Source organism: Solanum pennellii, chromosome 5 (genome assembly GCF_001406875.1).
Source record: "Solanum pennellii chromosome 5, SPENNV200".
Classification (NCBI taxonomy): domain Eukaryota; kingdom Viridiplantae; phylum Streptophyta; class Magnoliopsida; order Solanales; family Solanaceae; genus Solanum; species Solanum pennellii.
The window spans coordinates 56,737,153-56,809,241 of NC_028641.1; positions in this window are offsets into that span (position 1 = coordinate 56,737,153).

The window sequence follows — 72,089 nt, forward strand, 5'->3', positions numbered from 1 at the left end:
ATTCTACAAGACACCATTTTCATGACTAAACTAACATCAACAGAACTCATTATAAGGTTCACATAGTCAACTAGGGAGATTTAGTTTCCAACATCAAGTGTACACATATAAGGCATCTCTATAGCCTATCATGATCACCTATATTTAATTAGAAGAGTCCATACTTTACTACATAGATACACATAAATTATATAGACCTTCACAATGATCACATATCAAAGATATAACATAACAATATCATATTATATAAGGAATGTCAACGAGGCCACATTCATTCACAATTCATGAAGTAATGCCGATGAAGCCACATTATTCACAAGTATAGCACATAAGCACTGCCACCATAAGTGGACCATACGAAACATTACAATTGAAAAACCAATAATACACAATATAAATAAGGTTAGGCTGACATACCACCATTCCAAACTCAACAACTCCAATCCATAGCCAATTCAACTAATCCAATATACCATGGCTCTTACCAATAGTCATAGTCACCAATTCAATCCAACAATCACAATAAACAATAATCCAAGATTATAAAATATGAATTTCATCAATTTAGGACAACCTACATACAATTCTAAGATAATTCTTACATAAATCAATAGCCCAAAGTAAGCTACACAAAAATTCAATAACATATGGTCAAGATTAATTCACCCAAATTAGGGCCAAAAAGGAAATCTTGATGTGCATAGGTTCGTAGATTTTCTTATATAAAATTATATAATTTACATTAATTCAATCATATGTCTTTGATTTAAAACGTTTTATGCAAGAACGCATGGCTAGATGTCAAAATAGAACAATTAATCTTTTGAGAAATCTTTCGAGAACACTTTGAATTATGGCTCCTTGAAGAAAAAATACTCAAGGATGAAACACCATACCTTAGTTAGAATTTACCCCCGTAATTTGGTTTAAAACCTTGAGATATTGGTCCTTTTTCTTGAATCTTGAAGGTTCAACAATGGAGCTTTTGACTTGAGACAACTTTGGGGTTTTGACTTAGGGTTTTGAAATAATGAGTTAGAAGGTATAAAGACTTTGAACTATTTTTATTAATGATATAAAAATTTTAAAACTAACCCTACTTAATAAAAACTCAAATAGAATTTACTTGGAAACTCAAATTTGGACAACCAGCTCAGGGGCCACGCGCAACTTCACTGTTCGTGATCCTTGTGGCAGTAGATTCTGTGAATTTCCAAGACTCCAAGAGGCCAAGGAATGCCCACGACCTTCTTCACGGACTGTAGTCAACTCTACTGTCTGTAAAGTGGTCCGTGAACATTGAGGCAGTAAGCTTCCAACTTTTGATAGCTTTTGCTCAACAGTTGGGTCCTCCTCAAGGACCCTTTGGTTTGTCGTTGGAAACTTTTGCCTAGACGTTTCCAACCCAAATACACTTTTATACATGTTATGAAATTCACACATCAATTTTAACCAAAACAAACACGTAAAACATGACAAGACACACTTAGGCACTCAAGCACATTCCTAGGCTTAACATTCAAATGTCTTGGACGTACTAGAATGTTTGACCTTGAAACACCACCAACCTTCATACACTTCCAATAAAAACTATTATAAACCATTTTAGGACTTTAAACCCTCATGAAAAACATGTTAGGATCTAGCTTTACCTATGTCGATTTAGAGGTGTTACAGAATGAATAAGTTAATTATGTTTTTGAAGTTTGTTGGTTTTATGTATAATTTTTATCTGAATATGTTGTCACTTGTTCAATATGATATTCCTAGTGTAGGGTGACTGTATAAGAGCATTTGGTGTGAATAGGATTATGGGATGCTACTTGCAGATTGAACTAGTTTTACATTGGGGTTGTCTTAGGTGATGGTTCTATTGTGAAGGCTATCTTTTATGATTCTTATGTCCTTATGAATGTATTTGTTTGGATTGATTAAGGTTGTATAAAAATTCACCTTCGGTGACCTAAAATGTGATACTTTGGTATGAGTGGTGGAATGGAACACTTTCCATACATTGCACTAGTTATTACTTAAGGGTTGCTTTAGGTAAGGAGTTAAGGTCAAAAGGAAAGGTAACATATTGTAGGTATTGGATGTGCCTAAAATGTGATAAATGGATTTATGTGTTGTTGTGATTGTATCCATGTCTATTATAATATATGTAAACTATATTGTGATCATTGAATCAAATGTTCATGAAGTTTCTTTAAAATGACATGATGCATACTTTCAAACTAAGTGTCCTCTTTAGAGCTTGTTTTTGCATGGTTATCATACTTTGTGCATTCTTGTACTAACATCATTCTTCATCACTTTTTTAAACCAAGTATAGGTGGTGGTGGCTAAAGGACCATTCATGGAATGAAGATCTTTGATTACTATTCCCATGTTTGGGTGTGTCCTTAAAGATTCACGTAATAGACTTGTAGTATTTCTTTTTGCATTGAAATGCTCGTGTCCCACTTATATTGAGGTCGTGCCTAAGATGGAAAAATGATACTTTGTATCCCAATATTATATTAATGATTTTGAATGATATGACTTTTAGTCTTGTGTTTTCAAATAAAAGTTTTAAATTCCACATTATTTTATGCCTAGGTGATTAAAGAATACTAATGACTTGTATAAGACCTCCGAGCGGTGGAGTACGCCATGTTACAACTAGGGGGTGTTCTCAGGTCATGACAATAAAAATACCCAACAAAAAGTTGTGATCAAACCCGACAAGGAATGTTTAGTGAAAAGAATTACACTTAGAGTTAAGAATACACACCTATTCATTTTATCATGATAATACAAGTGGGTGGATGTTTCTGCCAAATTTACTAAAATAATTTGAATATTCAAGCAACAAAGAAGTAATATATAGGAGGGTGTCTTGGAATTAATATCACATAGGGTTAGTTGTATTGATCAATTTTTTCAAACAATTATGGATATGCTAGGTAATCCTCTATAACACTAATCTTTTTTCAATCTCATTGTACAAATTTGTTACACCTAGAAAATCGTATGACCTAAGGTAGATCCTTATACAGGGTCTTATAACTTTAAAAGGGTTAAAATTATGTTTGTAGACCTAATCTAATTAAATTGACTTAGTTTGGTGATTTTTCATGTGAAGCGTCAAGAAGCACCAAGACGTTCTCAGGCTAGTCTTTTGTGTACTAGTGTGTTCTATAAATTTTTTTTTATGTTTTGGGGTGTCTTTTGGAGTATAAATTGAATGAAGCTGATCATAGAATCTATTCGGTCATGTTTAGGGTCAAAACGTCCGGGTACGAATCCCCAAGAGACACCCTAAGGGTCCTTGAAGAGGACCCAAACATTTGCCGAAAAGTTATCAAAATAGCAGACACTAGCGAGCACCATTGTTGGACCATCAATGCATTCATGGATAGTCAATAGCCTTCCTGGGTTGAAACTTTGATTTTGGGAGCTTAGCCCCATTTTATAACCTCTCAGTCACCATTGATGGATGACAAGGATAGTGCGTCAATCGATCTATGGTCTGTCAATGGCCACAAAAAATATTGCAAGAGATTCTGCCATGTGAGGGGTGAATTGTTAAATTTACCCCACGTTTAATAAAGTCATGTACGGTTATTTTTAGTGTTTTTAGGTATTTTAAGTATAGTAAAACAATTAAGTAGTCATTTAGACTTCATTCTTCAAAACTAAACCCTTCCATCCATAAAGTTCTCTCAAAATCAGCATTGAAGAAGAAAAGAAGAAGGAAGCAACATCTAGTTGAGTTTCACAATGGTTTGAAGATTATTTTAAGTAATTAATCAAAGGTTTTTGAAGCTCGTTCATTTGTGGTTTCTTCAATTAATGGAGCACCCACAGTTTTCCCCAATTGTGAATCAAAAATACCTCTATCGAGAGAGGGTTGTGATTACATTGTGGGTAAGGATTGATTGTGATTACAAACGAGGGATAGAATTTCAATCATGTTTGAATTATATCCATATGATGTTTCATATGAATTCCTTGATGCACCCTAATCTAAGTGGACGAGGGTGATCATTGTGGGTTTAGGCTATTAGAGACAAGGTCGAAGCTTCTAGATTGACCTTCTTAATATTGTTGTCTTGAATACTAATGGATCATAGTTAGTATCTTCTAAATATGAATTGAACTAGGTTTAATTGAATAAGAAGGATCTGAACTTGTAATTTTATAATTGAACATATATGAACAGGTATGACTAGAATTACCTTCTAATGATCAAGGTGATTGATTAGTTTGTAATTTAGACATTGATCATGATAAAATGTAGTGATTATTGAATATAGGGCTTCTAGCCATTTTTGTTAGGGGTTTGGGGGTAAAGTCAATATTAGAAGATTTATCTTTCTTTTATACACTTAAACATGAATAAGCAAGGAGAATCAAGTTCCCTCACAGTAGATGGATTCTAGGCTGACCTAAGAACTTAAAATAAATCAAGCATGATAGACTACTATAGCTTGAAGTTGTATTGTATGATCACTTTATCATAAGTTGATTGGTAAGATAAGAACAAGATAGAATAGCATGAAGGTGATTTAATCGACTCCTTCATGGATAGTTGAATTATGTATCTTTAGATGGGAGATCTCATGGTATATTGGGATTGTAGATCTCATGGTAAATTTAAATTGTATATCTCATGGTAGATTGGGTTGGTAGATCTCATAGTAGCTTGGGATAGTGAATCGCATGGTAGTTTGGGTTGTAGGATTTAAGCTCTCCCTTGGTTATCTTGATTTTGCGTTGATAGAATGCTTATCATGGTAACTTCCATTAGAATAAGAGAAGGTAGCCCTAGGTTGGAGGATCGATACTCCTCTAGGGGTTGCTTGATGTAACATGACTAGAATGCCTTCAAGAATGCTTGACTTGGTTAGGCCAAAACCTTTTCATGGTAGCTTTAGGGTATATGACTTATAGTCTTCTAATGGTAGCTTAACTTGCATACAAGGTACATTCCATGAAACAGCCTGAGCTAGGTCACTCTTGGTAGCTTAGGGTTTAAACTTCATACACCCCTATTGATAGATTCCTTCTTTATAGGATGGGTGCATAGTTTCTAGGTTGTTCTAATTTTAACCTTCCTATTATATCTTGGATTGTATGATATGATGTATCCATGTTAGCTTGGCTTAGCATGATAGAATGTTATTGTAACACTCCTAATGTCCATGATTTAGTCTAGAGCCACAAATGATGAACAAACCCCTAAAACACTGTTCTTAAGCCTAATTTAATTTATGGAAACTAATTAGGAAGTTTTAGAGTAAAAACATCAAATGAAGACCATGACGTCTGAAATTAGTTAAATTGGTGCTAGTGTGCCTTGGCAAGTTTCAAGAGTCAAAATTTAGTAAAATTTGGTAAAAATGTGTTAAACATGTATAAGAGTGTGTTTAGGGTGAAAAATTCTGGTTACGACTCCCCAAGGACCACCCTAACGGTCCTTGGGGAGTAACCTACATTTAGATCCAAAAAAGGCAAAACAAAGGACCAAATAACGAGTTGTCGATGGTGTCATAGATATATACTTAGACATTTCCAAAAAAAAATGCCCCAGAACCCCCTCTTTGATAAAAATAGTGGCTTGCTAATACAGGGCCGTCGTTTGGTCGATGCCTCTTAGACGGGGGTTCGTCGATTCGCACTTGACTTCATTCGTAAGTTTTCTAAATTAGTAGGTTAGTTGTTTAATTATTGGATAATAAATGAAGTGTCAAGGGGTTGTTAATTAAGTTACTTAGGGACTATAAAAGAGTTCCAACATATTAAACCAACTTAACACCCCATTGTTCCCGAACCCAATTCTCTCCAACTTCTCTCTACTTTCCCTCTCTTTCCCAAAGGGAAAATTGAACACCAAGCTCCAAGGTTCAATAGGACTCGAAGACTCATGTTTTTCTAAATAAAACTCAAGGATTCTCAAGATATGGAATGTATTCACTCTTGGGAACCGTTTCCCCAAGAGGCTCTTCAATGATTTGATTTCTAGGTTCTTCAAAAGATGGGTTTTCATGTAATTCATAAATTGTCTTTCAAATTGATTTCTTATGATATTGTGTTGGTTATTGTTGATTTATTATGATATTTTATTGGTTAATTGTTGTAGTTCTTAATCTTTGACCTTCTATTCATGAAAGATCCATGACCTATCTATGAATTGGATTTCTAGATGATTAGGGTTGTTGTAATTGATTATGTTATATTTAATTCACTATATTTCGATGATGTTGAGTTGATATACAAGCTTTGGAAGCTATCTGGTAAGACTTCAATGATTACGAGTTCTCTACTTCAATTATATTGATCTATTCTTGATGATGATATTCAATTGGAGTATGATTGTGTGATGATATGATTATTATGATGGCCTGTTATGAATATGTTGAATGTGATATAATTGTAAGGGTTTGATAATACAAGGGGGAAGGTGATTCTCTTGTGTGCCTTATTTGATATGATTATGATTTGTTGGTCTCACTAATGATAGTTTGTGATGAAAGCAAGTTCTAATCCTATACCTAATGAGTTAATGACATGATTATTTAAGGGGTTAGTATCTTATGGCCTATTAAGATTGATGATTAAGATTTACTTAAAGGCATTTCCAAAAGGGACTTTAGCTTAGCACCGAGTGAACTAGATATGATATGTGTCCCTCCCCAATGTGGGAAGGTAGGTTCACAATGGTTATCTTGAGATGGACACTATAATGTCATGTCCATAAAGAGGGCTTCTATTATATGTCCTAGTTCTTTAACTATGTTTCCCCCACAAGAATACTGGCTAGTGGATCAACCTAGAATTCTATGTTGATGTTATAGTTCTACCTTGGAAAGTAGAGCACTTTCTTTATGTTTAGAGTTTGATGACACAAGATTCCATGTATAGCTCACATGGTCTATTGTCGCTTAAAGTGATTGTTCCTGAAAGTAAAATGAATAAATGAATGTAATAAAGATAGACACTAACTAGGTTGACTTAAAGGGTACAACTTAGATGGGTAAGGCTATGGGAATTTACCCATACATCACACAAGTTCTCCTTGAGAAAAGTCCTAGGAGGTTGTTGGTTTGTACTTATTATATCATGAAATGTATACATGATAGTTATATATGATGTTACTCCTATCTGATGTTGGTTACATTGATAAGCATGATATTGTCTATGTTTCTATATGTGGTGATGACTACACATGATGTTATGCAATGAAGTAAGGCATTGCTTATGATCTCTTTCCTTGTTTACTTGATTATGTTGGGTTATGGAGCTTCACATGACCATTGAACGTGTAGGGTTTGGATGGGATTGTTGGTAAGGATCTTGTATATTGATGATATGCACTATTGAACATGAAATTTTGAGGTGACTTATGATGATGTTGTCCTTTTTTATTAACTTGTCTTATGTTGTTGTGGTTCCTTGACTTGTATGTGCATAAGGGCTTTTCAAATGACTTAGCATATTTTGAAAAGAAATGGTCTCTTTCATGCATGTTTTAATATGTTATGTGCATTTCTTCCATACTTAGTACAAGTGGTTCTATTAATCCATATTTCATATGTTTCTACAAATATGTAGGTTCCGGCAATTGAAGTGCTAAGAGGTCATTTCCAAGAAGACTTGGACATCTTTCCTAGGTTGTTGGTGAGTACCCAAAGTGTCAAGGATGGTTCCATTTATCTAGCATAGTAGGATTGTTATGTCTAAAGACACTTGTTGTTTCCTTATTTTTGAGACTATTGTTGTAAGCCTATATGTGTCATATTGTACCTGTAAGGGTTATGCCCAAATGTTGTAATACTCTGTAGATGGTTTATATATGAGACGAAGTATTAGACTATGTTGTTGATATATGATGAATAAGAAGTCTATGTTAACTTCATAAGCGAGGAGTCTATGTAAACTCCATATATAATATGCAAGAATTCCAAGTACATTTCACTATGTATATGCAAACGTTTTAAATTTTTCCCATTTTCTCTACCAATGATGTTCTATGACGTATGCTAAGGGATAGTCTAAGTCTTATTCGAGGATAACGACGTTAGTTACGTCTGAGGAGTGCTCCTAGGACCTGACAAATATGATATCGAAGCATGAGGTTGAGTAACCTTAGGATTGATGTCTCACTAGACCACGTCACTGTAGGGTCTTATTCAAAATTGTGAAGCGCACCAGTGACTTAACTCTATTTGTCCTTTTCATCTAACCCTTTTATTATGGTTATAGGCTATGACTACTAGAAGGGCAGCCGCAAGATGAGTTAAAGAAGAAATTGATAATGTGGGAGCTCCTCCCCAAGGAAATCAAGCTCCTCCCCAATGCAATCAAGTTTCTTTGGGTGACCACTCTCCGGTCAATCCCCTGACTATGACGGATGGAAAGATAAGGTTGGGTTATCTATGTTTTGCTCAAGCTGTGACTACTCAAGCTCATGTCCTAACTAGTCAAGTCTAATCCATGACGACTCAAGCAAACCGGGATGTTGGACCTCGGGTGTACCAAAATACTAGCATCACGACTTTTCATTTGATGGTCTTCATGATGATGAAGCCTCCTATGTTCTTTGGGTCAAGTTCTGGTATAGGGGTTTGTTATAGTGAGAAGCCCGATCTAGCCAAATCTCAACTCAAAGATGTGGAGCAAGCTTGGTACACACAATGGAAGGGATAATAGGGCATGGAAATGTGGTCCATTGACTTGAAAGACCATTAGGAGGGGTTTTCTTGATAGGTTCTTCCCAAGGTATCAAAGGGAGGCTAAAGTAGAAGAGTTCATCAACCTTCATCAAGGAGGCATGAGTGTCAAGGAATACTCTTTAAATTTATCAAGTTGGCCACTATACATGCTCTTTGGTTTCCAATGCTTGGAATGAAATGAGTCTCTATGTGATGGGCGTGTTCGAAGATATTGAGGAAGAATGTCGTGCGGGAATGCTTCATGATAATATGGATATTTCTCGATTGATGTTTCATGCTCAACAAGTTAATAGAGTTGGTAAAGGAATAATAGTACTGATGCTAAGAGAGCAAGGTCGTATGAAGGAGGTTTTTCAAAAGTTAGGTTGGAAATTCAAGACAAGCCTAGGTTCAGAAAGAGGTTCTCCAACCAAGTTCCTTCTAAGTTCCCCAAGGCTCGTAATGATAGGGTGTCTAACCTAGGTCCCACAAGGGAAGAGGTAGTGATGCATCAAGTGAGAAACCTACTTGCGGAAAGTGTTGTAAGAAACATGTGTGTGAATGTCTTCTTGGGATGGATAGTTAATTTAGGTGTGGCAAGAGTTTCCATAAGGTGAGGATTGTCCTAATGCAAGGGGTCAAGGAAAGGGGTATGACCAAGCTCAAACAAGAGGTCCTAGCGCTGAAGCTGCTAAGAGGAACCATTTTTATGCACTCAAAGTTAGGGTGAACAAGAGAGTTCTCCCAATGTGGTGACCGATATGTTTCAAGTGTCCTCTATTAATGTATATGCTTTACTTGATCACAGTGACTTGTCATTTGTTACTCCTTTTGTAGCTAGAAATTTGATATACTTACCAATATCTGAAATGAACCTTTTACGGTATTTACCCCGATGGGTGATTTGGTAATTGCAAAAAGGTATATAGGAATTGTCCTATAATGTTGTCCAATAGAGTTACTCTTTTTTATTTTGTCGATCTTGACATGTTTGATTTTGATGTAATTTGTGGAATAGATTGGTTGCATGCTTCTTTTGCCTCTCTAGATTGTGGAACAAGGGTAGTTAAGTTCAATTTTCCAAATAATCTCATTCTTGAGTGGAAGGGGGGAAATTCTATCCCTAGAGGTCTAATCATTTTGTGTCTAAAGACTTGTTAGATTATTGCCAAGGGGTGTCTCTTTCATGTGGTAAGGGTCAGATATCTAGAATTCGAGATTCTTCCGATTGAGTCGGTCCCCATAATGAGGGAATTTATGGAAGTCTTTCCCTGTGACTTGCCAAGAATCCCTCCCAAACGTGATATAGACTTTGGTATAGACTTAATGCCAGATACAAAACTCATTTCTATTCCTCTTTATCGGATAGCTCCGACTGAATTGAAAGAGTCGAAGGCTCAACTTAATGTTTTTCTTGAAAAGCCTTTTGTAAAACAAAGCATATCCCCATGGGGCGCTCTAATTATATTTGTGAAAAAGAAACATGGGCCCCTAAGGACGTGTGTCGACTATCGACAATTAAACAAGGTTACCACAAAGAATAAGTGTCCTCTCCCTAGGATTGATGAGTTGTTTGATCAAATCCAAGATGCAAGTTACTTTTCAAAAATTAATTTGGGTCGGGATATCACCAACTTAGGGTGAGAGGTGAAAAAATTCCTCAATGGCTTTCCAAACTAGGTATGGTCACCATGAGTTCTGAGTCATGTCTTTTGGTTTAGCTAACAATCTTATGGCTTTTGTGGACCTTATAAATTGAGTGTTTTGGTATTACCTAGATGCTTTTGTAATTGTTTTTATTGATGACATGTTGGTGTATTCGAAGAGTGAGGATGAATATATGGGCCATTTGAGGGCTGTATTACAAGTCCTCAAGGAACAACAACTATTTGCAAAGTATAGCACGTGTGAGTTTTGGTTGACATCGGTTGCATTTCTAGGCCATATTATCTCAAGTGAGGGTATAGAGGTAGATCTAAGGATAATTGAAGCGATTATAAATCGGTCGAGAGCTCTAACTCCCATAGACATAATATGTTTCTTGGGTCTAGCCAGATTTATAGAAGTTTTGTCGATAGGTTTGCATCCATTGCTTCTCCTTTGACATGTTTGACCCTAAAGAATATTAAATTTGAATGGTCAGAGTCTTGTGAAAGAGGCTTCCAAGAATTGAAAGATAAGATTACTACCGCTCCGAGGTTTATATTACCGGAGGGATCAAAAAGTTTATAGTGTATTGTGATGCTTCTCAAGTAGGTTCGGGTTGTGTCCTCATGCAACATGGTAAGATCATAGCTTATGTCTCTACACAACTCAAGGTGCATGAGAAGAACTATCCAACTTATGATCTTGAATTAGCGGCCGCGGTATTTGCCTTGAATATATGGAGGCATTATTTCTATGGGGAACATGTAGATGCATTTACCGACCACAAGAGTCTTCAATATGTCTTTACTCAAAAGGAGTTGAATCTCCGACAAAGGAGGTGGTTGGAACTTTTGAAGGATTCTGACATGAGTGTCCTTTACCACCCCGTCAAAGCATATGTTGTTGAGGATGCGTTGAGTAGAATGACTATGGGTAGTATTGTACATGTTCCCGATGATAAGGAGTTAGTGAAAGAAGTTCATAGGTTGTCTCGGTTGGGTGTTTGGTTGGAAAGTCCTCTAAAGGGAGGTTCTGTTGTTCATCATAACTCTGCATTATCTTTAGTTGTTGAGGTGAAATCTAAGCAACACCTTCATTCCCTATTGATTGAATTGAAGGAGTCGGTACTTAGCAAGCTCAATGCGCCATTCTCCCGGGGGTCATGAAGTACTTGGGTACCAAAGTAGATTATTTTTTCCAGATGTTGATGATTTGAGGGAGCTAATTTTAGAAGAAGCGCATGATTCCAGATATTCCATCCATCCAGGTGCCACCAAATGTATCGTGATCTTGAAGAGATTTATTATTGGAATAGTTTGAAGTGTGACATAGCATAGTTTGTGTCTAGGTTCCCTAATTGTCAACAATTTAAGGAGGAGCATCAAAATTTGGGTGGTTTTACTCAAGTAATGGATGTTCCTACTTTGAAATGGTAACATATTCATATGGACTTTGTTGTTGAGTTGTCTCAAACCAGAGGCAAAATGACTCAACATTGTTGATTATGAATAGGTTTAAGAAATCTGCCCACTTTATCCCCGTTAAGTCTACTTATTAGGAGGAAAATTTTCAATAATGTACATTGATTAGATTGTGTGTCTTCATGGGATCCCTTTTTCCATCATGCGGATAGAGGTACCCAATTTACTTCTCATTTTTTTGAAGTCTTTTAAAAAGGGTTTAGGTACTCAAATGAAACTTAGCACTGGTTTTCATCCCCAAATGGATGGTCAAGCGGAACATACCATCCGAACCCTACCATATATTTTAAGAGCTTGTGTTATTGATTTCAAGGGTAATTGGGACGATTACCTACATTTGATTGACTTCTCTTAGAACAATAGCTATCATTCCAGTATTTCTATGGAACCTTTTGGAGAACTCTACGCTACAAGATGTAGATCTCCTATTGGTGGTCTGAGGTTGGTAAGTCTTTAGTCCTCGGTCCTGATATAGTCTATGAGGTTACAGAGAAACTTCAAGTGATAAGAGATAGGTTGAAAACAGCCTATAGTCGGCAAAAATCATATGGGGACAATAGAAGAAGACACCTTGAATTTTAAATAAGTGATTGGATTTACTTGAAGAATTAACCCACGAGAGGGGTGATGAGATTCGGAAAAAAGGGAAGTTAACTCCCCGGTATGTGGGTCCTCATGATATATTGCAAGGGGTTTGAAAAGTTGCTTATGAATTGAAACTACAAAGTGAACTAGCTTTTTTTCATCCGTTATTTCATGTTTCTATGCTCAAGAAATGATTAGGCGACCCAATCTCTATTTTCCCTATTGAAGGGTTAGGGGTAAATAAGGACCTTTCTTATGAAGAGGTTCCGTTTGAAATCCTAGATCGTCAAGTAATTAAGTTGAGGAACAAATTAGGTGGAATCCGTAAAAGTTCTATGGAGAAACAATCTAGTTGAGGATGCATGGGAGGCGGAGGATGACATGAATACCCTTTATCTTCATCTTTTCCCTCTTTGAGTTTAGTCGTTCCTCTTAAAATAAAAATTATGAATAATGTAAACTTGTCTTGTTTTCCAAGTATGTGATAACTTGGTAAAGGATCATGTTAAGAATGAGCTTTCTAATGAAAAATGTCTTGATGTTCTACTTGAACTTATATGAAATGTGTGCATTTTCCTTCTTGGTATTGTGGTGTTTGATGTTTTATTGAGAAGAAGCATAGCATGGTTACTCTTTGATGTTATTTGAGCACATGTTGATATTGAGAAGGTAGTTCCTCACTATGTGCTATGAAATGTTGTGATCTTATGTTTTCAAAACTTTCAATGTAGTTGCGATGTGTAATGTCATGTTTATGTGTTGAATGGAGTTGTGAAGTAATACTACGAGATGTGACTCATTATGATTTTATATTGTTGTTGGTTGGGCTGCTAGTAGAGTCTCTTCTCTCCATAAAAAAGATTTAAGTGTCATTCGGGGATGAATATTCCTAAGGAGGGGATAATGTAACACTCTGAAAGTTCATGACTTAGTCTAGAGCATCACGTGATGAACCAAGACCTAAAACAGTGTGTCTAAGCCTAATTTTATGTATCGAAACTAATACGAAGTATTTCAGTCAAAACGTCAAGGGATGACTGTGACGTCCGGAGACTAGTGAAATTGTTGCTATTGTGCCTTGGACTTTTTCAAGGGGTTTTAAGAGTTGGAATTTAGTCAAATTTGGTAAAAAGATGTTAAATATGTATTAGAGTGTGTTTAGGGTCTAAACGCCTGGCTACATATCTCCAAGGACTACCATAAGGGTCCTTGGAAAGGACCCTATATTTAGACTCGAAAAATTCAAATTGACAGTGGCTGAACGCTGGACCAAATGACGAGCCGTCGATGGGGTAAATGACCCGTTGATGGTGTCCTACGTCTATACTTAGATATATCTAGAAAAATTTCCCAAAACCCCCTATATGAAAGAAATGATGGGGTGCAAGTATGGGGCCGTCGTTTGGTCGACGCCTCTTAGACGGGGGTTCATCGATTGGCACTCGACTTCATTGGAATGTTTTCTAAATTGGTAATTTAGTTTGTTAGTTAGTTAGGTAATTAATTAAGGGCCAATATATTGTTAATTAAGTTAGATAGGGATTATAAAAGAGTTCAAACTCACTAAACCAACTTAACAATCCATTATTCCTACCCCAATTATCTCCAACTTCTCTCTATTTTCTCTCCTTCCTAAAGAAACCATTGAAGAGCAAGATCCAAGGTTCACTAGAGCTCCAAGAATCATGTTTTATCCATCAAATTTAAAGGAATCTTAAGGTATGAAAGCTATTAACTCTTGGAACCCTTTCCCCAAGAGGCTCTTCAAAAATTTAATTTCTATGTTCTTCCAAAAATTGTTTTTTTATCCAATTTCGTAATTTTTCTTTGAAATTGATTTTTTATGATATTGTGTTGGTTATTATTGATATATTATGATTGTATATTGTTTAATTGTTGTAGTCCTTAGTCTTTGCCATAATATCCATGAAAGATCCATCATTGTCCCCGTTTTCCCAACCCTAGCTATGAATTGGACTTGTAGATGATTAGGGTTGTTGGAATTGATCATGTTATTTTTTAATACTATATTATAATGATGGTTAGTGGATTATTGGATAAATTGTGATTAATTAAGGGTAAGATCCTGATGGAAGCTTTGGGACTTCTATGATTATGAGCTCTCTACTTCAAATGTGTTGGTCTATTCTTGATGATGATATTCAATTAGAGTATGATTATGTGAATAGATTAAGAAGATGATTATAAGATGATTATGATTGCATGTTATGAATGTGTCGAATTTGAGATTACGGTAAGGATATGATGATACAAGGGGGGGAATATGATTCTCTTGTGTTCCTTATATTTTATGATTATGATGTGTTTCATCTCACTAATGATGGTTTGTGATGAAAGGAAATTATCATCCTATACCTACTAAGCTAATGACATTATTATACAAGGGGTTAGTCTCCTCTATCCTATACTAAGATTGATTATTAAGATTGACACAAAGGCGTTTTAAAAAGGGACTTTAGCTTAGCACCGAGGGAACTATATATGAGATGTGTCCCTTCAAAATAACGGAAAGTAAGTTTACACTTGTTTTCATGAGATGGAGAGTATAATGCAATGTGTATAAAGAGGGTTCTAGTAGATCTTCTTGTTCCTTAACAATGTTTCCCCGATAGGAATACTAGCTAGTGGATCCATCTAGAATGCTATGTTAATGTTATAGTTCTACCTTGGCAAGTCGAGCACCTTCTTTCGGTGTAGGGTTTCATGACACCAGATTCCATGTTTAGCTCACATGGTCTATTATATGTTAAGGCAATTGTTCCCGAAAGTAAATGAATGAATGAATGTAATAAAGATGGATAATAACTAGGGTGACTTAATAGGTACTAATTAGTATGGGTAAGGGTATATGACTTCACCCATGCATTGCCCAAGTTGTCCTTAATGGAAATCCGAGGAGGTTGTTCATATGTACATATGATATCATGAAATGTATACATGTCGGTTTCATATGATGTTACTCTTATATGATGTTGGTTACATTGATGAACTTGATATTGTTCTAATTATCTATATGTGGTGATGATTACACATGATGATATGTTATATGATGTAAGGCATTGCTTATGATCTCTTTCATTGTTTACTTCATTATGTGGGGTAATGGGGCTTCAAGTGAGCATTGCACTTGTAGGCTTGGGATGGGATTGTTTGTAAAGTTCTTTTATGTTGATGATATGAACTATTGAACATGAAGTCCTGAGATGACTTATGATGATGTTGTCCTTGTTTAAGAACATATCTTATGTTGTTGTTGGTTCCTTGACTTTTATATGCTCTTATATTTGCATAAAGACTTTCTAAATTATTTAGCATGTTTTGAAAAGAAATGGTCCCTTTCAAGCATGTTTTCAAATGTTTTACTTGAAGATGACATAGACTATCCCTTAGCATACATAATAAAACTTTGTGTTCCTTTTATGTCATTTACCTTATGTCTAGACTTTATGTGGGTTGCATACCAAGACTTTTATTCATGTCATTCATAGATGGTTTGAGACAGTAACGTTAGAAAGAGTTCCACTTTTATGAAATCTTTTTGAGTTATGGTTTAACTAAAATTTTAAATTCTTCCATATTTTTCATGCTTTTGTGTGATAAATTCTAAGGGCTTGTATAAAATTTTTTCGAGATTGAATATACCATGTTATGACTAGGGGGTGCTCTCGATTTGTGATAAACTTTGTATTAGAGCATAAAATTGTGAAATAGTCTTAGGAAGTGTTAAACGACATCTAATTAGAGTCTTGTTCATGGGTGTGAGTCGCGACACGTTTCTTGAATAGGAGGCTATTGGATTATTAGGAAAACTCTCCCTTCTTCATTCTCCATGTCGTGCCATAGATATATAAACTGTCTCTGTTATCCCTTATTTGATAGTCTTTAGGATGTGTTTATTAGAAGGGTTATACTTCTAGAAGTTAGCGAGAAAAGTTGGTTGCCATGCTAATTATCGCTATATGATTTGGTAGATTTGAGATTACAGACCTTGATGTTGTCTTTAAAAGGAATGATGTTTCATTGTTGCCTTTAGGTTATGAAAGATGTTTAGAAAAATTAAGTGGGCTTACTACAAAGAGGGAGATAAGGTTGTTAAGTATCCTTGATGTGCATGAGCTACGGTGACTGAAGATTTTCACCTTTATAGGTGTAGTGAGTATGAAAAGTTTAGTCCCGGCTACTAGGCTCATGTATGATTGTTAGTGCTGATAGTAAGATTACATGGAGAGAAGGTGAGAAAGTTGCCTCTTGTAGTGGGGATGTTGAGCCTTAAAAGAAGATTATGTTTTATGTTCTCCAATCTAGAGAATATCAAGAGTTATGTCCTCATGTCCCTTCCGGTATCTGTTTATGTTTTGTGAAATTTCCAGAGTTTTTGTTTTATGACTTGGTCTGATGGACTTGATGTTGTCCTTGTTATGATGCTATTTATGATGGTATGCATTCCTTTCTAAAATTGATGTTTTTTCATTGTGTTTTCTTTTGTGTAACATCTTGAGTCAATGTGCATTATAGACCTAATGAGTTTATGTTGAGATTGTGGTAGCTAGGAGATGTTAGATTCTCCTTGGAAATGAGTAATACATTTTTTCATGCATTTTGAATATGTCTCGCTTTGAATTAGAGTTTCTTTGGTTGGGTGTGTGCATTTAGAAATAATGCATACATGGTGGGCTCCTAGTCTAGAGTCGTAAATTCCAAAAATATGTTTAAGGTGTTAACGGACGAATGGTCCCCAAGGGAAGGATATTGTTACACCCCAAAAATCATATGACCTAACCTAGAGACTTACATGATATATAATAACTTAAAAAGGTTTAAAATTATGTTCATATACCTAATATAATGTAACTAACTTATTTTAGTGATTATAGAATTGAAGCGTCAAGAAGTGACCAAGACGTTCAAATACTAGTCTTTTGTGTACTAGTGTGTTCTACTGTTCTATTCATGTTTTGGGGTGTCATTTTGAGTCTAAAATGAGTGGAGGTGACCCTGGCATCTACATGGTAGTTTTTAGGGTCAAAAGGTTTAGGTATGACACCCAAACTACTACCACCCTAAGGGTCCTTGAGGAGGAACCAAACGTTTGCCAAAAAGTTGTCAAAACAGCAGCCACTAATGAGAACCATAATAGACCATAAATGCATCGATGGATCATCAATGTCCTCCGTAGGGTGAAACATACCTTTTGGAATATATGACCCATTTGAACCCCTCTCAATAACCATGACGGACGACCATGACGGTCCATCAATACGTCTATGGTCCGTCAATGTTGCCCGTCAATGGCCACCTGCAATCTGCCAATAGATTCGGCCAAGTGAAAGGTGAATTGGTAAATTCACCCCGCGTTCCAATTAAGTCATGGACGATCATTTTTAGTATTTTTAGGTACTTTAAGTATATTGAAACAATTAGAAAGTCATTAAGCATTCATGCTTCAAACTAAACCATTACCTCCCTAATGTTCTCACAAGATTACCATTGAAGAAGAAGAGAAGAAGGAGGCAGCATCTAGGTCAATTTTCATAATTGTTTCAAGTTTATTTTACGACATTGATAAAAGGTATATGAAGATCCTTCATTGATGTATTCTTCAATAAATGGAGCTTCTATGTTTGAATAATGTTTATATGAATATTTTATGATGTTTCATGTGACTTCCTTGATGAACCCTAATATAAGTTAATGATGGTGATCTTAGGCTATTGGAGGAAAGGTTGAAGGGTCTAGATTGATCTTCTTAATACAATTGTCTTTAATACTAATGGATCATAGTTAGAATCAACTAAATATGAACTGAACTAGATATAATTGAATCTGATGGATCTTAACTTTTAAAGTTAGAATTGAATCTATATGATCATGTATGACTACTATTACCTTCTAATGATCAAGATGATTGAGTAGCTTGTGATTTAGACATGGATCACGATAGAATGAAGTTAGTATTGAAAATAGGGCTTGTAGCCATTGTGGTTAGGGTTCTGGGGGTAAAGTCAATATGGGAAGATTTTTGTTTCTCTTATACACTTAGACATGAACGAGTTAGGAGAATTAAGTTCCCTCACAATAAACTGATTCTAGGTTTATCAAAGAACCTAAAAATGAATCAAGCATGATAGACTAGAATAGCTTGAAGTTGTATTTTATGATCATGTAACAACCCTAAAAATGAACTAGGTTGAACTAGAGTGTCACTTGTATTTTAAGGGCTGAATAGTTACTTTAATATGAAAAGAAGTTTATAGGTTAGTCAAGTTAAGTTTGAAGTCAAGCATCAAGGAACGACCAAGACATTCTAGGACTAGTCGTCTATGTGCTTGTGTGTGTGTTAGTTTGCCTTTCCATGTTTTATGAGTTGTTTGGTGTTTAAAATGATAGGAAGTGACCATAGGACTTTGATGAGAATGTTTAGGGGTTTAACATCTGGGTAAAACTCCACCAAGGATCCATGAGGGGCTTTCGATCAAGCTTGCAGGATGTTGAGTCTCTGTCCAGAATAGGGAACCCCATTGGAGGGGCGTTGTTGAATCGACAACTAGTCGTTTGTGCCTGCAAAAGCTGCAATGCTTCGGCCAATGTAGGGGTTATATGGTAAATTCACCCAAGTCTTTTAAGTGCATGGACGGTTGTTTTAGGTGTATTTATGTATTTTAAGTGTATTAAAGTGAATTAACAATCTTTTATACTCTAAAACCTAATTCGAAACCCTTCCCTCCCAAAGTTCTCTCCAAAAACCTCAATGGAAGCTTGAAGTCAAGATGGAGTAAGGGTTGTATATTCTAATGGATTTATTCTTAAAATTTATTAGGATTTGGTCTAATAAGGTATGTTTGTTCATTATATAAGGTTTTATATCACCTTAGATCCAATTTCAAAGTGATTTCAAAGTTTATCAAAAAATCCAATTTTCACTGGTACTCAAGGATTCTTGCATGAAACGATTCAAATTGCTTAGATATAATATTATTGATGTTAAACTGATGTTTTTAAATGAAAATCGTCATGAACCCATGATCTTCTCAATTCTTTAAATTTGTCGATGAAGTGGGTATATTTCTTATGATTTAATGATGATAGAATTCAGTTTAGTTTATGTTATATTGTTGATTTCTATGGTTATCTAATATTATATTGTGAGTTGTTGAAGATTTTAAGGGAAAGTGATCTTTGATATAGGAAGAGGGTAGGTTGAGCTAATTCGTATATTTAGTGTAGAATTGATATATAATTTCCATTGATTGGTATGATCAACTTATGGTGGCGGTGCTCATATGTTGTATATGATTATGATCAAAGCATCGTTAGGATTATCATGTGAACTGTAGTAGTATCATGTTAGGGTTCATCTGAAGGTATAGTGTGAAGTTTTGTAAATGAAGTAATGTGGCTATGTGCAAGTTATGACATATATAAAAGTGTAAAGTGAAATATGATGTGATTTATGTGTGATGTTGTATAATGTTAATATATAAAGTGAAGTACTCATCTGATTTCTATATTATCTTGTATGGGTGATAATGTTATGATAATTCTCTAATTGATGATATATGATGATGAAGGACTAAGAAATAACTTATATGATAATATTGTATCTTGTGTTGTAGACTTAGTGTCCCTACTTGGTACTTGAATGATATTGAATAAATGATATGATTATTTTGTGTCTTTATTGGTAGACTTAGATCCCTTTTCTTAATACATAAAAGTTATGTTAATGTGATCTCTTGACTTGGTCGGCTTAGGCATCCTTTTCATGTATGAATGTCTGTATGAATAATTGAAAGTCTAGGATCGGTAGACCTAAACAGTGGCCTTCTATGAAAGACTTATATGGAACCGTTAATATGAAAAGAAATTTAAGAATATGGAGTATTGAATATGAAAAGAAGGTTAAGAATTTAAAATATTGAATATGAAAATAAGGTTAATGTAAGCATTAAAGTGGAAGACCGTAATATTTCCCTTCATTAGTGGAGTGATGGACTTAGATGTAGGTTGGCTGGAACGACATGAAACGATCTCTACGAAATTCATAGGATCTATCCTAATGAACCTCGATTGTATGACCCTTGTGGATTCCTTATTGTTAGTGGTATTATGAGTTTGTAGAACTAAGAAATGGTAACTTCTCTAATACCCTTATGTGAATGAACTTACTTTATGAGAACAAAGGCAAAGCACCAAGTGGATATGCTTAAGTGAGTAGCTCTAGTTCAGTTTGTGGATAAAATAAACCTTTTGATATCCCCTAAACCATGTGCCAACATGGGATATCTCCTAGTTCTACCTTTGGCAAGTATAACACCCTCCACGGGGTAGGTATACCATGAATGCCATACCTATCTAGTATGGTCTATGTCAGTTATTGCCAATTCTCATCAAGTGGGATGTTAAATTAGTATTTGATATATTCCACAATGTGTTGGTAGTGGAATTAAACATTATCTATACATTGCACGAGTAGGTTTCCAATACCGTTATGTGAACTCCCCTAATTGTATGATTTACTTCTAAATGACTTAAGTAATTAATGTTCTCCAAATTAATGAATTTTGAATAGAAAGGGTCTTATCTATGTTAGTTTTGAGAAACACTTGAAGAGGGTGTATGGACGGTCTCTTCATGTCTTACCTAGGTGAGTTTTAGAGTAATCTTAGGTTGAGAGTGTAAATGATGAAAGTCGTACTTGATCAATATGGAAGTAAGTGTTATGTGATGGAAAGGAATATCCTACTTTGGGTAATCTTGAGCATCACCTAGGTGTGTGTGAAGGGTTGTATAGGCGGCCGCTTGATATATTACTTAGGTGGGTCTTAGGATAACCTTTGGTAAGGGGTCTAACTGATTATGGTCATATGATTTATGTTACTTGAATATATTTTGTATGTTATTGTTGACTTGTATTATGTCTTTTAAACTCTTTTGATGAAGGCTTTTATCAAAATGTCATGAACGCATGTTCCCATACTAAATAACCCTTTTTGGCATGATTTTGCATGGCTTGCATACTTAGTGCATCAAATGTTCTAATCCCTTCTTTCCCTTTTTTACTAAAGTGTAGGGATTGGAAGTATTGGTATGCAAAGGATGATGGATAGGTTTCTAAGGGTTGAATATGGTGTTTGGTGAGTCCTCATAGATTCAAGGACAAGACCCACATGTTTCTTTTATGGTCTTTAGTCTTTTTTTCAAGTGTTGTATGGGCTTAGTGCCTTGTACTTTAAATTTATTAGATGGTTTGAAGCGACATGTTGTAAATTTAGATGTTTTTAAAGTCTTCCGCTTGCTTATTAATGAAAGTATTATTCGTGTGTGAAGACTGTTTTATATTCTTAGTTATTTTGAATATTTTATGCAATGAATAATCCATGTGTCTTGTATGAGACATCCGAGAGGTCTATTACACTGGTAACTTCCTGGAGTAACCTTGCACCGTTACAAACTTTGTATCACATCATAAGGTAATGTGTTTATCTTAGGTTGTCTCAAAAACCACATATGGTAGAGTTTTTTTCATAATGTGAAGCGCACCACATTATGAATAGGAGGCTCTTGGTCTTTTCTGTTCATGAGATAGGCTTGATTGTAGTTGGTTCAAGAGGTTTAGTGAATTGAAGAGTTGGTTGAAGAATGGTAATGGTTAGGTTGACAATTTCTTGATTGAGATCCTTATAGTATGTTCATGTTGACCTTAGATGGGTTTCTCCCAAGTGGGGGAGTATGGTGAATAATAAGGTCGTTGGGAGTGATATATGCTTATATTTACTTATGCACATAATCAAACCTTAAACTATGAGTTCCTAGTATGTTGGAGTCTTTTGTGAAAAATTAATTTCCAAATGTTCTCCTTATGATATGTATGTTTTGGTTGAATTCTTGTTAAATGAGAAAATGAATTTTCATGCATTGTAATCCCGCATGTTCATGTGCATTTAGCAGAGATAATCTATTTGCTTCATAAGGTGAAATACAGAACACGCCTAATTTTTGCATGAGTTGACTTATTGAGCATGTTTAATATGTTTTCCAGAAGTTTCATGTTGAGCCTTTATGAAAAAATTTGTTGTAGAATGATTATGCTTTGATGAAAAATGGCATTATCTACTAAGTGATTTTTAAATGAGAATTGTGTATCTTGGAGAAGGAAATTCCTCCAATATCATGAGAAATGGTAAAGAATGATGCATAAGGAGTAAGTAGATGAAGGTCTACTTTCTTGAATTGCATGAAGTTGTTTGAGCCTTTTAATTTGGAGTGATGTTCCTCCTAACTATATCTATGGTTTATGATATTGTATGCATGAATGCGGGCTGTTTTCATTAGTTATTATTCCTTCAAGTGCGGTGTGTCATTCGCAGACGAATGTTCCTAAGTCAGGAAGAATGTAACAACCCTAAAAATGAATTAGGTTTAGCTAGACCTTCACTTTTGTTTTAAGGGATGTTAACTAATGAATTTAATGTTTAATAGAGCTTATAGGTTAGTGAAGTTGAGTTTGAAGTCAAACGTCAAGGAATGACCAAGTCGTTTAAGGATTAGTTGTCTATGTGATTGTGTGTGCTAGTGTGCCTTTGCATATTTTATGAGTTTTTTGGAGATTAAAATTATAGGAGAGGACCGTAGGACTTTTATGAGCATGTTCAAGGGTTTAATGTCAAGGTACGGTTCCACTAAGGACCCATGAGGGGCTCTTGAAAAGGACCACACATTCAAGCAAAAATGTTGCGAGGCAGTATCACACGACTACCTCAAGGGACGACCAGTTATTCAATTGGCAGCCCGTAAACCTTTGGTGTCAATCAGTCCAGCAAGGTTTGCAGGATGCTGAGTCTCTGTCCCAAACGATGGGCCCCACCGAAGGAGTGTGGATAAATCGATGACCAGTTTTTTAGTGGGCGTTGTTTGGGTATGCAATAGCTGTAGTGGTTCAGCCAAGGTAAGGGTGTTATGGTAAATCCATCCCATGTATTTTTAAGTGCATGGATTGTCTTTTATGATGTATTTAGGTATTTTAAGTGTATTAAAATGATTTAACACTATTTTAGACTCTAACACCTAAATCAAAATCTTTCCTTCCCAAAGTTCACTCCAAAAACCTCCATGGAAGCTTGAAGTCAAGATGGAGCTAGGGTTCTTGATTCCTATGGCTTTCTTCATCAACTTTCTTGGGATTTCTTCTAATAAGGTATGAGAGTTCTTAATCTAAGGTTTTCTATCACATTAGATCCAATTTCAAAGTTTATGAAAAAGTTGAATTATCACTCTAACTCATGGATTCTTGCATGGAACAATTTCAAATGATTAGATATGATATATATTGATGTTATATTTATATTTGGCAAAAAAATCTGCATGAAACCTTGATCTTCTTGAATCTCTAATTTTTAATATGAAGTGGGACTATTGCTTCTGATCCAATGATGATAGATTGAGTTTAGATTATGTTGTATCGTAAATTTCTATGTTTATTTATACAATTATATTGTGAATAGTTGGAGATGTTAAGGGATGGGGATCTTTGCTATTTGGAGAGGGTATGTTGACCTAATTCCTTTATCTAATGTAGAATTTTATATAGAATCTCTATTGATTGATATAGTCCACTTATGGGGCAGTGCTTATGTGTTTTATATGATTATGATCATGGCCTCGTCGGTATTATCATGTGAATTATATTTGTATCATGTTAGTGTTCATGTGAAGTTATAATGTGAAGTTTCGTATATTAAGTAATGGGTATAAGTATAATGTGTTATGGCATATATTAAACTGAAAAGTGGAGGATGATGGGATATATGTGTGATCTTGTTAATGTTAATATATAAAGTGAAGTACTCATATGATGTCTATATGTTCTTTTATGGGTGCTAATGTTATGATTCTTATCTAATTGATAATATATGATGATTAAGGACTAAGAAGTGTCTTATATAATAATGTTGTATCGTATGTTGGTAGACTTAATGTTCCTACTTCGTACTTTAATGATATTGAAGAAATGATATGATTACTTTATGTATTATTTGGTAGACATAGGTCCCTCTTCTTGATACATGAATGTTATGTTAATGTGATCTCTTGACTTGGTTGGCTTAGGCAGCCTTGTCATGTATCAATGTATGTATGAATGAATGAAAGTCTAGGATCGGTAGACCTAAGTTGGTGCCCTTCTATGAAAGACTTTTATGGAACCTTGAATATGAAAAGAAGGCTAAGAATATTTAACCTTGAATACAAAAATAAGGTTAAGAAAGTGAAACCTTGAATATGGAAAGAAGGTTCACAAAATCCTTGGAGTGGAAGACAGTATTGGTTCCCTTTATGAGTTGAATGATGGACATAGAGGTAGGTTGGATGGAACAATATGAAACAATCTCTAAGAAAGTCATAAGATCTACCCTAATTTACCTCGATCTACATACCCTTGTGGATCCCTTCTTTGTAGTGGTATTATGAGTTAGTAGAAATAAAAAATGGTGCCTTGTCAAATATGCTTACGTGAATGAACGTACTCTATCGGAAAAAAGACAAAGCACCAAGTAGATATGCTTAAAGAAGTAGCTCTAGCTGAGTATGAGGCTAGAATACAAAGAAACCTTTTTATATACCCTAAACTATGTGCAAACATGGGATTTGTCCTAGTTCTACCCTTGGAAAGTAGAATACCCTACATGGGGTAGGGTAGACTCTAGATTCCATACCTAGCTAGTATGGTCTATGTTGATTAATGCCTATTCTCATCACGTGGGATGTGCACTCTAGCATTTGATAGGTTGAAGAACATGTAGGTAGTGGAATGGAATGTTATCTGTGCATTGCATGAGTAGGCTTTCAAAATGCTAAAGTGAGATAGCCCAAAGTTACTGGACTCGAGTATGTAGAGAGCATGGTAGAAAGGTTATAAAAGAGAGCAATGGGCGGTTCACCTAACAACTCGGAGAACCCGACTTACCTCGCCTAATTGCCAATAGTGGCTTATTTTTGGTTACTATAAATTAGAATTTGAGCATTTAATTTATCTTGTTGAATTAGTGTAGAACATTGTTCTCTTGAGTTTTTCATAGTTTCTCAGGAGACTTGAAGGATTTTGGAGATTATGCAAGTTGTTTCCTAATTATTTTCAAATTGAAGGATTTTAAACTCTAAATTACTCTTACCTAGTTTATGGCTAATCAATTTGGTAACCATTTATACTCTTTTATAATGTTTGGGTAAAACCCCAATTCTTACGTGTGATCATGTGATTATGGATTGAATTAGTTTATGGGATTCTTAATTACTAGTTTAAACTCTATATTAAAGTGAATTTAATCATTAATTATGGTCTATTTTATGATTTGTAATTTCCAATGCAGTTCCAATTTTGAGTTCTTGGCTTGCTCAAGAGATATTTTCTAGAACTAAGACTATTGATTGATAATTTGTACGTATTGGGTTGAGATTGGTTTAGCTCGAGAAAGTGAATCCTAAACCCAATCCTACCCATCTAGTGTGAGAGAGGGGATAAATTATGGGTTTTACATCATTATTATGCTTGTCTATATTCGAAATAAATTACTTGATTAAGGATAATTTTTCAAGAGAATGCTATCTCCCTTATAGTCTTGCCTACTCTCTGATTTTAGGTGCTTACTAGTAGTTTCAATTACATGCATATCAAAATTTGCCTATAATTAATCACATCTCGAGAACTCTCCTCCTTATTATTATCTCAAATTATTTGTGACTGCGTTGAAGTCGATAACTTCAAACCAATACCCCCATATGAAATTTGTGTCACCCATTTTAATTTGCTTCACATATTTCGGTAATTTCTATTTCTATATCTAGTTAGATCACATTCATACCTCTTGAGTGAATTTGAACACGTACCGCTCCCTATAAGATTCGACCCCAACTCAATTGTGCAATTATATATTACTTAATGTCTGTCTACACTTATAATTGGTTAAAGTGTATTTGATCGAGGTTACTCATTTATTATCAAGATGTTGCCGCTGCCGGGGAGTGGTGATGTTTAATTGTCTTTTAGTGAAGTTGAATTGTGATCATTTTAGTTATAGTTGAATCTACTTATTTTAGTTTTGGTTTTGTGTTTCTTGTGTTAAATAGAGAAGGAGATGAGCGTTAACAGAAGCAACGGTAGCCAAGTTTACCACCGAGATGATTTTTGAAATGTCAATGACGTAAATGAACCTAACATCAATGACCCAATTCCATGTGGTTGTGTGGGGCAATATCTCTACTTCTAACTGAAGGAAATGGTATTTTTCATATCACTTGCACAATGCTTCAACTTCTACAACTTAAACGTTTGTTTGGGGGGGTGGCTCATGAGGATCCCGATGAGCATATTCAACACTTTGTGAACATTTGTGGCCTATTCTCATTCAAGAGCATATCAGAAGAATTAGTCTATCTTAGGTTGTTCCCTTTTTTTAATGTGCAAGGCTTGTGATATACCATGAGTTTACACTATTTTTTAATGCATTTCACTAAGAAATTATGTGTTTCTAGGTCTGTATTGTATAAGAAATAATGTCTTTTCTATCATGTTTGTAGGAAATAAGCTTTGTACGCAGTTTATTAGATGACAGCTGATATTCTGTAGAAGTAGCCACCTATGGAGTTACCCACAGACCATAGGTCATGTAACGGGCCATCCTGGGTAGATTGAATGGATCATTTGGAATCCTGACCAAGTGAGGTTCTACAAGGGAGACATATGTACCTAGGTCAACTTACAGGCCATCCTGCACAGCTATCGATGTGTTTAGAGAGTTGAAGTTTTAGTACCTAATGCAAAAATCTTATGTGTGGAGCCATAAAAGAGGACCCATGGTCTCTCGTCCACGTACGTTTAAATGATCAAAGAACAAAGGTTCCAGGCCTTGCTGAAAAGTCCTAAGTGTTGAACCACGAACGTTGACCTAGGAATTGTACCGTCGACCCACGGTCTTTTTGTAGTAGCTTCGTTAGAAACCGTGTCGAGAGTGCTTATTTCCTTATTCTGTTTCCTATATTTTTAGGACATGTTTTTATATAAATAGGTATGTAAGCCTTGATTTGGGGGTTAAACATTATTTTTTTACTTTAAGCTCTTGATATTTTATCGAATTAACTTGCAACTTTTGCAATTTGATTTCCGGATTTTGTTTTATATGATTTTAATGTTGCAATTTAATTAGAGATTTAGGATTTCACCTCTAAACGTAAGTTCATGAATTGTGTTCATTAAAGAATGAGTATCTAAATCCACAATTAGGGTTGTGGGAACAATAACAAATTAACAACATATGAATAATAATTATGTAAATCTATAATAGTGTTTATGCATCTATTTGTAATTCTTTTGCTTAGAAGTATTTTTAAGGAGTGCATGCATTAGAACTCGACTTGTTGCAACATTCTGAACCAAGTATTAGATATTTTTTATCAACACATATTTAGGGGATACTATCTAATAGTGTAATGTCATTTGGTGTGAGGGTGAAAACTAAGTCACCTGTTGATGTGTTGTCCAATCTGACCTAAAGGTACGGGTTAGTAAAGTACACACTCGTAGCTGGACCAAGGTGCATAGTTAAATTTCCTATTCGGAGGACCAATCACTTAAGGATACCTATCTTACAAACTATACATGTAAGACACTACGATATGATTACTATTATTAGGAGTTCCGCGTTAAGAGCTTATGGTGAACATATACACACTAGTTACTTTCTCATATTGATAATTTAAAATTTGAATCTTACTCACTTGTTACTGACACAACTATTGGATATTTTTTATTATAAATTCCCCTACTTCTCCATGCACTACACCGAACCGAGCCCGACAGTTGATCTCCTACATGGTCACTGTCCCCCCCCCCAAGTCTAAGCAAAGGACCATACAGATTGGATCATAGGATGGCTTAGAGTCCCAATATGGCTCCAGCTCGATCCCCAAAAACAACACCACCTCTTTGTACGAGTCTGGTAGTAAAAAAGATACCCTAGTACCCCCTCTCATTCTGAGCCTCCAATGGCTACTATAGATCCAAACAGGTGGTGTATGGAGGGCCAGTACAAGATTTGGAGGGCCAATATTAGATTTATATAGATGCTCGCATTCCAAATGAGCACAAAAATATGGCTAGATTAGTCACATACGAGAGTAAGATTCTCACAGGTAGCCTCAACACTGATCAAGTCATTGAGGAGCTATCTTGGGGTAACAAGTGTGATTAATTTTAATAGACTTTAGGAACATACAATTATGAGCTTGTACGAGAGTTTTACGCTACATATGTCGTAACTATAAGGGGGTCCATCTCTAAGAAGGACAAGCCCACAACTAAGCGTCCACTGAGAGCCAAAGACGTATGGGGGTTTACAATCGGAATATCCTAAACCTCCCTTCAAAGGTTTATCTAATCCCCACACAACACTCTTCCCCATCAATACAACAGAGTTCAACTATCTGATGTGTATCATACACATTGGGGCTTTTCAATGGAATTTCAGTCAAACTGAGTTATTTTTTAGGTGGCTAGCACGTCATATTACTATGAATGGAGAGTGCTCAAAGGGGGTCTGGACTCCGAACATGTGGGAAACGCTGAGTTGCTGCAAAAATCTTCTGGTTTCTAGTGCAAAATTGTGTGTCCCATACCTACGTGATAATGTGGTCACATGGGATCGAGGAGTGATGGATGCAACTAGTGTAGCGAGGATCAAATGAATTTGACTAAATAATGATTGTGGATATCCATGAGAGGGCCATTAATGCTATTACCACCTTGAATTTTTATACCTCATATTCCATCCATGCAGGGATTCGTCCGTACCAATATGGTATTGTGACAAGTTTCTCCAGGCAACCCAAACTCTAGAGTTCGGCCTTATTCATCATGAGGCTAACGTAGCATCACATCCCAAGGAGCCATAGGTTGAGGTACCACTATTTGGAGATGACCTTGTCGCTGATGTGGAGAAAATGAAGGTTGATGACACTGCCCCTCCAACCACTACAAAGGATGTCGATGCTCCTCCCTCTCCGACTTCTGGTCATGCCCCTAGATCATCCCCAACCACTTACTCTTCAAATTCCACTACCATCCCTCTAGCCAAGTCTAGAGTATAAAGACAAAATGTCCATATTGCTTAAGAATGTGAAGACATGGATGAAGCGGTCCATAGCATAGTCTGAGTCAAGGATGGAGTGGATGATGAAGCGGAAGGTAGGGTATTCATAAGCGCCTGTATGACTTTGAGTTGAGCGTGTTGGAGAGGACTTCCCCGATCATTGATATCTCACCTTCTAGCAATAGTTGGCTAGACTACGTGCTGATATTGATAGACGTCTAACCCTCCCAAAGACTGAGCTAGACTATGTCCTATGACAGTGGTTTATGAGGCAGTAATAATTTCCCTATTTAACGATGATATGACGCCAACAAATTTTTCCCGTGTTGTTAGTAAGTGTCCCCGCTCTTGTCGTAGTTCTTATAATGTTGAGGCCTAGAGATTATGGAAGAAAAATTGTCAACAGTTGTAGGAGGCCACATGGGAAATGATACTAGACGAGGAGATGAGATAGAAATGGGCCACGAAGATATGTGTTGTCAAATCTAACGGTGTGAGCACTACAGATAGTGCAGGGATAATTGATGTGAGCACTTTATGAGTGTTGGGATAGTAGATGGGAGCGCCACTTATGGTTTTCTGAGTATTGATGTAGCAGGCTTAGGGAAACTTGACCCGCCCGCTTCGTTATTCTTCGCCTATGCGCCACATGTTTGCTTCACATGGTCCATTACTTTTGATTTTTTCTTTGCATTGGGGACAATTGCACTTATTTTTTTAGGGTGAGCAAATTGATTGTTAGTGATAGGGTGACGTCCGAGTAACCTAACTCATAATCCTCTGTTGTAGTTTTCTTGCTTGCGTTCTTTTCTCCAAGAGACTGTTTTACTTTATGTCGAACCGACATTTTTAGGAATGTATGTGTTGGAGTAAGTAGAAAAAAGAAAATATGGTTACGTGAAAAGCATGAGAAAAATGATCCCAATCAAAAAATGATGAAATGTGCTAGATTATCAGGCTTGATAATTAAAATGTGTTGGATCTCAATGTGACATGATCAAGAACCGGTTAGACCTTGTGACTTAAGCCAAAACTTGAAGTGAGTAGTCGAATATTCTGATAATGAAACAATGTGACAAGTATGTGCAAGGAAAGCTTGAATGTTCATAGTGTGTGTGCCAATCTATAACTTTCCTCGTTTGTCTTACAAAGCTAATCTAGGGTAGAAGTCAAGAAGTGATCGTAGTCCCTTGTTTAAATTAGTACACTAGATCCTAAAATAATCCAACCAAAAGAAATCATTGTTCCATTTGATTAAAATGTTTGAGCCTAAGATAGATCACTTCATTCAATTCACTTGACTCACCTTCCCTAAATTAATTGTTTTGACCCCGGTCCCTCTTTGGATATGTGCACCGTGACTTATGCCAAAAGCCTAAGTTGATGATAGCTAATTCTATTGTTACCTTTGTCTTGTCTTTGGTTCGACATTGGATACTGTGCACCTCAACTCATGCTACACAAATAACTTGAGGGTGGATGTGATAAAGGAAACTAAAAGAAAAAAGGTATGAAAAGTGTTGTGTGTTGAAGAGAGAAATAGAAAAGAAGAAGATGTGAATTTGTAAAAAAGAAACAAGAAGATGACAGACAAAATTGTTGAAAGAAATGAAGAAAATTAAAGTGAAATAAAAAACGGAAGTGAAAAATAAGAACTAGAAAGTCATAATTCATATATATATTCAATAGAGTCAATGGAAAGAAAGTAAAATTAAAGGATGTCACAAAATAGGTTCAGAAAAGAGGTAAAAGCCAATGTAATGTCAAAGAGGGTAGAAAGTCACTAAAAAGTACGCAAAGGTACCATACCTAACCTTGATCCTACATTACAAGCTATGAAAGTCCTATATTGATCTTAGTAACTAGTTTGGAAAGTCTATGTAGTAAAATAAGTGAAAGCGTATGATATTGAGCGTTCACTGTACTTGAAGTCACTTCTCAGCGTGAGTGTTGATCAAATCCTAAAACATTAAAGTCGTATCTCTTGTGAGTTAAAAAGGGGTTTTTTTTGAAGTGATCGCACTAGTTATGTTGTGGGAAAATTGACACCATGGTGAATTGTAATGGTGTATGTTGGTCGATCTATGTCATGTTTTGATAGGTATAAGTTGGTTTGTTGATGCTAATAGAAAATAATTTCACTAAAAATATGGAATGGATTGAAATGTCCATGTGATTGCTTGAGTTTGTATGTCTGCTTCTACACAGTGATGTTTAGAGTGTAATGTGACGTTTGAGAAGAAACAACATGTTTAAGTTGAGGGTGTTTATATACCGTGAGTTTACAAGTTGTTTGTGTCTATGGCTATATTGTATCAGAAATAATGTGCTTTGTATCATGCTTTTAGGAAATAAGCTTGGTACCCAGTTTATGGAGATGACATCTAAAATACTGCAGAATTAGTCACCTATAGACCGACCCATGGACCGTAGGTCCAATGACGGGTCACCATGGGTAGGCGTGGGTGGAAATCGGGAATTTTTGACCAAGTGTTGAACTACAAAGTTATTAATAGACTATAGGTTTACCATGACCGACCTGTACATCATCAATGAGTTCAAAGAATTGAAGTACCTGATGAAAAATCTGAATTGTGGAGCCAAAGGAGAGGACCCAAGGATCATGGAACCACATGCGGTCCATCCTGCACGTCCATTGATGATGATCAGAGAATGAAGGTTTCAGGACCTACTGAAAAGTTCTAAGTGTTGAACCGTGGAGATGACCTATAAACGTAGGCCATGCCGTCGATAGAAACCGCATCTAGACTGCTTATTTTATTATTTTGTTTCCTTTTTGTTTAGGCACAATTTTTTTAAAAAAAGGATATGTTTACTTCGTTTTTGGGTGTTATACATTATCTTTTACTTTTAGTTCTTGGTATTTTGTGGAATTAACTTGCATCTATAGAAATTTGATTTCCGAATTTCAGTTTAGAGGATTTCAACTTTGCATTAAATTGGGGATTTAGGGTTTCATGTACTCTAAACAAAGTTCATGAATTCTTTTTATCAAAACATGAATTGTATTTTTTCAAGTATGAGTACCTAAATTCACAACTAGATTTGTGGAACCATGAGTAATTAACAATGTATGAAAAATAATTAAGTAATTTTTAATAGTGTTTACGCATGTCTTGGTAATTCTTTTACTTAGATTTTTTTATAATGAGTGCACACATTAGAACTCTTCTAGTTGCTACATGACGGACAAAAGAGGTAGTTAATGAGAAAAAAAATTATCAACAGAGATTTACTGGATACTAGATAATAGTATAATGTCAATTGGTGTGAGAGTAAAACCTAAGTCATACCGTAATGTGATGTCTAATATGAGGTAAAGTTCAGTGTTAAAAAAGTATACACTCGTAGTTGGAGCAAGGTCCGTAGTGAAATTCCCTTTTTAGAGGACCAATCACTAGGGGATATAGAATTTACAAACATTGCATGTAAAATACTAGGAGAGGACTATTATTTGGATTTCCGCATTAAGAGCTAATAGGGAAAACATACACCCTAGTTACTGTCTCATAATTATAACTTAAAAATTGAATCTTGCTAACTTGTAACTTTCAAAATTGGTTAATTATTACTACGAATCCCCACCTTTAGTTATTTGTCTTGGAAATAACTTGACTAAATGAATATTTTAGTGAATTAAGTTCAAGTCTGAACTGTATTCTTTGGGGGTTCAGCCCCAACCTTCAAGTTGGAATATTTATTTCACAATGACCGCTTATAGTTACTTAATAGAGGTCTACTTTGAGCGTATCAGCTAGTAAGTGGTTGGCGGAGATTCAATCACTTCTTGGGACGAGCTTACTATGCATTCTAAGTGTGACTTTCCCCCATCGAAGATGATGACTCTTAGGGATAGTATCAAAATTTAAAATTCTTGGAAGTGAGAGTATACACTACATGTGGCTGAGATTTAAAAAGTTGGTTCTGCAATACACAACTCATGGACATCAAAATAATGTGTTGATGATATAATTCAATTGGAGCCTCGACTTGGTGAACAAAGGAGTTGCTGACAAACTTGTTCCCAGTGGTATAATGCAACAAACCTATGAAGTAGCGTCTTAACTTGGTGATTGCATTAACAAGATCAATAGAGCACAATACACTCGTGACGACCAAGTCTCTCCTCTAAAATTTTGAATTACAAAAGAGAAGACCGAAAAGGATCAAGACTGAGACCAAAAGATGGAAAAAATTATTACCTAGCATATCTTGGCTAAGAATGTCATGGGTGTTGGTACAAAGAATATAAATGTTGTGGTTGTTGGTTCAGAAAACCTTAATGATGCACAAATTCAAGTGCTATAAAATAAATAAATCAACTTCCTAGCCAATAAAGAAGAAGGTTCTCGTGCAAACTACCCAAAACCCGATGGAAATCAAGGCTGGATTAGAGATGAGGGCCAAAGAGAATGTGACACAGAATGGCGTGATTGCAGTGCCAATTTGATGGAAAGATACGATGAGAAGGATAGGCATGTTCCACCTCATAAGAGTCAAAAGCCCAAGTGATCTTGCTACACAAGGAATCCAAAAGTAGTCATACAAAAGATATGATCTCACGCATTATTAATTAATATAAAGGACCCGACAATGTATTGAAGGAAATAAAAAAGGTTCTCTAAACTCTCAATCAGAAAGTGACCTCTAACTCTGTCGCTATTAAGTAGTTGCAGACCAAAATAGGTTAACTTTCTTCACATTTGAACCCACTACAACAAGGGGGGTTACCTAGTGACACAATAGTTAAACCCCAAAATGAAGATTAAATGGGTACTTTCATCATGCCATTACATTAACTAAAGGGATTCTTGGGAGGCAACAAAAGTATTTAATGCTTTAGTTAAGATTTCGAATAGCAGGTATTGATTATGCAGGTGAGAAGTCAAGAGTGTTGGAAATGAGAAGTTTGGCGAGCCCAAAGTCTTGTTAGTTACTCGCGTGAGAGGGCGGCGAGTCTGACGTGGACAAGTGTTGGACCCACTAACCCTAAAGTGGAAGTATGTAAAACTCGGTGCGCTAATTTATTAATTTTAGACTCACCAAAAAGGTCGGTGATCCTGATTTTGTCCACTTTTTGAACACACTAATTTCCTGGAGTTCATGTAAAGCGTGGCGAGGTAAAGTACCACTCGGTGCTTCGTCCAGTGGTTTTGCATGTAACATGCCGGAAGTTCCATGACTTAGACTAGATATTTTCTTATTAAATATTGATTTGAATGATGTTTCCGGACCTGTATTAATGTATTAAACTCCACTAGAAAAGATTAGAGCCAAAAAGATAAAGAAAGACCTAGATGTCCGGAAACTAGCTAAATCAAATAACTTGACGTCCCTATGTTTAGTGAAGGATTGAGAAGATAAAATGAGTCCAAACCTTGTAAAAAGACATTAAATAGGTATAACATAGTATAGAGGGTCCAAATGTTTTATAAGGACTCACCAAGGAACACCCAAATGATCCCTGAGGAGGATCCCAACTTGGGTAGGCAGGCTGCCAAAGCAGCCTGCGTGCAACAAGATTCAGAGGGTTGCTGCGCATCGCGCATCCCACACCAGCTTGAGCAAAAGTTGCTTCTCGATATGCACGCCACGAAGTCCACTACCTCCGATAATATTTCAAAATAAATTAGATATCAGCCTCGTGACACTGACCCTCTTCCCAGATTCGTTAAAGTCATTTTAGACCATTTACACACTTCAAATCAGATTAAAGAAATGTAACACCCTAAAACGAACTAAGGTGAACTAGAGCCTTGTTGACACCAAATTTTGATCCTCCCCTATGTAAGGTAATTTACGAACTTCTTAATTCTATGACGATTTAAAATAATCAGTCTTGATAAAGTTAAATTTTTTTTAAAAAAAAATTATGTCAAATTAATTCTACCATTTTAAAGGTGTTTGGTAATATGTTATTATTATTATTATTATTATTATTATTATTATTATTATTATTATGATGATGATGATGATGTTTATAATTATCTTATTTTGATTACTTAGAAATCGATCGTAGAACGAATTTATTTTATTCTTAAAATTATTTTATCGTTTCTTTTAGTTGTATAGTAATTACCTTTTTTTATTAGTTGTTTTATAGTTAAATCGATTATATTATTTCGTTAAATTAAGAAACTTTAATTAATTTATATCGATTCATTTTATCTAGATACCGAATATTTTAATTGATTTGGCAGATCATTTTGGGAGATTTCTTAACAATAATATTCATGCCCAACATCCTTTTTCCCACCACCAATTCTAAAAAAGAAAAATTTTATCCAAACTAATTTTGTTTTCACTGCGCCAACACATCACTATTCCCTGAATTGGACTTTTCCCTTTTATCCTTCGCTTGAGAAAGCAGCGCATCATTGGAATCAATCGCGTGAGCAGCGCGATGGAGTGCTGAATAAAGCAAGGCGAAGAACAGATAACTGGCACACTTGTTGTCGTCTTCTTCAATGTCCTTTTCAACTTCGTACCGTCGCAACAGAGGTGTCAGAAACAACGAGGCACACGAGTCATATTTGTAGCTCCAGATGATGGCACATCAAAACCCCAAGGACAAGGAATCAATCGACTCCGTCGATTCTACCCTTCCTATTTCTGAATGGGTCGAAAAGCAACAGAGAAGATGTTCTCCCATTTAGGGATTTTTTGTTTTGAAATTCAAATAGAATGGGCCTTCCCCATCAGGTTTTGGGTTTTTTTTCTCCCCCAAATCGAACCCTAAAACCCCCTATATATTCACTTTAACTTTCTGAGTAAACCCCCCAGTGGAAATTTTTAGAACTAACAGAGAAAGAGTACAGTGTATTAAAGGAGGAAACTTTTGAAAATATTAGAGGAAGTTGGTGTCTGTTCTTGAACAAAACAGAAATATACTAAATGTTTAAGGAGTAATAGTTAAGATATATATCAAATACACAATGAGAGGCAGGGGCGTGGTGAGTGTTCAAATCAATGTGTCGTTTTCTCTTTTGTCTACATCTTCGGAGTCGCGTTCTGGTGGTGTTCAAGTCGCTGTTACTCACTCGTTTTGTCTCAGAAGCTGCACTTGAAAAGGTAATATCCACTTCATTTCCAAAACTTTTTTTTTTTGCTTTCAGTGTAATGTGATTTACCCTCCACTGTGTGAAGTTATTTACGCATAAGTATTCGATATGTGTTCGACTATTCATTGACTACTAATCAAAGGTTAAAATTTGTGTTGCATTTTTAATGTTTCCTCTTCATCTCTTTCTCTATATTTTTTGCAAACATTGAAAGTTCGTTGTTCTATGCTAGTGTACTGTAAGATGCTGCCGGAATAGTGAATGTTAAATATGATACTTGAATTTTTGTTGTTATATAGCATAATATCGATATAGAATTTTGAAAACTCGCTGATTGCTCGGCTTGCCTTATATGAAGTATTGTATCGTTATTCTTAATTTTAAATTTGTATACAGGAATATTTTGCGAAATCTTCTCTTTGTGTGCTTAACACTCAACATCATGTCGTTCATTTTTCCACCTCAAGCTGGAAGAATGAATCGAGATATCAACATTTAGAATCATGTGTTGGGTTTTGTAACTGTTTCGAGTATGATATTGCATTAATCGGTGCTCGTTTTTTTTTACTTCTATCGGTTTGTGTTGATCAAAATTCGTTCTGAAAAGGTTTTGTTCCTTCTTTTTCTTTTTTTTTCTTTTTTTTCTCTTTCTTTCTTCTTTACTGTGATGACATGTTTTCCCCTGTCCTTGGTTTAAACTGAAATTTTGTCCTGTTCTTGTTAAATTTCAAATTTTGTATCGTGAGTTCACTGCAAGATTCTTTGTTATTTAAGTTCTTGCCTCTCACATATTTCTTTAGGTGGATTATTTTTCTTATTTTTTTAGTTTGAAAATTTGAAACTATAACAGGAGTTTTTGTTTTGGTTACTTGTCAAGGAACACTTTTGAATCCTCTAAATTTTTAATTCGCCTACGAAAAAATAATACTAAAGTTTGTTTATTCCACTAACTTTGGTCTTACAACCTGATTGTCCGAGAAGTTTTAACTTATGTTGGCTCTTTCAATTTTGTTTTGCGTCGCTTTAAGTGTCCATAATGACTTGTTTAATTTCTTCAAATAATGTCTTCTCTATTCACATGGCAAGCTAACTGTTCGAATTCATTCCTTTGGCAGAAATGAGAAACATATCTACCTCTTCAACACTCTTTATTGAAGTTGTTAGTCGTTGATTTGTATTTCCTATCCATGTGCCAAAAAAAAATCATGCAGTTTTTTAATTTAGTTAACAGTTTCTTTGAATGCAATCTTCACTGCCTAGTTGCGGTATTTCTATTTTTTATTAGTGTTTAACAGTATTGAATATGACTAGATTTGGGAATGACACTTAATTGTCATCCTCCCTAAAGTTAATGTTCTATATAAGTTATCCATGCTTTAATCCATTTTTCCTTAAGTTAGATTAATTTTATTTGAGAATTGCTGCCAGCAAACTGGCTCTTTCTTTTAATTATTTTATCCGTGTCTAGTTTGATTAAATTCTGTTTTCCTGCTTAGGACTAGCATGTTTGTTTGTCATAAGTTAAATTATGCTTGGCTTTGGTAAAATGGTAATATGTTAGTTAAAAGATACGGTAACTTCCTGTGTTATTTTTTGTTGGTTTTTATAGGATATTTTTCTGACTGTTGTTTGGATCATAACTTATCTTTTATTTTATTATGACGGCTTCCATAGGCAAAAGTCCATTTCTTTGGCGTCTTTTAAGTGTATTCCTTTTATATAAAGCTATATCATGGTAATGATTATGTTGTTACATATCTTTTATTCATTTTGATAATAGTTCCTTTGAATGCAATCTTCACTGCCTACTTGCGGTATTTCTATTTTTCTTTAGTATTTAACAGTATTGAATAAGACTAGATTAGGAAATGATACTTAATTGTCATCCTCCCTAAAGTTAATGTTCTATGTTGGTTATTCATGCTTTAATCCGTTCTTCCTTAAGTTAGATGAATTTTCTTTGAGAATTGATGCCAGCAAACTGGCTCTTTGTTTTAATTATTTTATCCGTGTCTAGTTTCATTAAATTCATTTTTCCTGATTAGGTTTAGCATGTTGGTTCGTCATAAATTAAATTATGCTTGGCTTAGTGGTAAAATGTCAATATGTGAGTTAAAAGATACGGTAACTTCCAGTGTTTTTTTTTGTTGTTTCTATAGGTATTTTTGAATGTTGTTTGGATCATAACTGGTCTTTTATTTTTTTATGATGTCTTCCATAGGCAACAGTCCATTTCTTTGGCGTCTTTTGAGTGTATTCCGTTTATATAAAGCTCTTTCATGGTCATTCTTATATTGTTACATATCTTTTTTTTAATCTTTATCTTCCTTGAGTTATATGTAATTGGATACCTTATTATTTGGCAATTCAAATTGCCGCTATTAGCCTTGAATGTATTAGATTCTTACTATTCTTGTTTTGTTTCCATTCGAAACCATCCGATTTCATCTTTATTTCTCGACTCTCTTTGCATCTCGAAGAGCCATAAAGTCTCCAAGTTCTTCCCTCGAGTGAATCCCTAATGTTCGGTGGACAGATTTTTGAAGCCGAACTAGCATGAAGATGTGAAGGAAATTGAAGAATATCGGAGGAATAGAATAATTTGGGTCAAAAGCCCATATTTGATCTTATTTTTGCTTTTTGTGGTATTTCGTTTCTCTTTGAGATTTAGCCTTGTAAAATTTACTTTATTATTATACTAGAACTTAGGATAGGTATAGATGAAGTGGGCCAAAGGCCCAAAATAGGTGGGTCCCAAATTCCGGTCAAGGCGAACAAAACCCGGATTTGGTCCAAAATCTCTCTCCCTCTCTCTCTTACCTTATCGTCTATGTGTTTGCGTTAATTTATATATAGTGTTTCAAATTTGTAAGTTCCGCTTGGATAAAAATTAAGAAGCTAACTTTCAAACAATTTTCAAATTTCAAAACAGCCGTAATTAAGAGGAACGTCATAGGTGCTTTCAAAATCTTCCTTATACGTTAATATGAATCCTCGAACCCCCCTTTAAAGTTTTCAAATGATTTTTTCTGTTTAAGTCTTTTAAAAATCTCAGTTATCTTGATTTTTCTTCAAAAATTAAGTGGCGAGTTTAAAAAGTCAAAAACTTATAAAATATAAATATTTTCCCTTTTTCGATAAATCAGAAATGGCGACTCCGCTGGGGAACTTGAGGAGGATTCTAACCTTAAAACTAACTTTATTTTGTTATTTGTAATTATTGCTTACTTGTTTACTTTACCTTACTTTTGAAAATGTTGCATTTAATGGCATATTTTCGACAATTAGAAAGTAGTATGCATTAGGAAAACGAAAGTTATGTGGCTTTCCACGGCTTTCTTTTGAAAATACACAAAATTCATTTGGAAGTATCAAAAAAAAGTTGAAATGCGGTCATCCGACGTTGTTTGGTAGCTTCACCCTGATGTTTGTCCCACTCGGTTAACCATCAACTTTAAACCTATTCTAGTAAGCCTAGGCTATTGCAAAACAAAAACGAAAATTAAGCCTTAGCCTAAGACGGTTTAATACCCAAGGTGTATTATGCCAATTTAGTGGGAAACCGCCAAAACCGTGTCTAAGGTCTTCGACCTCACTACACATCATTTTATGTGACATTTGAATGATGTATGTGTGAAACAAATTAGGGGTGGGTAAAACTAATCAGCTTCTGTTTTGTAGATATAGACTGTTTCCCAAAGTTTAACATGGTCGTATCAGCGCTGCCGCAACTCACAATGTGGTATGATAATCTGGAGGGGGATCATAGAAGAACCCTCAACAAATACGTTTGTGCTCTAACAGAATTAATCAACATGAACGGTTCGCCAGAACAGATTGAGGTCCTTACGGGATATTGGGATAGCCAAAGAATGGTGTTTTGATTCGGAACCAATGAAATTACCCTGAATTTGGAGGAGATCCGAGATTGCATAGACACGGTAGGCAGTGGGATAGAAAGGAAGCAAGAAAACAAGAAGACATCTTTATCCCTAATAAGCCTTCTGTAGAAAATATTGCTGAGTAGTTCGGATTGGGAAAATACTTTGCCTACTGGTGCCAAGAATCCCATGTAGCATTCCAAGATCTTTATATCCGATTTGGACATGCAAGCTTCTACGCCACTTAAAACCAAGAATTCAAAATCTCCTACAAAGAATGGAACTAGAGTCGTCCTCTAGCATTTGCTGTGGCGCTGTTAGGAACAATGGTGTTCACTCATAGACTATGTCTCAGCATCAATAACCGAGTTATATGACTCGCGCGTACTATGTTCAAAGGGTATGAGAACCATAGTAAAACAAAGTACCCTATAGCTCCAATCGTCTTGTCCGATATTATCGAGCCCTGGGAAAATGCAAAGAGGGGCATCGATACTTCCAAGGATGCAACTTGCTCCTGCAGTGGTGGATCCTAAGCCAAATAATCGAAGGTTGTTGATACTCGAGAACTTCATACTCTTGACAACAAGAAAACTCTTAAAGATTTGAATGACATGTTGTACTGGGCAAATATGGACAATCGGAGAACAAGGAGGAGATGGGCTTAAATATTCTCCGAATTGATGGAAGAAGCTCTACAATTGAGGCTCGATTGTTTCATACCCAAGGAAGTCTTCGTGGAGAGCCACATACATGTTGTGCTTCCTCTACCTGGTATTCGAGGAATTCGCTCTTATGCACCCTTTCGAGTCTAGCAACAGTTTGGGAGGAGACAAACTGTACACAAAGAAGGATACAATGGTGCCTATGTATACAATATTGGGAATGATAGAGTGCACGACGCGACTAAAATGTTCAGAGAATGGAAAAGTGCCAAGCGCATGTATAAAGACACCATCGCCCCTGACCGATTAAATGCTAGATATTACAAGGGTTACAAAGAATGGCTGAAGAAGGACAAACAAAACGTCTCTTCTAAAATTCCACGTAGCTTTCGCAGCGTAATGGACAGAGAAGCCAAAGCAGTAGCCGAGCTACAAGACATAATGAAAGAGGCTCAAGAGGTGGAAAAACTAAGGCATGGTTATGATGATTTCGATACCTGGATCAAAGAGAAAATCGAGAGGATGTGATAGGAAAGCTTGGAAGACAAAGGACGCCAAGGTGAAGGATTCTTGATGATTCTAAGATATATGTTTCAGCAATACAAGACTCAGGGGGACGGCGACGGAGCAGGACCATCTGGAGCGACATAGTGGATTTCGCCCCTACGCGGGTTTTTCTATATGTATTTGTTATTTTCCCCCCCTACCCGGGCCTGCCTTTATTGCACTTTCAAATCGACCCTGCATGGGTTAGTCTTTAATATTTTATCCTTTATTTTCCCCTTTGTGAACATTATTATTCACTAGTGAAATTTAGTTTGGGGGGAATTGTTTATTTGTTTCAAATTCACACGTGCGTAATTCAAAGGGTCCCTCTGTATGTGTTAGGACGCGATATGTGTGTTTAACTGTTTATGTGTTATGTTGCTATGAATGAGGATATTGTAAGCCCACTCCTATCCAAAAATTTCCAAAGAATATACTGAAGTCACTATTACAAAATGTCTGACTAAAATTACCAAGTCTTAAGTTTCTCACTCAAAAGACACCTCCTATACCACAAAAACTAAAACTTTCACTATACCATCTTAGCAAAGGAGAAAATCAATTCTATGGACAAAGGTGAGAACATCCAGATGGAACTCACTCGAGAAGAACTACAGAGAAAGATTGAATGGATCACTCGGGAATTTCAAGAAGCCAAGGAGGAAGGGATCAGAGTTGACATGACCACCGCAATTTACGAAGCTGCAATCGTGACGCTGGATGAGGGCCTGGCGTCAAAGATAAAGAGAAAGAAAGATGTTGAGATGGAGACAGAGGACTTGCGAGAGAAGTTGGACATGGTTAAATTGAAAGTGCAAGAAAGAGAAGCGAGAGAGACGAGGATAGAATCTGGGACGGCCGCTCTGTTAGCTAAAAGCATGTCACTTGATGAAGAGCTCACAGTGGAAATGGAAGAATTCACATCCATGAGAGAAAGGATGGCCGCACCGAGGAAGAAGAACAAAGCCTTCCATAGAAACATGATTGATAAACTTTTGAAAATGCGCGAGAAATACCCCGTCTACGAGCAAAGAGCTAATAGTGGTCCCGATAACGCTCACCCTGAAGCGACAGGGGAAGATGAGGACGAGGAAATCTTCTAAAACTTCCATTCCAAGGCCATCTTAAAGGAGGAGACTAATACTGCAACAAGAAGGAAAATGACAAGCGTGTCATCATCATTTTATCTTTTAGATATATTCTTACCTTTCAATTTCCTTGTAATCATAATGAATGAATGAATGAAAATGTTTTATCTTGTACTCGAACTATGTTGGACCTAAATTCTCCTTGTGAGATATGTAGGAAGCCTTTCCAGGACCAGACCCTATCTTTAAAAATATTCATTCTCCCCTCCATGTTATGAGAAGATACAAAGACCAATAGACGTCAAAGATCAGCCGCAAGAAGAATATAGCTCAACGTGATTTATCCTTCTGAGAAAGCGTCAAAACTAAAACAAGAAAACTCTTGCTTGTTAAAAAATGTGTTTCCTCCTTCACTCGTAGGTTGAAGATATCCTCAAACAAAGAAACTTGTGTGTTTATATGCTCTCTGTGTGATATTATGCATTTTGTATTCTGAATCTGCACTGACAAATCTGCATTTGAGTTGTTTTCCCTCCATGTACTTTGAAACTGATATGTGTCGATCCAAAACTGGCAGATTAACCCTATTTTACAAGATCAAAAGGTCCAGCATATTCCTTCCCTAGACAAAGCTTAGACAAAGGAAAGACTGTTATGGAGGATAATAATGAAGAAGTAAGTCTTATTAATGTTGTGGTGGCTCAACCCACCATAGAGGACAAAACTGAGTTGATTCTGTAGTTGATGCATCAGATTGCATAGATGAGGTAGGAAATGCAAAGGAGACAGGATTTGCCTCCACCAAGTTTTTCCACTAACGCTGCTGATGGGAGACCTCCAATCTACTTCCCTTCATCAAATATGTATCCAACACAGAACCAGCCATCTACACCTGCTCCGAATCCGTTGTTTATAGATCTGACTATCGAAAATCCCCAATGCTTCGTCATCCTACAAAACTCCACCTCCTCCTCAAAAGAACCACCCCCAAATGCTATCCCATCCTCAAAATGCCCACAATAAGAACGCTCCACCACCGCAAAATCAAAACTAAAATCAAAACAAAAATACTTTTAATCCCTAACCCCATCACCACATAAATCAGAATACCAATCCTCAGACGTACCCACAGAATTATCAAAACACTAAAAATTCTCAAAGTCCCTCTAATTCTCCACCCTTACCAAAGAGAGACACTTTTCAAATTCCTGTCCCTGCTGAGCACGATGTGCATGGTTCAGAGCTTGACCATTACGAGAAATGGGAAAAAGAGTGGAGGTCAAAGGAAGAGGTAAAAGTCGACATAAAGGAAGAGATCAAGAAAGCCATGAAAGAGCTTCAATGCGTCCCTGATATCGCCGGGCTTAGTTATGAAGACTTATGTATTCATACAAATTTGAACCCTCTGGAAGGATTTAAAATACTGAAGTTTGACACCTTTGGAGGAGTGGGAAACCCTATGGCTCATTTGAAAGCCTACTACGACCAGCTCGTTGGAGTTGGTAGGGATGAAGCTCTATTGATGCGGCTATTCAGCCGAAGCCTATGCGGAGAAGATCTTGAATAGTTCACATCGCATGAAACCAGGCAATGGCCTAGATTGAATGCATTGGCCAAAGATTTTATCGATTGATTTGCTTACAATGTAGAAATTTTTTTAGATCGATACTCTTTGGAGAAGATGAAGAAAAAATCAACCGAGATCTATGGGGAGTTCGCCTATAGGTGGAGAAAAGAAGCGGCAAGGGTGAGACCACCCATGTATGAAAAAGAAATCATTGAAGTATCGTGCGCGTGCAAGAGCCTCAATATTATAGCAGAAGTATGTTTCTTATTGGAGGAAAGTTTACTGAGATATTCAACATTGGTGAGACTATCGAGGATGGTTTAAAATCAAGAAAGATAGTCTTTGTATCCGCATAACCTGGATCTTCAGGATTGTTGAAAATAAAGGAAAAGAAACGGATGATGTTTCATTTGGGGAATGAAAACCCCCAGAAGCTCGTCATATTCCCAAGGTCTCTCTCAACCTTCTCAAAACTCCAACAAAGCTTCCTACACACGATATAATCATCCCATATATGCTCCAATTAATCAGAATGCTACCTCCATCTATCCAAACGTCCAAGATCCACTATACCAAAGTCCACCCAAAAATTACCAAAATCCGTCTCCCATTTACCCAAATCATAATCCACCCTACAAACTTCCATCTCCCTACCAGGGTGTTGCTCCAAACTGTGCTAACGTGATTTCATCTTTCAAGCACCCCCTCCTATTTATCATGTCCAAGCTCAACTATAAAAAAAATTCTCCCCCAAATTACCAAGCCTCATCGCCAAACTACAAAACAAATCCATATCCCAGAAGCCATGCTCCTCGTCCAAATCAAGAAGTTATCAACAGGTGCCTCTTCCTCAACAAGGAAGTTATGACCCTTCCCGACCCAGATTAAAGAAGAATACTTCAAGGAACTTCAGTGCGCTCGCTGAAAGCCGAACAAAGCTGTACGAGAGACTTTCTGCTGCACTGATACATCCACCCTGTGGGGTCCAAACCCGAGGATGTCAATTCAAAATTCTACAGACCTGATCAGAGATGTGCTTATCATTCCAACAGTATCGGGCATGATACTGAGGATTGTATCATCCTCAAGCACAAAATTCAGGATTTGATTGACCAAGAGGTAGTCTCTCTCCAACCAGTGTCTCCACATGTCAAGAACAACCTGTTGCCAAATCATAGGGGCAACAATGTCAATATGATCGAGATAGACGATGACTACTGTGGAACAAAAATGATTACTGCAATCGTTCACGATGATTTGGAAAAGATTGTACCTTTTTTGAGCATCAAACAAAAGAAAGAGTTCGTTATTTTGACACCCGCAAAGGCTGTTGCTTTTGTGCCATCAAAAACTCTTATCAAGCCTAAGTTCGTTATTTCTTAAGGCATGACTAGATATGAAAGATGTTACACTCCTGACGAGCTTGCTCTCGGTGGTCAAAAGAATGATCAGGATTAAAGGCCAATAAGCGAAGGAGAAGCAGAGGAATTCATGAGAAGAATTCAGCCGAAAGATTTTTATATCGTCAACATTTGGATAAGACACCAGCCCAGATCTCCGTATTGGCCCTGCTGATGCGTTCTCAAACCCACAAGCAGACTTTAATGAAGGTTATTGATGATATGTATGTACCCGCGGGCACAAGCACCAATAACATGGCCTCTATGATTCATCAGGTTATTCGAGGGCACCGAATTAGCTTTTGTGACGATGAGCTTACTTTTAAAGGGAGGTAAAAAAAAAGACGTTGCACATCTATGTGTTGTTCTATGAAAAGGTTCTCAACCGAGTCTTAGTAGATGATGGATCTGGTCTAAATATCTGCCCATTGTCGACGTTGAGGCAGTTAAGGTTCGACTTGGAAAAAATTGATCAAGACAAAGTCAATGTAAGAGCCTTAGATAGGGTTCAGAGACATATGTTCGGACCAGTGAATCTGATCATCCAAATGGGCCCAGCAGAATCCAGTGCATAGTTTCAAGTATTGGATATCGATACCAGCTATAACCTTATTCTAGGAAGGCCTTTCATCCATATGGCCGGAGTTGTGCCTTCTTCTCCACATCAGATGATAAAGCTCGTTTAGAGGAACAAAGAGCTGGTTATTCATGATGAAGGGAGTCACTCTGGAAGACAAGCGTCGATCATTGATGAGATATCACGAGGTATAGATTTCTACACGGTGGAGCTGGTAAATTCCACCAGTGAAGACATGGCCCCACAGACTCCGATGCCTGCCGTGTACAAGATGATAGCCACTGTGATGCTACATAATGGTTTTTAACAAGGTTTTGTATTGGGAAGATATTCACAAGGAAACATTAAGCCTATCTCGGTCCTTGTCAAGGGAGACCAATATAGTTTGGGGTACATCCCCACAGATGATTACATGAAGACGAAGAAGAGAAATGATCAAGCATTGGCTAAGCCCATCCCACATCTGTATCAACGATTCGCAGTACGGGAGTATGCCGAGCATGAAGACCTTGGGTAAGGAATCTGTTACCTCTTCGAGGAGATCGGTGCTTCTATGGAGGAAGAGGTCAAGCTTGTTGGTATACGCAATGCTGAGCTTGGAGAGATGCTGAAGAATTGGACCTCCACGCTCATCGTGATTCCCCAAACTCCTCAATAGAAGGGCATCGTTTCATGCATATTAAAAGAGGCCCGAGACCCACCATTTTGTATATTTTTTTTTAACTTTTTTGAATTTTCAAATTTCCATCGTGATGTTCAAAGAAAGCAAAATGTCCCTATGCCATGGACAAAGTTTGCATTGTTTTCCAATTTGAATGAAAGCCTCTTCTGTTTTTAAACGATATTTATTTATTCATATGTTATACTTTACACTCCTAATTTTGTCTTTTTATGGTTTTAGTAATGTAATTTTTTGACCTGCCAATTCATGTCAGGTCACGAGCTGAATGAACAAAATGAGGCAGGTGATGACGCGGTTGATAATTACAAAGAAGAAATCGGGAAACCATAGTATGTTTCTAAGGAATTTTGGCAGTTTGAAAATCAACATAAGCCAAATCTAGAGAAAAGTGAAACGGTACATCTGGGAGACCCAGAATGCGTTAAAGAGGTTAAGATCAGCATCCACTTAAATGAAACTCAAAGAAAAGGCTTAATTCATTTCCTTGATAAATATATTGATGTGTTCGTCTGGGAAGTCGGTGACATTGAAGAGATGAGTACTGATGATGTATCTCATAAACAATCGATTAACCGAGGGTTTGATCCGGTGAAGCAAAAGGCTGGGAAGTTCCAACCTGAACTAAGTTTAAGGATCAAAGAAGGCATCACCAAGCAAATAGAATATCGATTGGTGGATGTTAGACAACATCCAACTTGGTTGGCCAATGTTGTTCCGTTCTACAAAAAAGACGGGAAAATCAGAATTTTTGTCGACTACAGAGACCTCAACAAAGCTAGCCCAAAGGATAATTTTCCATTGCTGAAAATTCATATTTTGATTGATAACTGTGCTAAGCATGAAATGCAGTCATTTGTGGATTGTTACGCAGGTTATCACCAAATTTTGATGGATGAGAAAGATGTAGAAAAGACAACTTTTATTATTCCTTGGGGTGAATATCATTACAGAGTGATGCCGTTTGGCCTCAAGAATGCTAGTGCTACCTATATGAGGGCTATGACGACTATATTTCACATCATGATTCATAAGGAGATTGAAGTGTATGTGGATGACGTCATAATCAAGTCCAACGAGAGTTCAGACCATTTGACACATCTAAGGAAATTCTTTGACCGTTTGCGTCGTTACAACTTGAAGTTAATTCCCTCCAAATGAGATTTTGGAGTTCCAGCTGAAAAGTTGTTGGGATTTATAGTTAGAAGAAGGGGTATTGAGCTCGACCCTGTTAAGATTAAAGCAATTCAAGAATTACCTCCGCCGAAGACGAGTAAAGAGGTGATGAGTTTCTTAGGGAGGTTAAACTACATCAGTCGATTCATAGCTCAATCAACCGTGGTATGTGAGCGTATTTTCAAGTTGTTGAAGAAAGACACCCTGACAAAGTGGACTGAACAGTGTCAAACTGATTTTGATACTATCAAGAACTATTTGTCCAATCCACCAACATTGGTTCCTTTGGGAGAAGGGAGTCCTTTGTTGCTGTACTTGTCTGTCTTAGATAGTGCATTCGGATGCATACTTGGTCAACATGATGAGACAGGAAAGAAGGAAAGGGCTATAATTTATATAAGAGGAAGTTTACTCCATAGGAGTCTCATTACACTTTGTTGGAGAGAACGTGTTGTGCTTTGACGTGGCTTGCCCAGAAGTTGAGGCATTATTTGTCTTCTAGTACTATATACCTCTTTTCAAGAATGGATCCACTGAAGTATATCTTCCAGAGGGCGATGCCGACTGGAAAGTTAGTTAAGTGGCAAATGTTGTTTAGTGAATTTTACATTGTGTAGGTGACTCAGAAAGAACCACTTAAGACGTATTTTCACAATGAAGAAGTTTCATTTGTGGGTGAGGATATTTTTGAAGCATATCCTTGTTGGAGATTTTTCTTTAATGGAGCGGCAAATCATCAAGGTAAAGGTATTGGAGAAGTCTTAGTGTCAGAATCTTGGCAGCACTATCCCATGGTGGCTAAGCTCTGATTTAATTGCACGAACAACATGGACGAATACGAAGCTTGTGTTCTTTGTTTGAAAATAGCCATCGACATGAATGTCTACGAGTTGTTGTTTATTGGAGATTCAGAGCTTTTGATTCACCAAATTCAAGGAGAATGGGTTGTGAAAAACCCAAAGATTATACCCTACGTACAGTAAGTGCAGAAGTTGTGCAAAAGATTTCGTAAGATCGAGTTCAGACATACTACAAGAATAGAAAATGAATTGGCCAATGCTTTTGCCACCATCGCTTCGATGATTAAACATTCGGACACAGACTATATTGATCCTCTAGATATAGAATTTAAAGAACACCATTTCCATTGTTCCTATGTTGAAGAAGAACCAGAAGGTTTGCCTTGGTATTTTGATATAAAAAAGTATTTAGAATTTTGAACTTACCCTGAAGATAATACATCCAACCAAAAGAAGTCGATACGCCGTATGGTTCTCAATTTATTTCTAAGTGGAGAAGTCCTTTATAAGAGGACTCCAGATTTGGGTCTTCTAAGATGCGTTGATGATGTTGAAGCTGCGAAGCTTATTGAACAGATACATGTTGGAGTTTGCAGCACACATATGAATAGGTCACTTTGGAAAGAAATATCCTTCGAGCACATTATTTCTTGATAACTATGGAGAATGATTGTTGCAAGTTTTTACAAAATTGTCATAAATGTCAAGTGCACGGTGATTTGATCCAAGTGCCACCTCAGGAACTTAATGCTTTGAGTTCACCTTGGCCATTTGTAGCTTGGGGTGTGGATGTCATCGGTCCGATAGAGCCAGCCACTTCTAGTGGACACATGTTCATTTTGGTTGCCATTGCCTACATCACCAAGTGGGTGGAAGCTGCTTCTTACAAGTCGGTAACAAAGAAAGTGGTGGGTTATTTTGTTCGTAACAATATGATATGCAGATTTGAGGTGCAAGAATCAATTATTACTAATAATGGTGCAAATCTCAACAGTCACTTGATTAGTGATATTTGTGAATAATTTAAGATCACTCATCAGAATTCAAGTTCTTATCGTCCCCAAATGGATGGAGTTGTAGAGGCTGCCAATAAGAATATCAAGAAGATCATGAGGAAGATGATTGACAATCATTGAGGTTGGCGTGAGATGCTGCCATATGCTTTGTTGGGTTATCGAACGACTGTGTGAACATCGATTGGAACCACTCCATATTTGCTAGTATATGGAACAGAAGAAGTCAAACCTACTGAAGATGAGATACCATCCCTAAGAATCATCCAAGAATCAGAGTTAAGTAATGCTGAATGGGTCAGCAAGTAGATTGATCAACTAACTTTGATAGATGAGAAGAGAATGGTTGTCGTATGTCATGGTCACCTATATAGACAAAGAATGATTCGTGCCTTTGACAATAGAGTAAGAGCCAGGATTTTCAAAGTTGGTCAGTTAGTTCTTAAGCGTATTTTTCCTCATCAAGACAAGTACAAAGGAAAGTTCGCACCAAACTAGCAAGGTCCTTATATTGTTCGCAAAGTATTATCTGGAGGTGCTTTTGTCCTGTCGAAGATAGATGGCACCGCATGCCCGAAACCTATCAATTAAGACGCTGTCAAGAGATAGTACGTGTGAAGCTTAGTTTGCATTTCTGTTATTTACTTGTAATCATTCGGTTTGCTTGTATTTGTTTTGCTTAAATTCTTATCCCACCTGTAATGAACTATGTCCAACCTGAATTCTCAAGAATGAGTTACGTAGGCGTCTTATGTCGACTTCGGTCACCCCATTTACCGCTTTTAATATTTCCTTGTATCTGAACTACGTTCGACCTAAATTCTCAGCAATGAGATACGTAGGCGGCCTGTGTCGGCCTCGGTCGGTTTTTTTTTTCATATTTTTTTATTTTGTTAGCCTTTGAGGGGAAAAAACGTTTGACCTATTTCTTGCCTCAACAGGACACGTAGCCGCCACCAAGGTTCGGTCATATCACCCGTAAGATTCCTATTCCTCTTTAAAGTAGACACTGGGACAAAATATTTGAGAGGTACTCTCAAATTTTCTAGAAGAATATTCTTCCTCAACAAGTCAAGACTTAAGATACTTTTAGATTTGCAATTGAGACAAAAAAATTGAGGATGGCCTCAAAATTTCACCATGGGTTTATCTACAAGTTCGGAGTGATTCTGAAAAACTCCGCAGCAAATAATCAGATAGACCTCCAAGCATTAGACTCAAAGATGTTCGTGAAGACTGATATGACATGACTTGACAGTGACCTTTTTTATATACTATTTCTCGAAAATTAATTTCTCTTAAATTTTCCCTTTTATGTTTCATTTGTTTTTGCATAAAATGTTTGGTCTTATCTATCAAGAGTAGGGAGATCGGGAAATCAATCGAAGATAGCACGACAAGGAGCAGACAATTGAAGAAATCAACACAGATAAGTTGGTTTTTAAATCTAACAATTTTTTTGTGGACGCAGGTTTTTACAAGTTTTCTATGAAATCACCAAATTCTTCCCATCGATGAAGAAGTATCCCAAAATCAATAGTTTTCCTAGAGGCGGGAAACATTTCATATCAATTATGTCGGAAACTTGGGAATATGAATTGTTTATTTCAATCAATTTCCGACAACAGGAAGTTTATAAAGAACGTCCATCTAGATTCGATGGTGAATCAAGCGAAAGTCTCATGGAAGAGTTTAGGCTTTTCGTAAAGGACGTCATTTGAATAATAATGACAAATATGATATTATGCATTACCCAAAGGGGTCAGTTATTTTATTGTCGATCAAGACGATATACTATCTGGAAGTCGTTTTATCGATATCATCATTGAAGGTCATATGATTATCCAGTAAGCACCAAGAAGATCACTATGTTGCTCCATTGAAGCACTATCTTCATTCGGTACCAAGGACATCATCAAGAGTTAATATTTATGCATCGCAAGTCAATATCCATGCATCGCGAGTCAATATCAATGCATCACGGAAGATCATGCATCACAAGTCAATAATCATGCATCGCAGAAGATCATGCATCGCGAGTCAATATTCATGCATCGCGGAAGACCATGCATCGCGAGTCAATGTTTGTGCAACGCGAGAAGATATTCATGCCTTACCAAGAGCTATGCATCGCGAGAAGATTTCATGCCTCATAGAAAATTATGCATCTCGAGAATATATTCATGCCTCATAGAAATTTATGCATCACAGGAAGATATTCATACTAGGCAAGAAATCATGCATTGCGGGAAGATATTCATGCCCCGCAACAAATCATGCAATGCCAGAGGAGGAATTTTGAATTTTACCCCTCAACATCAACTGCATCTTTTCATGGAAATAGTGAATGACAAGAGAATCATCGAAAGCAACGAAGAAAATATCAGCATTGCATCAACTTCCTTTATAGTGACATCAAATGAAGAATACATTGAAGATTATATTGCAAACACAAGACATAAGTTTTATTTGATTTACGTCAAACCAATAGAGTTGACGTCAAATGTCAAGGAGAACAATTAAGTGTCGACACAGTAAGAGACGATGTCTCCCTTTTAATTGCATTTTTATGCAGACGAGTTTTATCTCAGTCTTTGTCGAAAGTATCTATAAGGATGAATTTTCCCCAAAAACCACATGTGCGGACGACATCAAGAAAAGGATGCGGCGCAACGTGGAACTTTTTCTTAGAAGCAAATTGGGACATAGTCCAAAGAGGATTATCAAACTCGTAGGATGCGAGCAGAGGAGCGACTTCCACCACAATCAAACCACACCCCTATAATAAGGTGTATGGGTTATTCTTCAACTTTTGCTAGTTTCAGTTCCGCATTCGAAAATTTTGATCCACCGGAAGCAAGTTTCCAATCAGAGTGACAGTGAACCAAGAGTTTTGAAAATATGTCTGCGTAAGTTCTTAATTATGGGTGTGAACTGCACCACATTCATGGATTAGAGGGTACAAGCCGTCTTTTCATACTCGACTTAATTTGCCTCTTGTCCATAACCAAAGGTATCTAACATAATAGATTTCCTTTTCCACCGATCGAGTGAAACTACAAGCAGCCTGATTCTTGAGGTTTAAGGATATATTGGCTGGATGAATGTCGAAATCTCGGCTTTATTCCAACATACGCACTTAATCTTAACCTCAAGCATCTTGGTACCTTCATATTCCGATGTCGAGATGACTTTTGAATTCTTTTGAAATCGTGCGTTAAATCTGGCGTATTGAACTACAAACGGCCTGAATTCTCATATATCCTAAGATATGTAGGAAACCCATTTCCGGGGTTCATCCATAATTCCTAAAGTCCACACAAAAATCCCTTTACTTCGAGATGAAGATGGGGTCGATCAAAATTGGTTGTCAATTTCATTTTCCTTAGATTTCTTGCATCAATCCCAAGTAAAAGGAGGGACTGTAGTTGACACCAAATTTCAATCCTCCCCGATGTAAGGTAATTGATGAACTTCATAATTCTATGACGATTTATAACAACCCATCTTTATAAAGTTCAAAACTTTTTTTGCAAATTATGTCAAATTAATTCTACCATTTTTAGAGTTGTTTGGTTATATGTTTATTATTATCATTATTATTATTATTATTATTATTATTATTATTATTATTATTATTATTATTATTATTATTATAATTATTATTATTATTATTATTATTAAAATTATCTTATTTTGATTATTTAGAAATCGATCGCTGAAGGAATTTATTTTATTCCTAAAATTATTTTACCATTTATTTTAGTTGTATAGTAATTATCATTTTTTTGATTAGTTGTTTTATAGTTAAATCGATTATTTTATTTCGTTAAATTAAGAAACTTTATTTAATTTGTATCGATTTATTTTATCTATTTACCGAATATTTTAATAGTTTTGGTAGATCATTTTGCGAGATTTCTATACTAATTTTCATGGCCAGCATCCTTTTTCCCACCTCCAATTCTAAAAAAGAAAAAATCCGATCCAACCTAATTTTGTTTTCACCGCCCCAGCGCAACCCTATTCCCCGACTTGGCCTTTTTCCTTTTCACCTTCTCTTGAGAAATCAGCGCATCAATGGAATGAATCGCCTGAGCAGCGCGATGGAGTGCTGAAGAAAGCAAGGAGAAGAACGCATAACCGGCATGACTGTTGTCATCTTCTTCAATGTTCTTTTAAACTTCGTACCGTCGCAGCAGAGGTCTCAGCAACAAGGAGGCACACAAGTCACCCTTGCAGCTCCAGATGATGCAACGTCCAAGCCCCATGAACATAGAATTGATCGAGTCCATCGATCCTGCCCTTCCTATTTTGGAATGGGTCAAAAAGTGGCAGAGAAGATGTTATCCTATTTAGGGAATTTTTTTTTGAAATTCAAATAGAATGGGCTTTCCCCATCAGGTTTTGGGTTTTTTCTTATCCCCCAAATAGAACCCTAAAACCCCCTATATATATTCTCTTCAACCTTCTGATTAAAGGGGGGGAGGGGATTTTGGGGCGGAAATTTTCGGAACTAACAGAGAAATAGTGCAGTGTATAAAGGAAGGAAAAGTTTGAAAATATTAGAGGAAGTTGGTGTCTGTTCTTGAACAAAAGAGAAATATACTAAAAGTTTAAGGAGGAATAGTTAAGATATATATCAAATACACAAAAATAGGCAGGGGCGTGGTGAGTGTTCCAATCATTGTGTCATTTTCTCTTTGGTCTACATATTCGGAGTCGCGTTCCGGTGGTGTTGAGGTCGCTGTTACTCACTTGTTTTGTCTCAGAAGCTGAACTTAAAAAGGTAATATCCACTTCATTTCAAAAACTTTTTTTTGCTTTCAGTGTATTATGATTTAGCCTCCACTGTGTGAAGTTGTTTACGCATTAGTATTCGATATGTGTTCGACTCTTCGTTGACTGCTAATCAAAGGTTAAAATCTGTGTTGCAATTTTAATGTTTCCTCTTCATCTCTTTCTCTATATTTTTTGCAAACATTGAAAGTTCGTTGTTCTATGCTAGTGTGATGTATGATGCTACCGGAATAGTGAATATTTAATATATTACATATATTTAGTCATTGTATAGCATAATATCTAGAGAATTTCTAAAACTCGTTGATTGCTCTGCTTGCCTTATAGAAAGTATTGTATCGTTATTCTTAATTTTAAATTCGTTTATTGGAATATTTTGCGAAATCTTCCTTTGTGTGCTTAATAATAGACATCATGTCGTTCATTTTTCCACCTCAATTTGGAAGAAGGAATCGAGATATCAACATTTAGAATCATGTGTTGGGGGTTTTCACTGTTTCGAGTATGATATTGCATTGTTCACTGCTCATTTTTTATATCGGTTTGTGTCGGTCGAAATTCTTTCTGAAAAGGTTTTGTTCTTCTTATAATTTTTTTTCTTTCTTTCTTCTTTATTGTGATGCCCTATTTTCCCCGTCCTTGTTTTAAGCTAATATTTAGTACAGGTCTTGTTTAAGCTCAAATTTTGTATCGTGATTTCACTGCAAGGTTCTTTGTTATTTATGTTCCTGCCATTCACATATTTCTTTAGGTTGCTTTGTTTTAGTTCGAAAATTTGAAACTATAACAGGAGTTTTTTGTTTGGTTGGTTTTCGTGGTACACTCTTGAATCCTCTAAATTTTGAATTCCCCTACGAAAAAACAATAATAAAGTTTGTTTATGTCACTAACTTTGGTCTTACAACCTGATTGTTCGAGAAGTTTTAACTTCTGTTTTCAATTTTGCTTTGTGGAGCTTTAATTGTCCATAATGAGTTGTTTAATTCCTTCAAATAATGTCTTCTTTATTCACATGGCAAGCTCATTGTTCGAATTCGTTCGTTTGTCAGAAAAGAGAAACAGATATACCTCTTACCCCACTCTTTATTGAAGTTGTTAGTCGTTGATTTGTATTTCCTTTCTATGTGCAATAAAAATAACCATGCAGTTTTTTCATTTTGTTAATAGTTCCTTTGAATGCAATTTTCACTGCCTAGTTGCGGTATTTCTATTTTTTTTAGTATTTAACAGTATTGAATATGACTAGATTAGTGAAGGATACTTAGTTGTCATCCTCCCTAAAGTTAATGTTCTCTGTTGGTTATCCATGATTTAATCCATTTCCTTACGATAGATGAATTTTCTTTGAGAATTGCTGCCACAAAACTTCTCTTTCTTTTAATTATTTTATCCTTGTCTAGTTGGATTAAATTAAGTTTTCCTGCTTAGCATTAGCATGTTAGTTCTTCATAAATAAAATTATGCTTGGCTTAGTGGTAAAATGTCAATATGTGAGTTAAAAGATACAATAACTTAATGTGTGTTTTTTGTTGGTTTCTATAGGATATTTCTGAATGTTGTTTGGATCATAACTGATCTTTTATTTTTTTATGAAGGCTTCCATAGGTAACAGTCCATTTCTTTGGCGTCTGTCATGTGTATTCCGTTTATATAAAGATCTATCAAGGTCATGCATATGTTGTTACATATCTTTTTTTCATTTTGTTAATAGTTCCTTTAAATGCAATCTTCACTGCCTACTTGCGGTATTTCTTTTTCTCTTTAGTATTTAACAGTATTGAATATGACTAGATTAGGGTATGATACTGAATTTTCATCCTCCCTAAAGTTAATGTTCTCTGTTGGTTATCCATGCTTTAATCCATTTTCTTTAAGTGCGATGAATTTTCTCTGAGAATTGCTGCCAGAAAACTCTCTTTCTTTTAATTATTTTATCCGTGTCTAGTTTGATCAAATTCAGTTTTCCTGTTTAGGATTAGCAGGTTAGCTTGTCATAAATTAAATTATGCTTTGCTTAGTGGTAAAATGTCAATATGTGAGTGAAAAGATACGGTAACTTCCTATGTTTTTTTGTTGGTTTCTATAGGATATTTCTGAATGTTGTTTGGATCTAACTGATCTTTTATTTTTTTATGACGGCTTCCATAGGCAACACTCCATTTCTTTGGCATCTTTTTAGTGTATTCCGTTTATATAAAGATCTTATCATGGTCATGCTTATTTGTTACATTTCTTTTTTTTTTATTTATCTTTATCTTCCTTGAGTTAAATGTCATGTGATACCTTATTATTCAGCAATTCAAACTGCCGCAATTAGCCTTGAATGTATTAGATTCTTATTGTTCTTGTTTTCTTTCAATTTGAAACCATCCGAGTTCGTTGTGATTTCTCGTCTCTCTTTGAATCTCTAAGAGCCATAAAAGTCTCCAAGTTCTTCTCTCGATTCAATCCCTAAAGTTCGGTTGACAGATTTTTGAAGACGAACTAGCATGAGGATGTGAAGGATATTGAAGTAGATCGGAGGAAGTCAAAAGCCCATATTTGATCTTATTTTTTCTTTTTGTTTACTTCATTTCTCTTTGGGCTTATGATTTATAAAGTTTTCCTTATTTTATACTAGAATTTAGCACAGGTACAGATGAAGTGGGCCAAAGGCCCAAAAAAGGTGTGTCCGAAATTCCGGTCCAGGCGACCAGAACCTGGATTTGGACCCAAATCTCTCTCCCTTCCTCTCTTACCTTATCCTCTATGTGTTTTAATTTATTTTTAGTTAGCTTAATGTTAGAAAAACTCTAAATCCCCGCCGAATGCCATACTGTTTTATGAACTTAAAATTTAACCAAGTCTTAAAAATGATAGTCGTAATTAAGCAAAACGTCTTAGTTGTTTTCAAAACCTTCCTTTGATGTTAATATGAATCCTCGAACCCCGTTTAAAGTTTTCAAAAGATTTTTTCTGTTTAAGTCTTTTGAAAAACTCACTTTTCTTGATTTTTCTTCAAATATTAAGTGGTGACTCTAAAAAGTTGAAAACTTATAAAATATAAATATTTATCCATTTTTCGATAAAAAAAGCCTCATGAGTGATTCTTCATTAAATTTGAAAATAAAATTAGTTAAATTAGTGTTCTTATGCAGTGTGTGAAGTTTGGTTAAGTATGGAGGTCAAACGTCCATGACGTTCAAAAGGTGTGTCTTAGATAGCGCTTATATGTTTTGAGGTATTTGCGTGAGTTTTATGTATTCGTTTCGCTTTAAACATACATGAGATGTTCCTAAAACCTACACGACTTAGATTAGGGGTTTAACGTCCGGGCACCACCCCACAAGGGGCCCTAGATGAAGGGCCCAAGACATGGACTAAACTGCCATAGGAGTGACCAAATGACAACCCTAAGGACGGTATGTTGGTCCACCAACGGTCCGTAAACCTAGGGCATCCATTGGACCTTCAAGTTGGGATGGACAGGCTCAATTTGGAGCTAAGTGTCAACCCACGAGACCCCATCAACGGTAGTTGATTCACAAATGGTCCGTTGGTTAGGTCTCACCTGTGAAGTCCGCAAAACTGTTAAGTGGACTGCCTTGGATTGAGGTGTTTGGTAAATTCAACCCATGTCTTTTATTAACCTAAGACCTCATTTTAGACCCCTCTTCCTAAAACCCAAACCCCTCTCTCTTAGAATTCTCTCCCAAGTCTCCATGGAAGCGAGACGTCAAGAAATACTAGAAGGGTTGTTGATGTTTGTGTCTCCTTAAAATATCATTGATATTTCTTCAATGTGAGGTATGGTATCCATCCTTTAACTCTCTTCCATTCAAGGAGTCCCTTCTAATGAATTTTCAAAATTGATTTTCAACCCTAGTTTCTACTATCTTCAACTTTAAATATGGGTCTTGCATGAAAACGTTTGTAATGACATATTAAAGGTATTTCTAATGTTGGTTGATGATTTTAAGGTTAAACTTCAATGAAATCATGTTAAAGCTTTTCATTTACTGTTTGCTTAAGAAATTGGTTAAATGAGCCTTAATTGGTAGTTTTTGAACTTTGGTTTCTTATTGTGTTTATTGTTGTTTAGCTACTACCCAAAGGGATTTATTATGGTGAAATATTGAGAAAAAGGTTATAGGTGATGAAAGCTTGGATAAAAAATGAAGTTGGTTATGTTGTTTAGTTTGAATTTCAAAATGCTCTTTAGTGGTATGGTCCACCTTCTTGGTGGCATTGTTTATTTGAATTGTATGAATGTGAAGTTAATCGTTTATTGTGAATGAGGCCATGAAGTCTTGTTATGTTAAATAAGATGAAAGTGATGCTATTCTGTCTAAATAAGCCTTATGAAGCTATTATGTGAAATAGGATAGAGAATGTGCTTAAATAAAGTTATTCTTGTTAAGTCTTTTATGAAGCTTGTTATCAGAAGTATGTTAAGGATTATGTCTAAAGAACTTATATGATTGTATGATGTGTGTAAAGTGTTTGATGTTATGAATGAAGGTCTAAGTTTGTATAGGAGTTAAATGTAAATGAAATGAAGATTATGTGCAAGGTGTGCTCACATGTACACACACACTAACATTTGAATGAATGAATGAAGATATGTTAAGTCCTATAGGGGTGTTTTGGGGGAAAAACTCTTCGTGAGTTGATATGAAGTGTATAACAGAAACCCCACTACGTCTCATGAGCTTTCTAAGATAGGTTGGAGGATGAATGCCCTTTGTGAGTTGAGCTGTGGTGTTCACAAGTTATTTTTAATTTATATTCTATTATGTTGATAATCCGTTGGAAGTTATGCCTAGCACCGAGAGGATATGAATGAGAGGTGGATTACACTGTGTGAGTTGAGATGTTGTGTTCCAATGTACCTCTTAATATGTGTACTACTCGTCAGTATAGAATAAGTTACTTAGTAGCAATCTCCATATACTTTAACTGTGAGCCTGCATAGATGTAGCTTTTTGGCAAGTCATGTAAAAGATAAGAGAATGACCTCATTCTAGGCAAGTGAGGATCCCTCATCCGATAGTGGTTAATATTGAGATTCCATGTCAAGAACTCATAGTCTATGTAGGTTAAGATAACTCCCACAAAAGTAATGAAAGTACAAAGTGTAACATCCGGGTTTACCCTCTAGACATAACCGGCGTCGTCGTCCTTCTGAAGGACTAAGACTAGCCTCTTAGTTTCATGTTACAACATTCATGGGTTGAAAATTTGGAAAAATTTAAAACGTTTCTTTTCTCTACTTGGAGGTTTACATAGACCTCTATAAACACATAATATACATTCATATCGAGTATACATAGATCCTTCATATAGGAGGGTTACAAAACCTTCTACTTTTATTGCACATACATATATAAAAATATGGAATAAAGTCTCAATAACTGTCTCATCTCATACCATCTATACGAATATCACAATGTGGGCATAAATCTTAAATCAATTTAACAAGACCATATATATGTCGTACAAAGGTACAATATTCAAATAACGTAGGAAACGAATGATAGAGTCAATAAGCTCATAAAAAAATTCAAAGCTAGTGAATGGCATTGCGCTCGAGATTTGAGAACCTACTTAAATTGGATGAAAGGAAGAATCCAAGCCTTCAACAATGACGCCTCCGAAAACTTCTTTTACGACAGTAACCTAAAATGATTGGGGAAAAAGGGAAGAAAAAGGGGTTAGTACTCCACATGTACTAAGTATGAGACCATATGCACATATAACACGAAAACAAGTCAAAAAGGGAAATTTAGTTAAATCATGCCATTTTGCCCCTTTAAAGACTTATGCACATCCAATAGTTAAGGAAGTCAAATGTATATCATCATGCATGAACTCGTAATCTCATATACTCTATCACCAAGTAATATCATCCCAAGCAAGAATAAGTGTTATCACATAAATAGCAAAGTAAAGCAACAAATAATAAATTCCAATAGAGTTAAAAGTGCAATGACCAAGTAAATCCCAATAACCCTACATAATAAAGTCACTCAACAAGAACTATAATTAGTATCATACTTCATACAATATAGCCTCATATATTCATAAGTTCATATCTTTAGTAATTAAGACCATTTGCAAGTTCATAAGCATGATAATCATCATATAAAAACATTTACATTTAGCACCATCAATATACATAATATTAACTTCCCAAAGATCCCATCAAAGAAAACTAGTGCAAGGCATAGGTAGAGTCCCATACCCCTACCTAAGCTAAGCTAATACCCTCAAGTCACTTTAGTTAGTCTATACTTCATTCTTTAATTTTAGTTTAGGTAACACTAGATTTAACCGACATAGACCACATTAGCTAAATGTGGAATCCGGTGTCGTAAGACCTTACACCGATTGAAGTTGTTCTACCGGCCAAGGTAAAACCTAATATAAACATAACTTTCTAGGTGGATCCAATATCTAGTATTATATGGTGGAAACATATTTTAAGGAACTAAGATATAGATATTCCCTCTACAAACCACTGAAAAATTAGTGCCTCACCTCATGAGAATCATTGGATAGTATACCTCAAAGGGGAGTCAACATCACTTATAGACCTATAGGGTAACACTTCCACTATGGAAAGCCATCACCTCCCATTGTCAAGTTCACCCAATGTTAAGCTAAGTCCCTTTATTGAAATGTCCTTTAAGCCTTTAATTATCAATCATATCTTAATTTAGGCCATAGCGTCTAGCCCATGTATAATCATCATCATCAATAGCTCAATAAGAATTTTTTGAGTATAAGTCCTTTCATCACAATTCATATGAGTGAGGTTAACACTTTAGAATCTTATAACATATTAAAGCATATTGATAGTTTTCACCATCCTCATAGAACATAAACCTAAATCAACCTCACCACAGAGTCAAGACGTTTTAATAAAACTATACCACCCTATAGTCCTAGTACAAGGCATACTCCAAATGTAATATCATGACTTACCTACAATTATTCACAATTGGAAATAAAGATAGAGATTATAAGACTTACCAAGCCTTCCTCATAGTATATCATCAAGGTCTTACCATCAACTGCTTACTTAACCTAACTTAGGGAGTAACATCATCACACAATCATAACCACTAAAATAACAAGACAAGTTGCATCTCTATAACAGAACTCATCTTTAGATCACAACTTGAGAAAAGGTACATAGACTAATTTCACATTGTAATTCATAACCTAAATCAGATGTCAAGATCTACCATGATAGGCCTATAATTCAACATAATTTAATCATAATAGCACAATAGGATAGTAATCTAATAAACACCCAACTCAATTAAATGATCACAATACAATATAGGTCAAGATTACTACCTAGGGTTAGGGATAGAGGATCATATTCTTCAATTTAGACCAAACCATCAACAATTACCATAAACAAGTTGAATTACATGTTAATCTACTCAATATAACCCGAAGAATTCATTAACAACTCAATCCTTAACTTCAATTTCGTAATTGAATGAAACCCATAGGAAAACTCAACATTTTGGTTCTTTAACCACCTAAATGACCTATATTCATTAAAAAATGACTTAGATACAATGTTTAGACTTTATGAAACCTATGTTGGGCTGTACAATGAGGCTTGGATTTTCAAGGTATTACATTATCCCCCTTATGAAATTTTGTCCCCGAGTGAAGCTAAAATTCTTTTGAAGGGAAGGAATAGACCCAAGACTAGCAGCCAAACCAATCAACAATATCCATTAAACATAAATCATGTCATTTAAAGAAGGCAAATATCAAAACTCATATTACCACACCTAAGGCTCAAAACACTTCTTCATGAGGAATTTCCTTCTCACAAGACTTATGAGCTCAACGTACATCACATGATTCAATTAGCACAAAGTGCAACTTAACAACATGCTACCTATTATTTCATGAAGAATCACCATATAAAAATGCACAACATAACTCAAAGCAAGAAAAAATCAAAATTTAATGTTTTTAATAGCAATACTACAGTGACTTCCTTATAAAACTTACTTTGAGGTTTTCAAAAATGCCATTTTTGTAACACTTCACCCAAAAATAAGGAAACCACAAATATTTGTCATAATTATATTATTAAAAAGAATGGCTAACATTAATTCTCCAAAAGATGAGGATAACGAGACTTCATATCAGCTTCGTCCTCCCATGTAGCACCCTCAACTAACTGATTTTTCCATAACACTTTTACGGATACAACCTCTTTATTCCTTAACTTCTGACTTTCCTATAAAGAATTTGAACCGGAACTTCCTCACAAGTGAGGTTATCCTTGACACCAAGACCATAAATAGGAAGAATGGACTTGGGATCACCGATACACATTTTCAACATTGAAACATGGAAAACCGGATGAACCAAAGGAAATTCACTAGGAAGTTTCATTTCATAGGTAACCTTACCAACCCTTTGCATGATTTCATAGGGACACATATAATGAGGACTCAATTTCCCTTTCTTGCTGAACCTAACAACCCCTTTCATTGGTGAAATTTTCAAATACACCATATCACCTTCTTCAAACTCCAAATCCCTTCACTTATTATCGGCATACGACTTTTACCGACTATAGGCCTTTTACAACCATTTCCTTAAGATATGAACCTTTTCCAAAGTCTTATAAATCAACTTAGGACCAAGAAGTGATGTCTCACCCACTTCAAACATTCCAATAGGAGACCTACACCTCCTATCATACAAGGCTTCATAGGGAGCCATGGAAATGGATGAATGAAAACTGTTGTTGTAGTCAAACTCCACTAAAGGTAAATGCCTATCCCAACTCCCTTTCAAATTAATATGCTCCGCTTGACCATCCGTTTGGGAATGAAATGCGTTGCTCAACTTCACCGTAGTACCTAACCCTTTTTTTAGCGACCTCCAAAATATAGATGACAATTGTGCCCCTCGATCCAATATGATGGATAACGGAATGCCATGACAGCACACAATCTCAGCTAGGAAGATTCTTGCACAATCCTCTGCCGAATATGAAGACTTGACGGGGATAAAGCGAGTGGATATAGTCAATCGATCCACAACTACCCATATGGAATCATAGGACTTTTGGGTCCTAGATAAACCTACTAAAAAGTCCATTTTGATGTCTTCCCACTTCAAAGTTGGAATTTTGATCTCTTGTAGTAAGCCACCCGGCTTTAGGTGTTTGGCCTTTACTTATTAGCAATTCGGACTTAGGGACAAATTCCGCTATGTCCCTTTTTAGACCTTCCCACCAACATATTTCCCTGAGGTCATGGTACATTTTTGTCGACCCCGGATGAATTGAGTAGCAGAACCCATGTGCTTCTTTTACGATCCGATCCCTAAACCCATCTACATAGAGAACACATAATCTTCCTTGGTATCTTAACACAACATCCCCCCTAGGGAGAATGATTCATTCAAATTTCCAAGAACCGATTCTTTCAAATCCATTAAAGATAAATCAAGGTGTTGTTTGGACTTCATCTCAACCACTAAAGATGACGCAGAGTTATGATGAACTATGGCACCCCTATCCAGAGAACTCTCCAACCTCACCCCCAACCTAGAAAACCTATGCACTTCCCTTGATAGGTCCTTTTTGGCTTCATCAAGATGGGATACACTACCCATAGTCATCCGACTTAGGACATCCGCAACTATTTTAGCCTTGCCGGGGTGATAAAGGAAACTCATATCATAATCTTTCAACAACTCAAGCCACCTACTTTTTCAAAGATTTAACTCCTTTTGGGTAAACACATATAAGAGACTCTTATTATCGGTAAAAATATCCACATGAACCCCATACAAATAACGCCTCAAAATTTTCAAGGCAAACACCATTACCTCCAATTCAAGGTCATGAGTGGGGTAATTCCTTTCATGTACCTTTAGTCTCCTAGAGGCATAAGCTATCACCTTCCCATTTTTCATAAGCACACACCCCAAACCCACTCGGGATGCGTCACAATACACCACAAAACCCTTTGTACCCTCCGGTAAGGTTAACACCGGAGCGGAAGTAAGCCTATCTTTCAACAATCGGAAGCTCTCCGCACATGCCTGCGACCACTCAAACTTTTTACTCTTTTGGGTCAAAGTAGTAGAAGAAGACACAATGGACGCAAACCATCCACGAACCTCCGATTGTAACCCACTAAACCAATGAAACGCCTAATGTTACTCTGAGTCAATGAACTAGGCCAATTTTTCACCGCTTCCATTTTCCTTGGGTCTACTTCAACTCCCTCACTAGACATGATGTGCCCAAGAAAAGTCACCGAACTCAACCAAAACTCACACTTACTATATTTGGCATACAATTGATGTTCTGATAAGGGTTTGCAATACTACCCTAAAATTTTCCATATGATCATCCTTATTCTTCGAATATATCATGATATCATCAATGAAGACAATTAAAACGAATCTAGATAATTTTGAAATACTCTATTCATTAGGTCCATAAATGACGTTGGAGCATTAGTGATACCAAAAGACATGACAAAAAACTAACAATGCCCATACCTATTTTGGAAGGCCGTCTTTGGTATATCCTCCCCTCTTACCCTAAGTTGATGATACCACGACCTCATGTTTATATTTGAAAAGTAACTTGTCCCTTGGAGTTGGTCAAATAAGTCATCAATCCGAGGGAGAGGCTACTTATTATTAATGGTGACCTTGTTGAGTTGGCGGTAATCAATACAAATTCTCAATGACTCATCCTTCTTTTTGACAAATAACAGTGGAGCACCCCATGGAGATATACTAGGCCTTATAAAATCTTTATCAAGCAAATCCCTGAGTTGAGCCTTCAACTCTATCAACTCATCCTGATCCATCAGATATGGATGGATAGAAATGGGATTTGTTTCCGGTAGCAAATTGATATTAAAATTAATTGCACGTTTCGGAGGAATACCTGAAGGTCATTAGGAAAAAACTCCAGAAATTCACGGACTACGGGGACCGACTCAATAGGAGGAATTTCGGAATTGACATCTTTGACTCTTACCGTGTCATAGAGAAAACCCTTTGAGATCATTTTACATGGTTTTAGACAAGATTTGATGTGACCTCTAGGAATAGAATTTCCCCCCTTCCACTCTACACAGGTTCATTTGGAATGTTAAACCTCACCACTCTTGTTCTACAATAAATGGATGAAAAACATGCATGCAACCAATCCATACCTAATGTAATATCAAAATCAAGCATATCGAGTTCTACTAGATCAACATAAAAACTCTATTGGGCAATGAAATATGGAAATTCGAATAGACTCTTTTAGCAACAACCGACACACCAACCGGAGTAGACACTGGAAAAGACTCATGCAAAATATCGGGTAAAGCATCAAAATTTTTATCTATTAGAGGTGTAACAAAGGACAAAGTAGCACCCGGATCAACTAAAGCATACACATCAAGAGTAAAGCTTTTTAACATACCGGTCACCACGTGGGGAGAGGTCTTTTTCTCACCCCTAAAACGAAGAGCATAGAAATGGTTTATCTTTGGAGCATCACTAAAACCACTTGGCTGTCCAATTTTTCTTGCCCCTTAGCATTAGGACAATTTATCACCTTGTGGCCACTTTTTCCACAACCAAAGCAAATCCCCGTCCATGCCAAGCATTCACCAAAATGACCCTTTCCACATTTGGCACAAGTAGGTTTCTCATTAGACGAATTCCCAATCTTCCCCCTTTGGACTTTTTGCCTAAGGGCCTTGTCATCACTAGTCTTAGGAAATTTTGATAGAACATTATTTGAGAATCTCTTCTTGAATTTAGGCTTGTCTTGAATCTCAAGCCTATTCTTTGTAGCTCCACCCTCAATGGACGTTGCCCTCTTTGTATCCCTATCATTATTCCTAGATCTAGACTCCTCCACCCTCCTAAAATGCACTATTAGACGGAAAATGATCATATTGTCATGTAACATCACCGAAAGACATTCTTCTTGTAAGTAATATGATACACCCATCGTTAATCAACTCGTCTCGTCTCTAGGATCAGAGACCAATGAAGGAGCATATTTATCCAATTGGATGAACTTCAAGGAGTAATCATGAAAACTAATAACACCTTGCCAGAGGTTAGTTAATTCCACCACTTTAGCTTCTCTCATCTCTCTAGGGAAAAACCGATCAAGAAATGCCATCTTGAAGATCTCCCAAGTCACCGGCCCTCCTCAGAGCGGTCTATTGTCTCTCAATTGCACATACCAAGTTTGGCCACATCCTTGAGTTAGTATGTGGCCAACTCGTCCTTCTCACTTGTAGACACCCCCATAGAATAAAGTATCTTGTATACCTCACCCATATAAAAACATTTTTGTTTAGCACCATCCATATACATAATATTAACTTCCCAAAGCTCCTATCAAGGCAAATTAGTGCAAGGCATAGGTAGAGTCCCATACCCCAACCTAAGCAAATTCAATCCTCTCAAGTAACTTTAGTTAGACGATACTTCATTCAGTAATATTAGTTAAGGGAACACTCGCTTTAATGGGCATACACCATTATTAGCTAAATGTGGAATCCGGTGTCATAAGACCTTACACCGATGGAAGGTGCTCTAAAGGCCAAGGTAAAACCTAATATAAACATAGCTTTGTAGGTGGGTCCACTAGCTAGTATCCTATGGTGGCAACATAGTTTAAAGAACTAAGAGATAGGTATTCCCTCTACATCCTATTTAGTAATTGGGGCCTCACCTCATGAGAAGCATTGGATGAGTATCCAATTGTGGCGACATAGTTTAAGGAACTAAGAGATAGGTATTCCCTCTACATACCATTTAGTAATTGGGGCCTCACCTCATGAGAATCATTGGATGCGTATCCCTCACAGGGACTTATAGACCTATAGGGTAACACTTACTCTATGGAAAGCCATTACTTTCCATTGTCAAGTTCACTCGGTGCTAAGCTAAGTCCCTTTAGTAAAATGTCCTTAACCATAAATTATATATAATAACCTAATTTAGGCCATAGGGTCTACCCCTTGCATAATCATCATCATCAATATCTCAATAAGAATTGTATAAGTATAACTCTTCTCATCACAATTCATATGAGTGAGATTAACACTTTAGCATTTTATTAAATATAAAGGCACATTGATATTTTTCACCATCCTTATAGCACATAAACCTTAATCAACCTCACCACATAGTCAAGACATTTCAATTCAACATCATACCACTCTATAGTCCTAGTACAAGGCATACTCCAAATGTAATTTTATGAGTTAACAACAATTACTCACAATTGAAAGTAAAGATAGAGATTCTAAGACTTACCAAGTCTTCCTCATAGTCTATCATCAAGATCTTACCATAAACCCATAATTCAACCCAACTTGGGGAGTAACATCATCACACAATAATAACTAATAAGATAACACGGCCAATTGCATGTCTATAACACAATTAATCTTTTGATCACAACTAGAGACAAGGTACATAGTCTAATTTCACATCATAATTCATAACATATATTAAATCTCAAGAACTAGCATGATAGGCCTATAATTAATCTTCATTTAATCATAATAGCACCATAGGATAGTAATCAAATCAGCAACAAACTCAATTGAATGATCACAATAAAATATAGGCGAAGATCACTAAATAGGGTTAGGGATAGAGGATCATACTCTTCAATTTAGACCAAACCATCAACAATTACCATAAGCAAGTTGAGTTACATGTCAACAAGCTCAACATACATTACATGAGTCAATTACCACAAAGTTCAACTTAACAACATGCTACCTATCATTTTATGGAGTCTAACCATATAAAAATGCACAACATAACTCAAAACAAGCAAGAAGCAAAATTTCACGTGTTTAATAGCAATACTACAATAACTTCAATGTAAGTTCATTCAAAAATGCATAATGTGTGAACATCACCCAAAAATCAAGAAACTTAAATTTTCTAGTCTTTTTTATATTATTAGAAAGAATGAATAACCATAATTCTCAAAAAGATGAGGCTAACGGGACTTCAGATCAGCCTCGTCCTCAATTGTTGCACCCTATACTAGATGATTTTTTCTATATCACCTTTACGGAAACCACTTTCTTTATTGCTCAACTCCTTGACTTGCCTACTAAGAATTTGAACAGGAACTTCCTTGTAAGAGAGGTTATCCTTGACACTAAGACCCTCAATAGGAAAAATGGACTCAGGATCGCCGACACACTTTATCAACATAAAAACATGGAAAACATGATGAACCGAAGCCAATTCAATAGGAAGTTTCAATTCATAGGCAACTTTACCAAGTCTTTGCATGATTTCATAGGGAACCACATACGAGGAATAAATTTCACTTTCTTGACAAATCTGACAACCCCTTTCATTGGTGAAATTTTCTAATACACCTTATTAACTTTCTTCAAACTCCAAATGCATTCTCCTATGATCAGCATAAGATTTTTTCCGACTATAGGCCGTTTGCAACCGATTATGATATGAACCTTTTCCAAAGTCTTAGAAATCAACTCGGGACCAAGAAGCGATGGATCACCCACTTCGAAAAATCCAATAGGAGACCTACACATTCTACAATACAAGGCTTCATAGGGAACCATGGAAATGGATGAATGAAAACTATTGTTGTAGGCAAACTCCACTTAGGGTAAATGCATATCCCAACACCCTTTAAAATCAATAATGCATGCTCTATGAATATCTTCAAGGGTTTGTGTGATACACTCCGTTTGACTATCCATTTGGGGATGAAAAGCGATGCTCAACTTCACCGTAGTACCTAACCCTTTTTGGAATGACCTCAAAAATCTAGATGTGAATTGTGCGCTCTAATCCGATATGATGGATAACGGAATGCCATGGCAGTGCACAATCTCATTTAGGAAGATTCTTGCATAATCCTCCGCCGAATATGAAGACTTGACGGGAATAAGGCGAGCGAATTTAGTCAATCGATCCACCACCACCCATATGGCATCATAAACTATTGGGTTTGAGGTAAACCTACTACAAAGTCTATATTGATGTCTTCCCACTTCCAAGTAAGAATTTGGATCACATGTAGTAAGACACCCGACTTTAGGTGTTCGACCTTTACTTGTTGGCAATTCGAACACCTCCCACATACGTATTTCCCTTAGGTCATGGTACATTTTTATTGACCCCGAATGAATTGAGTAGCGGGACCCATGTGTTTCTTCTAAGATCCGATCCCTAAACCCATCTACATTGGGAACACATAATCTCCCCTGGTACCAACACACCATCCCCCCTTAACGAGAATAATTCATTCAACTTGCCCAGAAACGATTCTTCCAATTCCATTAAATCTAAATAAAGGTGTTGTTTGGCCTTCACCTCCACCACTAAACGTGACTAGGAGTTATATGAACTATGGAACCCCCATTCTGAGAACTATCCAACTTCCGCCCCAACCTAGCCAATCTATGTACTTTCCTTGCTAGGTCCTTTTTGGCTTCGTGAAGATGGGATACACTACCCATATTCATCTGACTTAGGGATTCCACAACTATATTAGCCCCTTGTCAGGGTGATAAATGACACTCATATTATAATCTTTAATAAACTCAAGCCACCTTCTTTGTCGGAGATTCAACTCCTTTTGGGTAAACACATATTTGAGACTCATATGGTCGTTAAAAACATTAACATGAACCCCATACAAGTGATGCCTCAAAATTTTCAAAGCAAACACCACGGCCGCTAATTCAAGGTCATGATTGGGATAGTTTCTCTCATGTACCTTTAGTAGCCTAAAGTCATAAGCTATCACCTTCAAGTGTTGCATAAGCACACACCCCAAACCCACTCGGGATGCGTCACAATACAGCACAAAACCCTTTGTATCCTCTGGTAAGGTCAACATCGGAGCAGGAGTAAGCCTATCTTTCAACAATTGGAAGCTCTTCTCACATGCCTCCAACCAGTCAAAATTTTTAATCTTTTGGGTCAAAGTAGTCAAAGGAAACGCAATGGATGCGAAACTATCCAAGAACCTCCGATAGTAACCCGCTTATTATATTTGGCATACAATTGATGTTGTTTAAGGGTTTTCAATACTACCCTCAAATGACCCATTAGTTCATCCTCATTCTTCGATATACCAAGATATTGTCAATGAAGAAACGAATCTAGGAAAATTCTAAATACTCTATTCATTATGTCCATAAATACTGCCGGAGAATTAGTGAGATCGAATGACATAATATAGAACTCATAATTCCCATTCCTAGTCTGAAAGGCCGTCTTGGGTATATCCTCCCCTCTCACCCTAAGTTGATGATACCCCGACCTCAAATCTATATTTGAAAAGTAACTGGCCCCTTGGAGTTGGTCAAAGAAGTCATCAATACGAGGAAGAGGATACTTTTTCTTAATAGTAACTTTGTTGAGTTGAGTGTAGTCAATACACATTCTCAAAAACCCATACTTATTTTCGACATATGACACTGGAGCACCCCATGGAGATATACTAGGCCTTATGAAGCCTTTGTCAAGCAAATCCTTGAGTTGAGCCTTAATCTCTTTCAAATCGGCCGGTGCACTCCGATAAGAATAAATTGATATAGGATTTGTATCCCGTAGCAAATCAATGCCAAAATCAATTTCCCATTCAGGAGGAATATTAGGAAGGTCATTTGGGAAGACCTCGGGAAACTCACTAACTATGGGTACAAACTCAATGGGAGGAATTTTGGAGTCTAGATCTTGGACACATACTATATGATAAATAAAACCTTTTGAGATCATTTTGCTTTCTTTTAGACAAGAAATAATACGACCTCTAGGAATAGATTTTCCCCCCTTCGACTCAACAACGGGTTCATTTGGAAAGTTAACCTCACCATTCTTTTCCTACAATCAATGGATGCAAAACATGCATGCAACCAATACATACTAAATATAATATCAAAATCAAGCATATCTAGTTCTACTAGATCACGTAGGAAACTCTATTAGGCAACATTACAGGACAACTTCTATACAACCTTTTTGCAACAAATGACTCACCCACAGGAGTAGACACTAAAAAATGTTCATGCAAAATATCGGGTAAAACTTCAAACTTTTTGTCTACTAGAGGTGTAACAAATGATAAAGTAGCACCGGGATGAAGTATGGCATATACATCAAGAGAGAAAAGATTCAACATACTGGTCACCACATCGGGAGAGATCTCTTGCTCACCCTTAGAGCGGA